Genomic DNA, 72,089 nt, shown 5'->3' on the forward strand with positions numbered 1-72,089 from the left:
AATTGAAGGAGTGACTTTCTCCTTTATGATGAACATAAATAGAATTGAAGGAGTGACTTTCTCCTTTATGATAAACATAAATAGAATTGAAGGAGTGACTTTCTCCTTTATGTGGACATAATATAATTAAATGAGTGAATTTCTCCTTTATGATGAACATAATAGAATTAAATGAGTGAATTTCTCCTTTATGATAAACATAATAGAATTGAAGGAGTGACTTTCTCCTTTATGATAAACATAATAGAATTGAAGGAGTGACTTTCTCCTTTATGATAAACATAATAGAACTGAAAGAGTGACTTTCTCCTTTATGATAAACATAATAAAATTAAATGAGTGACTTTCTCCTTTATGATAAACATAATAAAATTAAATGAGTGACTTTCTCCTTTATGATAAACATAATAGAATTGAAGGAGTGACTTTCTCCTTTATGATAAACATAATATAATTGAAGGAATTACTTTCTTCTTTATGATAAACATAATATAATTGAAGGAATTACTTTGTTCTTTATGATAAACATAATATAATTAAATGAGTGAATTTCTTCTTTATGATAAACATAATAGAATTGAAGGAGTGGCTTTCTCCTTTATGATAAACATAATAGAACTGAAAGAGTGACTTTCTCCATTATGATAAACATAATATAATTGAAGGAATTACTTTCTTCTTTATGATGAACATAATATAATTGAAGGAATTACTTTGTTCTTTATGATAAACATAATATAATTAAATGAGTGAATTTCTCCTTTATGATAAACATAATAGAATTGAAGGAGTGACTTTCTCCTTTATGATAACATACTAGAATTGAAGGAGTGACTTTCTCCTTTAGCATAAACATAATAGAATTGAAGGAGTGACTCTCTCCTTTATGATAAACATAATAGAATTAAATGAGTGACTTTCTCCTTTATGATGAACATAATAGAATTGAAGGAGTGACTTTCTCCTTTAGCATAAACATAATAGAATTGAAGGAGTGGCTTTCTTCTTTATGATAAACATAATAGAATTGAAGGAGTGACTTTCTCCTCTATGATAAACATAATAGAATTGGAGGAGTGACTTTCTCCTTTATGATAAACATAATATAATTGAAGGAGTGACTTTCTCCTCTATGATAAACATAATAGAATTGAAGGAGTGACTTTCTCCTTTATGATAAACATAATAGAATTGAAGGAGTGACTTTCTCCTCTATGATAAACATAATAGAATTGAAGGAGTGACTTTCTCCTTTATGATAAACATAATATAATTGAAGGAGTGACTTTCTCCTTTATGATAAACATAATAGAATTGAAGGAGTGACTTTCTCCTTTATGATAAACATAATATAATTGAAGGAGTGACTTTCTCCTTTATGATAAACATAATAGAATTGAAGGAGTGACTTTCTCCTTTATGATAAACATAATAGAATTGAAGGAGTGACTTTCTCCTTTATGATAAACATAATAGAATTGAAGGAGTGACTTTCTCCTTTATGATAAACATACTAGAATTGAAGGAGTGACTTTCTACTTTATGATAAACATAATAGAATTGAAGGAGTGACTTTCTCCTTTATGATAAATAATAGAATTGAAAGAGTGACTTTCTTCTTTGTGATAAACATACATGTAATAGAATTGAAGGAGTGACTTTCTCCTTTATGATAAACATAATAGAATTGAAGGAGTGACTTTCTCCTTTATGATAAACATAATAGAATTGAAGGAGTGACTTTCTCCTTTATGATAAACATACTAGAATTGAAGGAGTGACTTTCTACTTTATGATAAACATAATAGAATTGAAGGAGTGACTTTCTCCTTTATGATAAAACATAGAATTGAAAGAGTGACTTTCTTCTTTGTGATAAACATACATGTAATAGAATTGAAGGAGTGACTTTCTCCTTTATGATAAACATAAATAGAATTGAAGGAGTGACTTTCTCCTTTATGATAAACATAATATAATTAAATGAGTGAATTTCTCCTTTATGATGAACATAATAGAATTAAATGAGTGAATTTCTCCTTTATGATAAACATAATAGAATTGAAGGAGTGACTTTCTCCTTTATGATAAACATAATAGAATTGAAGGAGTGACTTTCTCCTTTATGATAAACATAATAGAACTGAAAGAGTGACTTTCTCCTTTATGATAAACATAATAAAATTAAATGAGTGACTTTCTCCTTTATGATAAACATAATAGAATTAAATGAGTGACTTTCTCCTTTATGATAAACATAATAGAATTGAAGGAGTGACTTTCTCCTTTATGATAAACATACATGTAATAGAATTGAAGGAGTGACTTTCTCCTTTATGATGAACATAAATAGAATTGAAGGAGTGACTTTCTCCTTTATGATAAACATAAATAGAATTGAAGGAGTGACTTTCTCCTTTATGATAAACATAATAGAATTGAAGGAGTGACTTTCTCCTTTATGATAAACATAATAGAACTGAAAGAGTGACTTTCTCCTTTATGATAAACATAATAAAATTAAATGAGTGAATTTCTCCTTTATGATGAACATAATAGAATTAAATGAGTGAATTTCTCCTTTATGATAAACATAATAGAATTGAAGGAGTGACTTTCTCCTTTATGATAAACATAATAGAATTGAAGGAGTGACTTTCTCCTTTATGATAAACATAATAGAACTGAAAGAGTGACTTTCTCCTTTATGATAAACATAATAAAATTAAATGAGTGACTTTCTCCTTTATGATAAACATAATAGAATTAAATGAGTGACTTTCTCCTTTATGATAAACATAATAGAATTGAAGGAGTGACTTTCTCCTTTATGATAAACATAATATAATTGAAGGAATTACTTTCTTCTTTATGATAAACATAATATAATTGAAGGAATTACTTTGTTCTTTATGATAAACATAATATAATTAAATGAGTGAATTTCTTCTTTATGATAAACATAATAGAATTGAAGGAGTGGCTTTCTCCTTTATGATAAACATAATAGAACTGAAAGAGTGACTTTCTCCATTATGATAAACATAATATAATTGAAGGAATTACTTTCTTCTTTATGATAAACATAATATAATTGAAGGAATTACTTTGTTCTTTATGATAAACATAATATAATTAAATGAGTGAATTTCTCCATTATGATAAACATAATAGAATTGAAGGAGTGACTTTCTCCTTTATGATAAACATACTAGAATTGAAGGAGTGACTTTCTCCTTTAGCATAAACATAATAGAATTGAAGGAGTGACTCTCTCCTTTATGATAAACATAATAGAATTAAATGAGTGACTTTCTCCTTTATGATGAACATAATAGAATTGAAGGAGTGACTTTCTCCTTTAGCATAAACATAATAGAATTGAAGGAGTGACTTTCTCCTTTATGATAAACATAATAGAATTGAAGGAGTGACTTTCTCCTTTATGATAAACATAATAGAATTGAAGGAGTGACTTTCTCCTTTATGATAAACATACTAGAATTGAAGGAGTGACTTTCTACTTTATGATAAACATAATAGAATTGAAGGAGTGACTTTCTCCTTTATGATAAATAATAGAATTGAAAGAGTGACTTTCTTCTTTGTGATAAACATACATGTAATAGAATTGAAGGAGTGACTTTCTCCTTTATGATAAACATAATAGAATTGAAGGAGTGACTTTCTCCTTTATGATAAACATAATAGAATTGAAGGAGTGACTTTCTCCTTTATGATAAACATACTAGAATTGAAAGAGTGACTTTCTACTTTATGATAAACATAATAGAATTGAAGGAGTGACTTTCTCCTTTATGATAAAACATAGAATTGAAAGAGTGACTTTCTTCTTTGTGATAAACATACATGTAATAGAATTGAAGGAGTGACTTTCTCCTTTATGATAAACATAAATAGAATTGAAGGAGTGACTTTCTCCTTTATGATAAACATAATATAATTAAATGAGTGAATTTCTCCTTTATGATGAACATAATAGAATTAAATGAGTGAATTTCTCCTTTATGATAAACATAATAGAATTGAAGGAGTGACTTTCTCCTTTATGATAAACATAATAGAATTGAAGGAGTGACTTTCTCCTTCATCATAAACATAATAGAACTGAAAGAGTGACTTTCTCCTTTATGATAAACATAATAAAATTAAATGAGTGACTTTCTCCTTTATGATAAACATAATAGAATTAAATGAGTGACTTTCTCCTTTATGATAAACATAATAGAATTGAAGGAGTGACTTTCTCCTTTATGATAAACATACATGTAATAGAATTGAAGGAGTGACTTTCTCCTTTATGATGAACATAAATAGAATTGAAGGAGTGACTTTCTCCTTTATGATAAACATAATAAAATTAAATGAGTGACTTTCTCCTTTATGATGAACATAAATAGAATTGAAGGAGTGACTTTCTCCTTTATGATAAACATAAAAAGAATTGAAGGAGTGACTTTCTCCTTTATGATAAACATAATATAATTAAATGAGTGAATTTCTCCTTTATGATGAACATAATAGAATTAAATGAGTGAATTTCTCCTTTATGATAAACATAATAGAATTGAAGGAGTGACTTTCTCCTTTATGATAAACATAATAGAATTGAAGGAGTGACTTTCTCCTTTATGATAAACATAATAGAACTGAAAGAGTGACTTTCTCCTTTATGATAAACATAATAAAATTAAATGAGTGACTTTCTCCTTTATGATAAACATAATAGAATTAAATGAGTGACTTTCTCCTTTATGATAAACATAATAGAATTGAAGGAGTGACTTTCTCCTTTATGATAAACATAATATAATTGAAGGAATTACTTTCTTCTTTATGATAAACATAATATAATTGAAGGAATTACTTTGTTCTTTATGATAAACATAATATAATTAAATGAGTGAATTTCTTCTTTATGATAAACATAATAGAATTGAAGGAGTGGCTTTCTCCTTTATGATAAACATAATAGAACTGAAAGAGTGACTTTCTCCATTATGATAAACATAATATAATTGAAGGAATTACTTTCTTCTTTATGATAAACATAATATAATTAAATGAGTGAATTTCTCCATTATGATAAACATAATAGAATTGAAGGAGTGACTTTCTCCTTTATGATAAACATACTAGAATTGAAGGAGTGACTTTCTCCTTTAGCATAAACATAATAGAATTGAAGGAGTGACTCTCTCCTTTATGATAAACATAATAGAATTAAATGAGTGACTTTCTCCTTTATGATGAACATAATAGAATTGAAGGAGTGACTTTCTCCTTTAGCATAAACATAATAGAATTGAAGGAGTGGCTTTCTTCTTTATGATAAACATAATAGAATTGAAGGAGTGACTTTCTCCTTTATGATAAACATAATATAATTGAAGGAATTACTTTCTTCTTTATGATAAACATAATATAATTGAAGGAATTACTTTGTTCTTTATGATAAACATAATATAATTAAATGAGTGAATTTCTTCTTTATGATAAACATAATAGAATTGAAGGAGTGGCTTTCTCCTTTATGATAAACATAATAGAACTGAAAGAGTGATTTTCTCCATTATGATAAACATAATATAATTGAAGGAATTACTTTCTTCTTTATGATAAACATAATATAATTGAAGGAATTACTTTGTTCTTTATGATAAACATAATAAAATTAAATGAGTGAATTTCTCCATTATGATAAACATAATAGAATTGAAGGAGTGACTTTCTCCTTTATGATAAACATACTAGAATTGAAGGAGTGACTTTCTCCTTTAGCATAAACATAATAGAATTGAAGGAGTGACTCTCTCCTTTATGATAAACATAATAGAATTAAATGAGTGACTTTCTCCTTTATGATGAACATAATAGAATTGAAGGAGTGACTTTCTCCTTTAGCATAAACATAATAGAATTGAAGGAGTGACTTTCTCCTTTATGATAAACATAATAGAATTGAAGGAGTGACTTTCTCCTTTATGATAAACATAATAGAATTGAAGGAGTGACTTTCTCCTTTATGATAAACATACTAGAATTGAAGGAGTGACTTTCTACTTTATGATAAACATAATAGAATTGAAGGAGTGACTTTCTCCTTTATGATAAATAATAGAATTGAAAGAGTGACTTTCTTCTTTGTGATAAACATACATGTAATAGAATTGAAGGAGTGACTTTCTCCTTTATGATAAACATAATAGAATTGAAGGAGTGACTTTCTCCTTTATGATAAACATAACAGAATTGAAGGAGTGACTTTCTCCTTTATGATAAACATACTAGAATTGAAGGAGTGACTTTCTACTTTATGATAAACATAATAGAATTGAAGGAGTGACTTTCTCCTTTATGATAAAACATAGAATTGAAAGAGTGACTTTCTTCTTTGTGATAAACATACATGTAATAGAATTGAAGGAGTGACTTTCTCCTTTATGATAAACATAAATAGAATTGAAGGAGTGACTTTCTCCTTTATGATAAACATAATATAATTAAATGAGTGAATTTCTCCTTTATGATGAACATAATAGAATTAAATGAGTGAATTTCTCCTTTATGATAAACATAATAGAATTGAAGGAGTGACTTTCTCCTTTATGATAAACATAATAGAATTGAAGGAGTGACTTTCTCCTTTATGATAAACATAATAGAACTGAAAGAGTGACTTTCTCCTTTATGATAAACATAATAAAATTAAATGAGTGACTTTCTCCTTTATGATAAACATAATAGAATTAAATGAGTGACTTTCTCCTTTATGATAAACATAATAGAATTGAAGGAGTGACTTTCTCCTTTATGATAAACATACATGTAATAGAATTGAAGGAGTGACTTTCTCCTTTATGATGAACATAAATAGAATTGAAGGAGTGACTTTCTCCTTTATGATAAACATAATAAAATTAAATGAGTGACTTTCTCCTTTATGATGAACATAAATAGAATTGAAGGAGTGACTTTCTCCTTTATGATAAACATAAATAGAATTGAAGGAGTGACTTTCTCCTTTATGATAAACATAATATAATTAAATGAGTGAATTTCTCCTTTATGATGAACATAATAGAATTAAATGAGTGAATTTCTCCTTTATGATAAACATAATAGAATTGAAGGAGTGACTTTCTCCTTTATGATAAACATAATAGAATTGAAGGAGTGACTTTCTCCTTTATGATAAACATAATAGAACTGAAAGAGTGACTTTCTCCTTTATGATAAACATAATAAAATTAAATGAGTGACTTTCTCCTTTATGATAAACATAATAGAATTAAATGAGTGACTTTCTCCTTTATGATAAACATAATAGAATTGAAGGAGTGACTTTCTCCTTTATGATAAACATAATATAATTGAAGGAATTACTTTCTTCTTTATGATAAACATAATATAATTGAAGGAATTACTTTGTTCTTTATGATAAACATAATATAATTAAATGAGTGAATTTCTTCTTTATGATAAACATAATAGAATTGAAGGAGTGGCTTTCTCCTTTATGATAAACATAATAGAACTGAAAGAGTGACTTTCTCCATTATGATAAACATAATATAATTGAGGAATTACTTTCTTCTTTATGATAAACATAATATAATTGAAGGAATTACTTTGTTCTTTATGATAAACATAATATAATTAAATGAGTGAATTTCTCCATTATGATAAACATAATAGAATTGAAGGAGTGACTTTCTCCTTTATGATAAACATACTAGAATTGAAGGAGTGACTTTCTCCTTTAGCATAAACATAATAGAATTGAAGGAGTGACTCTCTCCTTTATGATAAACATAATAGAATTAAATGAGTGACTTTCTCCTTTATGATGAACATAATAGAATTGAAGGAGTGACTTTCTCCTTTAGCATAAACATAATAGAATTGAAGGAGTGGCTTTCTTCTTTATGATAAACATAATAGAATTGAAGGAGTGACTTTCTCCTCTATGATAAACATAATAGAATTGAAGGAGTGACTTTCTCCTTTATGATAAACATAATATAATTGAAGGAGTGACTTTCTCCTCTATGATAAACATAATAGAATTGAAGGAGTGACTTTCTCCTTTATGATAAACATAATAGAATTGAAGGAGTGACTTTCTCCTCTATGATAAACATAATAGAATTGAAGGAGTGACTTTCTCCTTTATGATAAACATAATATAATTGAAGGAGTGACTTTCTCCTTTATGATAAACATAATAGAATTGAAGGAGTGTCTTTCTCCTTTATGATAAACATAATATAATTGAAGGAGTGACTTTCTCCTTTATGATAAACATAATAGAATTGAAGGAGTGACTTTCTCCTTTATGATAAACATAATAGAATTGAAGGAGTGACTTTCTCCTTTATGATAAACATAATAGAATTGAAGGAGTGACTTTCTCCTTTATGATAAACATACTAGAATTGAAGGAGTGACTTTCTACTTTATGATAAACATAATAGAATTGAAGGAGTGACTTTCTCCTTTATGATAAACATAATAGAATTGAAGGAGTGACTTTCTCCTTTATGATAAACATAATAGAATTGAAGGAGTGACTTTCTCCTTTATGAGAAACATAATAGAATTGAAGGAGTGACTTTCTCCTTTATGATAAACATACTAGAATTGAAGGAGTGACTTTCTCCTTTATGATAAACATAATAGAATTGAAGGAGTGACTTTCTCCTTTATGATAAACATAATAGAATTGAAGGAGTGACTTTCTCCTTTATGATAAACATACATGTAATAGAATTGAAGGAGTGACTTTCTCCTTTATGATGAACATAAATAGAATTGAAGGAGTGACTTTCTCCTTTATGATAAACATAATAAAATTAAATGAGTGACTTTCTCCTTTATGATGAACATAAATAGAATTGAAGGAGTGACTTTCTCCTTTATGATAAACATAAATAGAATTGAAGGAGTGACTTTCTCCTTTATGATAAACATAATATAATTAAATGAGTGAATTTCTCCTTTATGATGAACATAATAGAATTAAATGAGTGAATTTCTCCTTTATGATAAACATAATAGAATTGAAGGAGTGACTTTCTCCTTTATGATAAACATAATAGAATTGAAGGAGTGACTTTCTCCTTTATGATAAACATAATAGAACTGAAAGAGTGACTTTCTCCTTTATGATAAACATAATAAAATTAAATGAGTGACTTTCTCCTTTATGATAAACATAATAGAATTAAATGAGTGACTTTCTCCTTTATGATAAACATAATAGAATTGAAGGAGTGACTTTCTCCTTTATGATAAACATAATATAATTGAAGGAATTACTTTCTTCTTTATGATAAACATAATATAATTGAAGGAATTACTTTGTTCTTTATGATAAACATAATATAATTAAATGAGTGAATTTCTTCTTTATGATAAACATAATAGAATTGAAGGAGTGGCTTTCTCCTTTATGATAAACATAATAGAACTGAAAGAGTGACTTTCTCCATTATGATAAACATAATATAATTGAAGGAATTACTTTCTTCTTTATGATAAACATAATATAATTGAAGGAATTACTTTGTTCTTTATGATAAACATAATATAATTAAATGAGTGAATTTCTCCATTATGATAAACATAATAGAATTGAAGGAGTGACTTTCTCCTTTATGATAAACATACTAGAATTGAAGGAGTGACTTTCTCCTTTAGCATAAAAATAATAGAATTGAAGGAGTGACTTTCTCCTTTATGATGAACATAATAGAATTGAAGGAGTGACTTTCTCCTTTAGCATAAACATAATAGAATTGAAGGAGTGGCTTTCTTCTTTATGATAAACATAATAGAATTGAAGGAGTGACTTTCTCCTCTATGATAAACATAATAGAATTGAAGGAGTGACTTTCTCCTTTATGATAAACATAATATAATTGAAGGAGTGACTTTCTCCTCTATGATAAACATAATAGAATTGAAGGAGTGACTTTCTCCTTTATGATAAACATAATAGAATTGAAGGAGTGACTTTCTCCTCTATGATAAACATAATAGAATTGAAGGAGTGACTTTCTCCTTTATGATAAACATAATATAATTGAAGGAGTGACTTTCTCCTTTATGATAAACATAATAGAATTGAAGGAGTGACTTTCTCCTTTATGATAAACATAATATAATTGAAGGAGTGACTTTCTCCTTTATGATAAACATAATAGAATTGAAGGAGTGACTTTCTCCTTTATGATAAACATAATAGAATTGAAGGAGTGACTTTCTCCTTTATGATAAACATAATAGAATTGAAGGAGTGACTTTCTCCTTTATGATAAACATACTAGAATTGAAGGAGTGACTTTCTACTTTATGATAAACATAATAGAATTGAAGGAGTGACTTTCTCCTTTATGATAAACATAATAGAATTGAAGGAGTGACTTTCTCCTTTATGATAAACATAATAGAATTGAAGGAGTGACTTTCTCCTTTATGAGAAACATAATAGAATTGAAGGAGTGACTTTCTCCTTTATGATAAACATACTAGAATTGAAGGAGTGACTTTCTCCTTTATGATAAACATAATAGAATTGAAGGAGTGACTTTCTCCTTTATGATAAACATAATAGAATTGAAGGAGTGACTTTCTCCTTTATGATAAACATACTAGAATTGAAGGAGTGACTTTCTCCTTTATGATAAACATACTAGAATTGAAGGAGTGACTTTCTCCTTTATGATAAACATACTAGAATTGAAGGAGTGACTTTCTCCTTTATGATAAACATACTAGAATTGAAGGAGTGACTTTCTCCTTTATGATAAACATAATAGAATTAAAGGAGTGACTTTCTCCTTTATGATAAACATACTAGAATTGAAGGAGCGACTTTCTCCTTTATGATAAACATAATTGAATTAAAGGAGTGACTTTCTTCTTTATGATAAACATAATAGAATTGAAGGAGTGACTTTCTCCTTTATGATAAACATACTAGAATTGAAGGAGTGACTTTCTCCTTTATGATAAACATACTAGAATTGAAGGAGTGACTTTCTACTTTTTGATAAACATACTAGAATTGAAGGAGTGACTTTCTCCTTTATGATAAACATACTAGAATTTAAGGAGTGACTTTCTCCTTTATGATAAACATACTAGAATTGAAGGAGTGACTTTCTCCTTTATGATAAACATAATAGAATTGAAGGAGTGACTTTCTCCTTTATGATAAACATACTAGAATTGAAGGAGCGACTTTCTCCTTTATGATAAACATAATTTAATTGAAGGAGTGACTTTCTTCTTTATGATAAACATAATAGAATTGAAGGAGTGACTTTCTCCTTTATGATAAACATAATAGAATTGAAAGAGCGACTTTCTCCTTTATGATAAACATACTAGAATTTAAGGAGTGACTTTCTCCTTTTTGATAAACATACTAGAATTAAAGGAGTGACTTTCTCCTTTATGATAAACATACTAGAATTTAAGGAGTGACTTTCTCCTTTATGATAAACATACTAGAATTGGAGGAGTGACTTTCTCCTTTATGATAAACATAACATGATAAATAAAACATAATTAAAGGGAGGACATTCTCATTTTCTACAGCATAGTTGTTAGATCTTCTACCTCAGATAACATAATAGGATTCAAGGAAGAATAAAACAGTATTACCTCTGGAAGAGTTTGGCTTGATAACACATCAAACGGATGTAATTTTGACAGATGAAACATGGTTTTTGGTTAAGAATAATGTGAAAATATTTGGAATAGCTTTGAAAAAATTTGCATAAACATAACAAGGTGAATTCATGTTTTTAACATCACATACTCGGTCATAGATAAAAAAAACCATCAACGGGTGACAACTGCATAATCTTCTATGCTGAAAAGTTGAGTCTCTTAAAAATGCATCGCATGATATCATTAGATATGATACTTCCTTAACCAAAAAATGCCTGAATATCAGTTTGAAAGCATTTCGTATCATAAATTCATTGCAAAACATTCTGGGATAGAAAGAGCTCACAGTAATTTTATGATAAAAATATTGTTCCAGGGATAAAACTGAAATGGGTTCATGTACACACCATTGTAGGATCCAGTGACTGTCATGGAGTCCTATGAGATTGTTCTATTAATTAGAGCAGAATGAAACCGGTTAAGCCACCTAGATGGTTGGGATACTGGTTATAATAGTTTGTATGGATTACTTGGCACTATGTCACCAACACATACACTAAATAATCAAGTCCAAGGTGGTATATTTAGTCAAAAATTCCAAGGCTTTCATCCAGCATCACCGGTTACTATGGCAGTGTACTGTGCAGACGTCAGTGACATCATAATGCTTTTTACATCAATGCGCGCACATGTATAATCAATAGTGATAATCGATAATGACAATACATGTACATGACACAGTCCATGGCAGAGAAATGTCATTCATCAAAATATTTGTCTGAGGAAGAGGCGCCAGCAGCAGACTACTCATATTTAGAAAGCGGGTCCAACAGAGGAGCTGCCTTCTGAAAAATGCTTCTCATAAAGGTTTCCATATGCTAGGGATATTTAGAAAAAGGCAAAAATACAGGATTAATTCAACAGGATGTGGGCCCAGAATCCTGATACATATTATAAATCACTAAAAGCGTTTTCATGGCCAGGTAAGGTATTCCTGATACATGTAAATTAATAATGTTAAGACATGTTTTTATGACCAGTTTAGGTACAATTATTGCACTCCTCGTAGGCCTACATATAAATGTGTATTCCTCGTAAATATAAATCAGTCCTGTAAAAAATCTGTTTTATGAACTATATTGTTCGGTTTTACTAATTTTAGCTACAATTTTTGTCTTCCTCAAACATACAACTAAGTAAGAAGTTTCATGACCAATTTAAGTACAATTACAGTTTTCCTCATACATACATATTAATATTGCACATAAACCTGTTTCATGACCTATTTAGATACAATTGCTGTGTTCCTCATATGAATCAAGTACTAGTGGACGAAGCAGTTTCATGATCAGTTTAAGTACAATCATTATGTTCCTCATACTTATTATTGTAAATAATTATTTCCTTTACATGACCAGTTTAGGTACAATTATCGTTTGCCCAAAGCATTTCTACAAAGCCATTTCATGACCAGTCTACGTTATTATTTTACTTGTCATACATTTATAAATGAGTTGGCCCATTGTAATGATCAAATTAATGAGCAGTGTAAAAACTGTTTATACATTGATCATATCTAGGTTGTATCAGCCTGAGTGAAGAGGTCACCTTTACCTTAATAAGTTTATTAGTTCACCTACCGTATCTACATGTAGTCACTGAGTGTTTGTAAGAATGATTGAAGATCCTTCTGAGGCTTTCCATTGAACATGAAATTTCCTTTACTGATCTGAGGGAAAGAACCCTGAAAGAATAGAAGCATCATTGGAAATAGTAATTCACCAAATCATTTCTTTATTCTCATTTTCATAATGCTAAAAATTGTATCATGCATAGAATATACCTTTCTTATTTTATTTAAATTCTATATAGGTCATATCAGGCGCGGATTCTGAGTTGGACTTTTAAAGGGGGCTGATTAATGCACGCGAAGGTTGCCAACACTTGCAAAGCGTGCTCCCTAGGGGGGGGAGGATGCAGGGAGGGGGAGTTTGCCCCCTTGTGTGCGGAGCAAGAAGTTTTTGATATATCATCAAATTCTAATAAACATAAGACGTCTCTTGCGTCTCTAGGAGAAAGCTGAAATGAGGCGAATTTTTTAATAGTGATGAGAAAGAGAACAGGAGGAGGACAAAGAGAAATAGAGAGAAAGAGAGGGAGAGAGAAAATAGACAGACAATGCAACATAAATATACAAGTAATTTTCACAATAAAATTACTCAATATGATAATCTAGTGTTTTGTGTCCTTTTTATACTGTTATGTATCCTCTTAAATTTCTCGATTGTTTTTGTCTAAAAATTTACCATCTGAAATTCATGGAAAACCATACAAAGGACTTCAATATTTCCTTGCATTATTTTGAGTTTTCAACACAAATAACCTTTGCTTACATTGTACATGTAGAAAACAAATACAATTTACATGTATAACCTATGACCTACTTTCAAGAACTGAACTTGCCATGACACTTCACATCTTTTATCATTAAAAGAATTGACCTTCTATGTTATTTGACACACGTTATTTTTAATGCATCAATAATTTTCTTGCTTTAATACTCCATTTTTCTAATGGAATTACATGTATCAGCTATTGTAAGTTATAATCATTCTGAAATTGATAAACATATACATGTATCTATTTTTTCTATTTTCACATCCTTTATCATTATTAAAAGAATAGACCCTCCATGTTATTTGATAGATTGTTTTTACTGCAAGTACATTAAAATTAAACTTTCTGTTTCTCAATAAATTAAACATACCAATGTTTCTACATGGATTTGCCTGATGCAAATTCACAAATGGAGAGGGGGGGGGGGGATCCACTCGTCAATGGAAGTGCCCCTCCCCCCCCCCCCCCCCCGGGGTTCTCATCATTTCATCAAACAGGATACATGTAATTTAAAAATTCCACCACTCTTTCCAATCCTTACTCCTCCATCTTTTTTTTCTCAATATTTAATAGTCTCCCAAAAAATATATATATTATGCCTCCTCTCTATCTTTACATCTATCATAGAGCTATTACAAATACAATAGCTATTACAATAGCTCTATGCATCTATCATTCTATATTGTTAGACAAACTTTGCATCATCAATCCTTTTTCCATGGTAAACTGTTATAAAATCTCAATTTAAAGTTGACTGTGATATGGGTCTCTTAAAAAATGTTTCCCTTTCTGAGACTCACTAAATAATGACACAAAATGCACATTAAGAATATCCCTTTAATAAAGTTATGTTCATTATGTAAAGAATAAGCATTAATATCTGAAATAGACACCTAGATGTCAGTGAAGGCAATAGTAATTAATAATAAAGATTCCTGATACCTTGAAGCAATGTAAAAAGAGCTCACATTGTTCTCTAAAGGTTAGATGGTTTATTTGATATAATGTTAAATTTATCTTTTGAAAATAAACAAGATGATGCCCATCTAGATGTTTAGTAAATGTACACAGTAATTCCTAACATTTAACAGAGATGTATAAAATTCAGAGTTCACATGTCATTATCCACAGGATAGAGTCTCACTTTCTTAAGTTTTATTTTTCATCCCAATTGTTTATATACACTATGTAAAAGTGTCAGGGAGATTCCCTAAAATGTGTACAAGCCATTCACATATGTTATCATGTTAATTACATTCATGTACATGCTCCCCTTCATTTGACTATTTCTGACTTTGGTTGACTAGAAGGTCAAGTACACAATAATTGTAAACCACTAGACAAATGGAATGTAAATTACTTTCTGGAGTTTACTGGTTGGTATAGCATAATGGATTGCACCATTAGTTCAACATGAATAGCTCCATGCATTAAAACAGATCATGTGCATGTACATGTATAGTGATTGTCTTTGTAGAAAAATCATGAATATTTTCTTTTACAAAGTTCACAATTTTGAAAATTCTACAAATAGTTCCTTTCTCTAAAAAATATTGGATTTCATTCTAACTTCTATTCAGCATTATTAATTGAAGTCGATGGTGCATAACATCCAGGAAGTAGGACTGTGATTCATTTAGGGCACTAAATTAATATAGAATACAATATCTAATCATGGTTAACCTTAATAACCATCAGAGACAAGCACTACATGTAATTTTGCAGACTGTTCATTGCAGCATTTGATACTGGGTAAATTTCCTTTTCTTTGCTAGACCTACAAATTTTGCTCCTAGTAGTTACCAAACAGAATTAATAAACTATTTGAAATTGATATTCAAATACAAGGGTAGTAAACTATCCTGTACTAACACTTCAATCCAATTAGCAGCCTGTCAATATCCACTATTCTATTTCAAACAGAATTTATTGAATGACCATTCATAAATCATTACATCCTATAAAGCAAAATAAATAAAGCAAACAAGCAAAACACACAAACACCCATAACCAATGCATAACATAGTATAAGAACTCAATGTTATTAAGTCAGTAAGATGCTAGGTCACTGGATGAGATTGTTGACAAGTCTCATGTATTCAACACACAAACATATATCATTACACACATAAGATTTAAATTAAAAACAACATTACAACTATTCATTTTTAATATAAATCTATTAATTATGAGTACTATAAAGCCATTGAGATGTATATTCTACAGATATATGTCATCAGACACCAACTCACTAAACATAGTCTTGCCAACAGATACATGTATATGTAAAGTTGGTTGAAAAACATTAATTTGAAACTGATGCCAAGTTGTAAGGCAGGTATTTATCTTCTACAATATGTGAGTCAGCAAGAAAACAGTATGTTCATATTCATATGCATTTTCCATTCCAGCTTTAATACCATCTCAATCTAAACCACCTGGTCATTGTTCATTTCATCCTATTATTATGTTCCATGTATACACTCAATGTAGCTCTCACTGTACTGTATACATTGTATGTATTATGGTCAATATCACTCTCATACACATACCACATGTACCTCTGATATTCAATGATCTACTTTCTCTCCCACCTTTTTGAAGCTGATATTTCTCTTTATATCTTCCATGTGTATTATCATATTAGAGATAACTAGGAAGAATCACATATGGATAAAGTTAAAAAGGATTCCATGTTTCGACATCAATCATAACCAAACACTTGAAGATATGACAATTTCTCAATTACAGCATACTTGTGCACTAGAACCAAATTTGAAAAAGAAATCTCATCTAGTCTCCTTTATTTATAAACACTCTCAAACAATATTTCTAAGTAGCTTGAAATATGTTCTTTAATGTATTTAACACAATAAAATTAGATAAACACTTTTTCACTATTCCAAGTTTTCCAAACATGATGTGAGAATAAAATAGAGGCAGACATACCTTCAAGGTTGAAGCCTTCTCATTCAGATGAGAACAGAACTCTTGGACCCAAACTCCTCTCAGTATCAGGTTAGTCAGGTTAGGTAGGGAGCATAAAGCTTCAACTAGGTGATGTGAAGAGGCTGATGATAGAGGCTTATAATTATCAATCTGAAGAGTATGGACCTACATGTGTACAAACATTGACCATTAAACATACATGTACATATCAGATGGTATGATCATGCTGTAATGCTTCAAGTTTAAACTGGTTAAAAAATGTGTTGATAAGGCTAATGTTTGCATCACAACATAACATTTTAGCATCCATACCTGTTTAGGCTTCACAGCTTTTCTGTTGATGTGTATTTTGTTTATAAAAGACATTTTAATACCTATGAATTTTGAAAGAAGGAATTATTACAGGTAATCTCTGTACCCTTATTCTACATTATAGCATCACTTTCAACAATTTCTGAGATATCACAAAAATGATCAATTTAAGATCATACATAAGACCATAATAATCTCAGATACTCTGTGATATGTTTGTTACTCCATATTTGTATTCTATTTTCAGTAACCTTTTACCCTGCATACCATCTCAATCTAAACCACCTGGTCATTGTTCATTTCATCCTATTGTTATGTTTCATGTATACACTCAATGTAGCTCTCACTGTACTGTATACATTGTATGTATCATGGTCAATATCACTCTCATACACATATCACATGCACCTCTGATATTCAATGATCTACTTTCTCTCCCACCTTTTTGAAGCTGATATTTCTCTTTATATCTTCCATGTATACCAATTTTATTAAGAGATGTCTAGTCAAAATCACAGACGGACATAGTTGTAAACAATTCCTTATCTCTGCATCAACGATAACCAAACACTTGATGATATGACAATTTTTCAATTACAGCATACCTGTGCATTAGAGCCAAATTTCCAAAACATTTACTCATCTAGTCTCCTTTATTAATAAACACTCCTAAATAGTAGTAAAAAATAGGTTCTTTTATAATGTATTTAACACAATAAAATTAGACCTTTTTTTCTTCATTATTCCATGTTTTCAAACATGTTATGAGTATAAAGTAGAAGCAAGCATACCTTCAAGGTTGAAGCCTTCTCATTCAATTGAGAATAGAACTCCTCCTGGCCCCAAACTCCTATCAGTATCAGGTTAGTCAGGTTAGGTAGGGAGCATAAAGCTTCTACTAGGTGATGTGAAGAGGCTGATGATAGAGGCTTATTATTACAAATCTGAAGAGTATGGACCTACATGTGTACAAACATTGATCATTAAACATACATGTACATGTACATATCAGATGGTATGATCATGCTGTAATGCTTCAAGTTAAACTGGTTCAAAAATGTGTTGATAAGGCTAATGTTTGGATATGTATTTCACAACATAACATTTTAGCATCCATACCTGATAAGGCTTCACAGCTTTTCTGTTGAAGTATATTTTCAGTTGAAGTATATTTTCAGTAACATTTTACCCTGCATACCATCTCAATCTAAACCACCTGGTCATTGTTCATTTCATCCTATTGTTATGTTCCATGTATACACTCAATGTAGCTCTCATTGTACTGTATACATTGTATGTATCATGGTCAATATCACTCTCATACACATACCACATGTACCTCTGATATTCAATGATCTACTTTCTCTCCCACCTTTTTGAAGCTGATATTTCTCTTTATATCTTCCATGTGTATTATCATATTAGAGATGACTAGGAAGAATCACATATGGATAAAGTTAAAAAGGATTCCATGTTTCGACATCATAACCAAACACTTGAAGATAATGAATTGACAATTTCTCAATTACAGCATATCTGTGCATTAGAGTCAAATTTTCAAAACATTTACTCATCTAGTATCCTTTATTAATAAACACTCCCATACAATACATCTAAACAGTATAAAAAATTATGTTCTCTAACATATTTAACACTATAAAATCGAATAAACACTTTTTGATTATTCCATATTTTCAAACATGTTATGAGTATAAAGTAGAAGCAAGCATACCTTCAAGGTTGAAGCCTTCTCTTTCAGATGAGAACAGAACTCCTCGTCACAAACTCTACTCAGTGTCAGGTTAGTCAGGTTAGGTAGGAAGCATAAAGCTTCTACTAGGTGATGTGAAGAGGCTGATGATAGAGGCTCATTATTCCAAATATGAAGAGTATGGACCTACATGTGTACAAACATTGATCATTAAACATACATGTACATATCAGATGGTATGATCATGCTGTAATACTTCAAGTTAAACTGGTTCAAAAATGTGTTGATAAGGCTAATGTATTCATAGATGTACTTCACAACATAACATTTTAGCATCCATACATGTTTAGGCTTTATAGCTTTTCTGTTGATGTGTATTTTGTTTACAAAAGACATTTCAATACCTATGAATTTTGAAATAAGGAATTGTTACAGGTAATCTCTGTACCCTGATTCAACATTATAGCATCACTTTCAACAATTTCTGAGATATCACAAAAATGATTAATTTAAGATCATACATGTGAAGACCATAATAATCTCGGATACTCTGTGATATGTTTGTTACTTCATATTTGTATTCTATTTTCAGTAACCTTTTACCCTGCATACCATCTCAATCTAAACCACCTGGTCATTGTTCATTTCATCCTATTGTTATGTTCCATGTATACACTCAATGTAGCTCTCACTGTACTGTATACATTGTATGTATCATGGTCAATATCACTCTCATACATATACCACATGCACCTCTGATATTCAATGATCTACTTTCTCTCCGACCTTTTTGAAGCTGATATTTCTCTTTATATCTTCCATGCGTATTATCATATAAGAGATGACTAGGAAGAATCACATATGGATAAAGTTAAAAAGGATTCCATGTTTCGACATCATAACCAAACACTTGACGATAATGAATTGACAATTTCTCAATTACAGCATATATGTGCATTAGAGTCAAATTTCCAAAACATTTACTCATCTAGTATCCTTTATTAATAAACACTCCCATACAATACATCTAAATAGTATAAAAAATTATGTTCTCTAACATATTTAACACTATAAAATCGAATAAACACTTTTTGATTATTCCATATTTTCAAACATGTTATGAGTATAAAGTAGAAGCAAGCATACCTTCAAGGTTGAAGCCTTCTTATTCAGATGAGAACAGAACTCCTCCTTGTCACAAACTCCACTCAGTATCAGGTTAGTCAGGTTAGGTAGGGAGCATAAAGCTTCTACTAGGTGATGTGAAGAGGCTGATGATAGAGGCTCATCAATCAAAATCTCAAGAGTATGGACCTACATGTGTACAAACATTGATCATTAAACATACATGTACATATCAGATGGTATGATCATGCTGTAATCCTTCAAGTTGAACTGGTTCAAAAATGTGTTGATAAGGCTAATGTATTCATAGATGTATTTCACAACATAACATTTTAGCATCCATACATGTTTAGGCTTTATAGCTTTTCTGTTGAGGTGTATTTTGTTAAAGGACTGCATATTTTGAATATCTCTGAATCTTGAAATAAGGAATTGTTACAGGTAATCTCTGTACCCTTATTCTACATTATATCATCACTTTGAACAATTTCTGAGATATCATGAAATGATTAATTTAAGATCATACATGTGAAGACCATAATAATCTCAGATACTCTGTGATATGTTTGTTCCTTCATATTTGTATTCTATTTTCAGTAACCTTTTACCCTACATACCATCTCAATCTAAACCACCTGGTCATTGTTCATTTCATCCTATTGTTATGTTCCATGTATACACTCAATGTAGCTCTCACTGTACTGTATACATTGTATGTATCATGGTCAATATCACTCTCATACACATACCACATGTACCTCTGATATTCAATGATCTACTTTCTCTCCCACCTTTTTGAAGCTGATATTTCTCTTTATATCGTCCATGTATACCAATTTTATTAAGAGATGTCTAGTCAAAATCACAGACGGACATAGTTGTAAACAATTCCTTATCTCTGCATCAACGATAACCAAACACTTGATGATATGACAATTTTTCAATTACAGCATACCTGTGCATTAGAGCCAAATTTCTAAAACATTTACTCATCTAGTCTCCTTTATTAATAAACACTCCTAAATAGTATAAAAATATGTTCTTAAATGTATTTAACACAATAAAATTAGACTTTTTTTTCTTCATTATTCCATGTTTTCAAACATGTTATGAGTATAAAGTACAAGCAAGCATACCTTCAAGGTTGAAGCCTTCTCATTCAGATGAGAACAAAACTCCTCCTCGTCACAAACTCCTCTCTGCATCAGGTTAGTCAGGTTAGGTAGGGAGCATAAAGCTTCTACTAGGTGATGTGAAGAGGCTGATGATAGAGGCTTATTATTCCAAATCTTAAGAGTATGGACCTACATGTGTACAAACATTGATCATTAAACATACATGTACATATCAGACGGTATGATCATGTGGTAAAACTGGTTCAAAAATGTGTTGATAAGGCTAATGTTTGGATATGTATTTCACAACATAACATTTTAGCATCCATACCTGATAAGGCTTCACAGCTTTCCTGTTGAAGTATATTTTCAGCAACCTTTTACCCTGCATACCATCTCAATCTAAACCACCTGGTCATTGTTCATTTCATCCTATTGTTATGTTCCATGTATACACTCAATGTAGCTCTCACTGTACTGTATACATTGTATGTATCATGGTCAATATCACTCTCATACACATACCACATGTACCTCTGATATTCAATGATCTACTTTCTCTCCCACCTTTTTGAAGCTGATATTTCTCTTTATATCTTCCATGTGTATTATCATATTAGAGATGACTAGGAAGAATCACATATGGATAAAGTTAAAAAGGTTTCCATGTTTCGACATCATAACCAAACACTTGAAGATAAGGAATTGACAATTTCTCAATTACATGTAGAGCCAAATTTCCGAAACATTTACTCATCTAGTCTCCTTCATTTGTAAACACTCTCAAACAATATACATGTATCTAAGTAGCATAAAATATGCTCTTTAATGTATTTAACACAATAAAATTAGATAAACACTTTTTCACTATTCCAAGTTTTCCAAACATGATGTGAGAATAAAGTAGAGGCGGATATACCTTCAAGGTTGAAGCCTTCTCATTCAGATGAGAACAGAACTCCTGGCCCCAAACTCCATATAGTATCAGGTTAGTCAGGTTAGGTAGGAAGCATAAAGCTTCTACTAGGTGATGTGAAGAGGCTGATGATAGAGGCTTATTATTCCTAATCTCAAGAGTATGGACCTACATGTGTACAAACATTGATCATTAAACATACATGTACATATCAGATGGTATGATCATGTGGTAAAACTGGTTCAAAAATGTGTTGATAAGGCTAATGTTTGGATATGTATTTCACAACATAACATTTTAGCATCCATACCTGATAAGGCTTCACAGCTTTTCTGTTGAAGTATATTTTCAGTTGAAGTATATTTTCAGTAACATTTTACCCTGCATACCATCTCAATCTAAACCACCTGGTCATTGTTCATTTCATCCTATTGTTATGTTCCATGTATACACTCAATGTAGCTCTCACTGTACTGTATACATTGTATGTATCATGGTCAATATCACTCTCATACACATACCACATGCACCTCTGATATTAAATTATCTAATTTCTCTCTTAACTTGTTAAAGCTGATATTTCTCTTTTTATCTTCCATGTATACCTATTTTATGAAGAAATATCTTGTAAAACTGACTGACGGACAAAGTTGTAAACAATTCTTTATTTCTACATCAGTCATAACCAAACACTTGAGGACATGACAAATTGTTTCAATTACAGCATACCTGTGCATTAGAGCCAAATTTCCAAAACATTTACTCATCTAGTCTCCTTTATTACTAATCACTCCTAAATAGTATAAAAATATGTTCTTTAATGTATTTAACAATAAAATCAGATAAACATTTTTTTTTATTATTCCACGTTTTCAAGCATGGTGTGGGTATAAAGTAGAGGCGGATATACCTTCAAGGTTGAAGCCTTCTTATTCAGATGAGAACAGAACTCCTGGCCCCAAACTGCATATAGTGTCAGGTTAGTCAGGTTAGGTAGGGAGCATAAAGCTTCTACTAGGTGATGTGAAGAGGCTGATGATAGAGGCTTATTATTCCTAATCTCAAGAGTATGGACCTACATGTGTACAAACATTGATCATTAAACATACATGTACATATCAGATGGTATGATCATGCTGTAATGCTTCAAGTTAAACTGGTTCAAAAATGTGTTGATAAGGCTAATGTTTGCATCACAACATAACATTTTAGCATCCATACCTGTTTAGGTTTTACAGCTTTTCTGTTGAGGTGTATTTTGTTAAAGGACTAAACATTTTTAATACCTATAAATCGTGAAAGAAGGAATCATTACAGGTTATCTCTGTACCCTGATTCAACATTATAGCATCACTTTCAACAATTTCTGAGATATCACAAAAATAATCAATTTAAGATCATACATGTGAAGACAATAATAATCCCAGATACTCTGTGATATGTTTGTTACTTCATATTTGTATTCTATTTTCAGTAACCTTTTACCCTGCATACCATCTCAATCTAAACCACCTGGTCATTGTTCATTTCATCCTATTGTTATGTTCCATGTATACACTCAATGTAGCTCTCACTGTACTGTATACATTGTATGTATCATGGTCAATATCACTCTCATACACATACCACATGTACCTCTGATATTCAATGATCTACTTTCTCTTCAACTTTTTGAAGCTGATATTTCTCTTTATATCTTCCATGTGTATTATCATAAGAGATGACTAGGAAGAATCACATATGGATAAAGTTAAAAAGATTCCATGTTTCTACATCAACCATATCCAAACACTTTATTTTCATTATATAGCTTTTCTGTTTAAGTGCATGTATTATGTTAATACTAAAACCTCTGAATATTGAAAGAATTAAATTTTTCAAAATCGTTTATCTTGGTTATGTACTGTTGGCATTATATAATATTAACTTCCTTATTCTTGTGGAAGCGCAGTGGTGTAGCGGTTCTGACTCTCGCCTTGTAATCAGAGGGTCATGTTTTCGAATCCCACCATGGCGTAGCGTCCTTTGGCAAGGCATAAATCAACACTTTGCCACTCTTACCCAGGTACTAATTGATTGAGTACCGGTAGGAAACAACCATCATTGTGGTTGGTTTAGCAGGTGTGCACCTATAAAAACAGGCTGCTTAAAGATTAATTAAGTGAATGGGTAATAATAATTATGAAGTGCTTTGAGAAGTCTAGATTGATAAAGCGCTATATGCCAATTATTATTATTCTCAAAACAAATTTGGATGATTTACAAGTTTACAAAAGCCTGTAATTGATGTGACCTATAATTACTTTTCGATGCAAAGAACTTAATAATTTCAAACATTCTTTCAAGAACAACATGTGCTGCTACTGCATGTCTACATAGATGTATTCCATTTTCAGAAGCCTTCACCCTGCAAACCATCTCAATCCAACCCACCTGGTCATTTTTCATTACCTTCACTCTATGTGTATATATTCCCTATACTGTAATACACACATGTATCATGGACATTGTCATTCAATATCACTCTCATACAAATACTACATGCATCTCTGAAATTCAATGATCTACTTTCTCTCCTACATGTAACTTTTAAAGCTAATATTTCCCTTTATAACCTCCATGATTATGAAGTATTATCAATTAAAAGATGTCTAGGAAGAAATGGATTTTATAAAGTTAAAAACGATTCCATATTTTTGCGTCAAAACACTTGAAAGTATAACACATTTTAAATGACAGCATACCTGTGCATTAGAAACAGATTTTTTTTAAAATCTCATTTAGTCTCCTTTATTTATAAGCACTCTCAGATAATATTGTCTACATACATGTAGTACAAAAATTTATTATTAAATGTATATTTTATCCCTATACAATTACATTTTTCCATATTGGTAACGTCATAAAAAGGGCAGCTGCCCAAAATAATACATAATATAAAATGCATAAATTTCAAATATCTTAACGGTTTGTGATGATTTATTTTCACCAAACGATATGAAAAGAATTTACTAGCATACAGGTATAACATCAATCAAATATTTAATAATAACTTCATTTATTCATTATGATGGATTTTTCTTGAACCTTCAATATTTTTTTTATATTTTCTGTTATTTTAATCAACTTTTTGTCAGGGTGAACTTCCCCTTTAAACATGATATTTGTTATGTTCTTCCTTGTACATACATCAGTATTTATCAAAGATGTATGAAAAGAATCATGAATCGGTATTAGTCAGTTACTTAATATACAGGCCTACATAATTATGTAAACCTGTGTAGCGATTATAACCAGAACTTCATAACAGAATTAGCTGGACACTAAACCTGTGCAGTACATGTAAAACAAAAAAATATCCAGGATATTAATTCACCTTTTGTTTGTTATTTAAAACAATCTAGAGGGTATGTTATAATACATATTTGATAATAATAATATTTTGCATTTATACAGCACTTAACACAACGGAACAATGTCACTAAGAGCTTTACAGAAATATTATTACCCCGGTCAACGGATCCTTGCATGCCCGCATACAACGTATGCACCTTCTCCACTCCCTGAAAAGCACTCCAACAAGAGTTCTAAGACTCAATTGCTAGGCATACTATTTATAGGCTTTTGCATCCTACCGGGTACCCATTTAATGCCTGGGTGGAGAGTGGGAAATTGTGGATTGACGCCTTGCCAAAGGACGCTAGCGGCTAGGCCATGGTGGTATTCGAACACACGACCCTCTGATTACAAGGCGAAGGTCAGATCCGCTGCACTACTTTGCCTAAATGTACAATATCTTTGTCCATCTCAATTATCCGTTGTAATCTTTCTATCTCTTTTTACCAAGAGCCTCATGAAAGCAGCTAGGTTGAAAGATTGGCCCTAGTTTTTATAAACAGTATTTAGAGATTGGTGCTAATCACATTAGTACTACTACACTATACCTCATTTGATATGTCTGGTCTGAGCAAAGCTCTATCACAAACCATCAATGTGATTATATGCTACATTTGCTTTGTTTTAGCTTTCTGTTAGAAATAATAGATTGTTAATATTCCTGGCGTTATTACGCTGTTAAGGTAACTACGGCAAAAGGACTGATTTCTTTTTCCCTTCTCTTTGCCCTCTCCCCTCTCTTTCTCCCTTTGTCTCTCCCTCTCTTCTTTATCTTTATTCCCTTCAACATTTTTCCTTTTTTCTATCTTACTATGTTCAATACCCTTTCTTCCCATCAGTCATTGTTCCTAATTCTCCCTATCTTGATCTCTTTTCAAGCTCCCATTTGCCCCCAAGTTTCTTCTATAAGATATGAATACTCAATTCCAACCATTCTTTTTTTTTTCATATACTTGTATTTGCATAATTTATATATTTTTGTTATACCAATATCTTAGTACAATTATGAATTTATGTAGCAAAAATCAGAACAAAAAATTAGTTAAACCACGTATTAGCTTCTCCTCCTCCCCCTTCTCATTACTTCACTATGAAATTTGTTATGAATTGAATTGACTCGTTATAATCCATGTGCATATTATCGCTTGCATTATGTTTGTGTATGTACATTTATATTCATTTCATGTTGCCCTGTATACTGTTTGTCTAAAACAGATAACCTGGGCTTATTGTAATTGGTTCCCTTTTTATCAATAAAAGGTGATTTATATAAAAAAAAATCATGTTTTTTTTTTCAAATTGGTTGTTTAATCATTAATTTGTCTTACATGTATCTAGGAATGTCACTGCACAGGACTGGCATAATAAATCATTATAATGTAGGCAACTAAAATTGCAATCATATAAAGTCATCAGCATTATATAAGGACTACGATTACATTGTTACATAATCTAGAATTATAAATTACTATCAGTATTGTTTTAGCACTGTCATTCTCATTATTACTATCATCACTCATCATCTTATTCCTCCTTATAAATTCTAACATCAACATGACCGTCTTATTCTTTAAGATGAATTTCTACTTACCGGTACTGCGGCTTTCCTTCCTTCTCTGGCAAGAGTTTCATAGAAGGTAGGGTGGAAGCTTGCAAGCAGTTTAACATCCCTTAGTGATGGTGCTGAGCATATCATCACTGCAACCTCTTTTGATATACCTGGTCCGTAGCTAGGATATCTAATAGCACCAACCATCATATTGATCTGAAAGTACATTGTAAAGCCATACATCACAATTATATTTCCTATTGGATTGCATTATTGGATATTGAGATTGCCCCATTGAATAGTTTAAAATTTTGTATTCTGCAAGAGTATAAATGTAAATAGTATAGTGGTATCTACAATTTTGTGTGTCGTTAAAGAAGCCTATTTCAGTATGTCTATCCTGTGTTCATCTCAAATTAAAAAATTAATTTCAAAGACTTGTACTCAAATATAAACATGATCTGTTATATGAATGACAAATTAACACATAGTTAGAATCAAGTTGATAGTAGGACTATTAGAGATGATAAACTCAGCAGGAAATGCTGTCATGTCTCTCCCTTGTTTCAAAGACTTGATTGTCATTGGTGTCAGAATTATTGTTTTCATTCAAAAAGAAAAATCATACATCATTTTCAATATCAATTTTAAGTTTTACACAAGTAAACTCAGGCAGGATCTTCAGTTATACACTATTACCCTTATGTTTAAGTTTTATGAACTAAGTCCACATACTTTCAAAGTTATGATAATAACATTTCAAAAACTTAACCTTGGTTAAGATTTCGATATTGATTCCCTCAACATGGTCTAAGTTCCTTGACCTTAAATGACCTTCGACCTTGGTCATATGACCTGAAACTCAGGCAGGATGTCCAGTAATACATGTACTTGATCACCCTTATGTCCAAGTTTCATAAACTAGGTCCATAAAATTTAAAAGTTATGACAATTCCTCAAATACCCCCAACATGGCTAAAGTTTGTTGACCCTGGTCATGTGACCTGAAAGCGGCGCCTATAGTCTCCCTCTGCTATGCAGGTGGGACAATAATAGGAAAAATATAACTATACAGTGCATCCCCCAAAAATGTCCCTCTGACAAAGGGCTGAATTAATTTTAAAATGTGGTAGTATTCTCAATCAAATGTAGAGGAGTAGAAAGTTTATTTCATAATCTAACTTTTATGAAAATTTCATTGGTCTTGCTTCAGCATTTTGTTACACACCCTGTAAACAGTGGTGCATTTCAGCCCATTCCAAGTTTGCAACACTGTTGTATTTCTGCATTAGCATGATAACCCTCATTTAACCATCCAGGATCTGAGCAGGGACATTTATGTGATCTATCTGGGCTCATTATTTAACATGGTCATGATCAGAAGGGTATAAAACAACCAAAAATGATTTTTTTTTTTTCATTTTTGATAGGGGATCAGTGCATCGACTTGATAGAAAATATGAATGATGGATACATGTAAGTACAATAAGCTGAACAGTGAAGGGCAAACCACGAGTGTATCATACTTTGCATTACTTGTGGAAATATTCTTCTTTTTTAATTAAAAAAGGTCCGGTGAATTAACTTTAGCTCATTAAGTTAATAAAAAGGAATGACGTCAAGAATGCAATATAGTTAGAATCGAGTATGAAACAGACCTGACTTGTTGTCTCTATCATTGTGCATCTCCCCTTATCAAACTTAAAATGAATTGTTACTGTTAAGTACTGTTTTTGCCCTTCCAAACATGCGCGATGTTACAATTTGATGAGTTTGGTTTAGATCTTGGAGATTTTCTGGTCAGCTCAGGAAATTCCCTGATCAGAATCTGAATGATCAAAGGGGTTGATATGCTAGGCAGTGCAGAATATAAGAGGTGGTAGCAGTGCTGCATGTATGCAAACTTGGAATGGGTTGAAAAGGACCACCCTTACACAATAATGTTTACAAACTATCAATGCCTAGGTATCCAAAAGCTGCATACGGCCATGCATGAACGCATAATCATGAAATACAGCTGGAAAAAGTATCTTCTCACAAATAATTTGATACCATATTTATGTGGTATGTCTTCGCACTTGGATAATTTTTTGCAGTGATGTAAATTTTGATTTGCACAAAAGGAAGGCATGACTTCAATGAATAAATCCAGATTTTTATGATGCCATAATCCTACATGAGTTAGTAAACATATTTGCGAATCCCTTGTCAATAAAATTAACTTGATAATTGATACTAAAAAGTGTTTATTAAACAATTATAATGTAAATTATTGAAAACATGTTTTTAAATTCATTTTAATGCAACCCTTGTAGGATTATGACATCACTGACATCTGGATTCATTCATTGCAGTAATGCTTTATTTTGGCGCAAAAAACAAAAATTATATCAGTGCAAAGAATACCTACTGTACTGATCATCCAAGCATTAACACATACCCCATAGATATTGTATCAAATTATTTGGAAGAACATAATCTTTCATGCCATTTTTAATAATTGTGTTCATGATACATTTTTCCATAAATTGAGGATTTGAGATGTTAAGTTTATATTGAACTCACCCGGTATAATAATTATCATAATATGCATGCATAAGATGGACAATGTTTCAGTCCAATTCAAGATTCCAATATCTTCATACATGTATGTACTACTGATATTTTACTCAGTAAATGAAAAACAAACTGAAAGATGGATGTTTGAATGGTTTAAGGTTTTTGTCTTTATGTATAAATCCGTTTCAAGACTATTAAGATCTGTCTGATGAGTTTCAGCTATACTCCTGAAGGAGTGCTACTGTAATGAAAAAATAGAAACATGCATGAACTCAGGGAACTTTTCCTTTGTATCCAACTTACCGCCTTTGAATATATCCCAGTGGATGCATAACCAGCTATAGTGTGTGTGTTCACAACATGGATGGACAGAGATGATACTGAATTTTGAAGCATGGCGTTGGTATCTTTATCTTGAATCTCAAAAGCTACATCAACCAAGAAATTCATCTCCTCCTCATCTTGGCTTTGGGTGTACTGTTGTAGCAGACACTGGGTGATATAATTGGCAATGTTTTTGTCCTGTGACACAGTGAAGTACAGAAGATACCTAAACTCTTCCTTCCTAGGGATCACTACTTCCTCAATCAGCCTCTTAAATTTAGTGCAATCTGAATCAAAGAAAGAAGCAAGATAGACTGCAGCCATGTACTCCTGGAATAGTTTATGTGAAAAGAAGAATGTTGACTGCAGGTACGGACTGCTCTTATCATGAATGGATGAGAGCTTATTCTCCTGTGACAACACCCCTACTTTGCATGCTGTTTTCACAGAGTCTGAGAACTGTTCAAGATCTTCCTCATTGAAAATAAGGTTGTTAGATTGCAGTCCAGTAAATGCCAATTTGGCAACGGGTTCCATGAGTTTTTCAATTTCAGAGCGATAGGTATTGAATAATGTGCTTCTTAAATCTTGGATCACTTTCTGGACATAACGCACCTTTAGGAATTCAAACACTTCACTGAATATTTCAGAAAATGTTTGAAAAGCCTTCAACTCTTCTTTCTTGTTGTCATCAAGTTCTCTCCACATGTGACAGAGTATAGAAATGTAGATAGGATATGGTGCCATATTCCCTGACATGATATCATTGTTTTCAAACAATTTGATGAATTCATCTGCTGTAGCCTCAGTGTCTTTGAAGTAATTGCGAATGTAAATCATTGCATTCTCCCTGCTAAAGCCTTCCACATGGATGAATGTGTATCGATTTCTTAAACCATCATTCCATCTTATTTCATTGGCCTTCCATGGACGGCTTGTCACCATTACAGGGCAAGTACAAAGTTCATCTGAGCAAAGAATATCTTCAACAGTGATATCACCTCTCTCCATAGAATTTACATTGGATTTGGGATTAGTTCTTTGGTGTATAGATATACTTGATGGACTTGTTTCTGATCCTACTATGGTTTGATCAGCAGATCTTGATGTACCTGAAGGAAAATGCTGCTTTACCTGTGGTTGTTTGCTCTCCTCTAATCTTGATTTTTTTCTGTTTGTGCCTTGATCAAAATTTTGCTCTCTCTTATTGCTCATTTGGGATTCTGATTTCCTGTCAGTTTGATCATTTGACTCTGACTGAGCACCTTCTGAACCTTGCTTGGTTTCAGTATGCTGTACAACCTTGCCACTAAGCTCATCTAATCCATCACAGGCAATGAATACCTTTTCTGGATTTGAACGGATGTAATTTGTGATCTGACAGGCTGTTGCTGGGTTGTCTCTTGAAAGATATGACTTAACAATCTGACCAATTGTGTATCGCTTGGCTTCACGCAGAGGGATAATGAGTACCCACACAAACTTTGAGAGATCTGGACTATCGTTTATCCAGTCCCATGCAATCTTAGCCAAGAATGTGGTCTTTCCAGCCCCTGCCTCGCCTTGGATCATTATCCGTTTGGGGAAGATGCCGTTGACTTTGAGATTAAAGAGATCCTTATACTCAAGTTGACTCCTATATTGAAAGGTTTTACAGTAAACACCATGTTGACTCCTTTTCCTTCGTTTTTCTTTTTCCAAGAAAAGGTTTGTGTACATATCTTGGAATGGCACAATAGAATCAGGATCTAGTGGATCAGCTCTTATCATACAGAAATCAGTCCTGTACTTGAATTGGAGCTCATCTTTACATCTCTTAATCAGGTCAGGGTCAAGTGGTTTGGTCTCTGGAATTGTCACAGGTGCACCTAGAAAAAAAGAGGTCACATCTTTAAACTTTTAAAGTCACATGAAACAATTATAGACATATTTCTGTAAGCACAAGGTTCTATCGTCCGAAATGAATTTCATTCTTGTAAACTTTTCAATAGAAAAGCATGAATTGGAGTTTGACAATCATCGCCCTTTTTTTAATTCGGTGCTGATATCGCAAAACAACACATTAACATGAACCTGTAAACAATACATGTAATTCAGTTTCTTGTCATGATCACAAAATGACCTCAGGAAATTTTAAGCAGTGTCTTCTCCATAGCATTTTCAGACAAGCTTTTATTGAGATTTGACCCAAAACAAGATCGTGCCTCCTGAAAATGTTATTTGAGTGGTGGTGGCCCTAAATAAACCATACAAGGGCATGTCTGAATGCATTTTAAGTAATTGACTATTGTGTAACAAATTTGGGTGATTTTTTAGTTAATGCGCCTCATGCATATTTTTGTATACAAGTACATGTAATTCAATAAAATAAATGCCAGATTTGATCTTTTGAGGAAAATTGTACACTTTTTATCAACTTATGTCATTTATTGGGCCAACAGGTCGTGTGAGCTCGAAACTTAAACAGCTCATTGTTGTAGAGCATAGTTGTAAATGAGAGCCCGTCAAATATGATCCATAACAGCTAAGGCTTCACCCTGGTCAAATCAGAGCCCATCCCCTCAGCATGAAAGAGTAGCTGTGAGAGATCACCAGGGCCCCATCTTACAAAGAGTTCTGGGGACCACATTTGGTTCTCTTGTGTTTTTTTTTTTAATCGTAGGTGATACTAATTCAGTCATAAATTTAAAAAAAAAAATTCATGGTCAATTTATGTCAGTTTATTTGTATAATGCATGCGATTTCAATCGGGCGCGGTCCCATGGGACAAAAATTGTTTTCTGCGCGGCACCAACTCAATTTACATATAGGAGTGATTTTGATGAGGTATCAAAATGTTCAAGCAAACTGAAACATCACCATTTATAGCCTACCTCTATAAAGAAGCAAGTATTATTGTCAATATTTGATTAATAAAATAAATTCAATGAAATAGTGCCACTAGTTGAAAGGTACACATTATTTTGTTTTAAGAATATTTATTAACTGATTTTTTGAAGGTAGCCATCTTAACATCCTTCTTACCCTTACCTGTCGACTCTGTCAATAGATTTCCAGTAATCAGTTTCTGAGACAGCGACACTAGACCACTCTTTTGTAAAGCCTCTGCAAGATGAGCCCTGATGTTTGTGTCTGGAAGATGTTTATCCCTCCATCTTGTGAATACTGTCATCAAAGCATCAGTAGTATCTTGTGTGTCTTTCTTTATTTTCTCAAGAGTCACAAACGAGATATTCAGGTTAACGCCCACTCTCTTGTAGTAAGTAGGTCCAATTTCCATTGACAACTTCAGAAGTTCTTCCTCACTGACGGTACTGTAAAATGAATGATAAATATCAAGAGTTAATATTATTGTGAACCATTATTCAGCATCAAGTATAAATATAATCACCTACAGGTATTCCAAATACTGTCCAGTTTACTTTACTTGGAGGTAAACTGTCAGGCAGCATTTGCAAAGACCCTTTAGTCAAATATACAAAAACAGTTGAAATGTAGTTTTTTCTTCCTCTGGGTGGTGATACCATGGGTAGGGGGACGAGTCCCCATCCCTTAATTTTCTCATTATTATTTATCAACTTTATGGAAGAAATCGTTTCATCCCCTCTAAAGTGACACAAAGTCTCACAAAATCCCTTCTAAAAATGTTTATAATAATCACATTACTTTAACTACTGGCAATACATGTATGCATATAGCACCTGACCAAAGGACAGAAAAACATTTTTCATGCATGACATGCATCGTTCATCACTATCTTCACAGTTTATTAAAACAAATAGGGAACAAAGAGGGCCTACATGACAGGATTAATAGACTAGAACAGGTGGAAGAGAATTTTTGGTACGGTGCTGCATAAACTGTTAACCAAAGTAGCAAAACACAAATGAAAACTAATATTCCCATCTTTTCAGAAATATGCAGCAATCTGTCTGTGTATTCCTATGACTCTCACATTCTTCCCTGGCCTATAATTCCCTACAAGTACAACACTTTATAGAGTGTGTCTTTGTTTCTTTTGGGCAATTCCATAAAATATATAGGCCTGACCACCCTATATGTGGGACCTCCACCATGGCATTTTCTATCTCTGATTTCTTGTTCTTTTGACAGTCTGTAATGCTCTCAAATAACCATGGCTTGGTCAGTTTATGGAGTGAAGTAAAACTTGAGAAAAATGGGGTCGGAGGTACAAAAATGTTGATTATTTTATTGAATTGCCCTTATACTAAAAATATATCTTTTGCTAAAAGACCTTTCCCACTGAATTTTTTTATATAAAAAATACAAACAACCAAAATGTCTTTATCTTAATATTCAAGAGTATGATATCTGATGATATAGGTTTATATTTTCTTAATCCATTATTTTCTAGCAGACTAAAGACAGAGAGATCTTCAAAGATACAAACGATCTGGTCACATCCCCAATAATTTGTTAACAAACTAAGTATTGATTTGTTTACATACTGTGGTGGCACTGACATGTCTGCTGCTCCTGTTGAAGTTGATGCTCTTGAAGATGCAGTTTCTTGTGAGACATCTTTATCATTTTAAAGAAAGAAAAAAATGGGACAAAATATGGTGATATAAAATGCTATATAATTTCACCATATTATCATTATTATTATTTCATTAGATATCAAATAATGACAACAAAATACTTGTATTTGAATATATGTTAACCTCTTAGTCTCAGTTCAATGACCAATGTGAAATTGGAAGTTGCCTCCCCCCTCCCCTGGAAAAAATATTTGAATTTAAAGAGGAAAATATTTAATGGAAAATACATTGTGAATGCATCACATTATTATATTTCAATTAACCCTATTTTAACTGAGTTATTTCAGACGGGGGTGGGGGTGGGAGGGGGATCAATTTGACCCCTGTTCAGATCTTGGCCGCTGATTGCACGATCACCGTGTAATTTTGCACGTGCATAAAGCCAGATGTAAACTATAAGACTATCTAGTAAAATTTTCCAAATATTGATTGTCTATATTTCTTATCATCTAATTATGCAAATAAGCATCTATATGAAATTTCCCCTAAATTTGTTTATTGTAGGTTTTTGCCTTTTCAATATAGCTAGTAGAATGCTTATTTTTTTAGAGAGTATTAATTTTTACATTTCTAACAGACAAAAGCTGCCAAAAGTCATGAATATCATGAACCAACAAAAGTAAAAATAATCAATGCATTTATAAATATAATTTTTGGTTTAAAAACACAACTGGGGCCTGACATGCGCTTACAAAATAAAATGTTGCATAATTTCCAAACCACGTATCCGGGCGTCGAAAATTTGGTCTCAAAAGAGTAAAAAGTCAGCAAGCGGCGCAGTTAAACAAAATTGCGCGAGGGCATAGTGACAAAATCTGTTGAGGGGGTCAAATGAGGATTAATACAATACTGTTGAATCATTTCACATCCTGGACCCCATCGTATACTATTGTGGTATTAAACTTTTCCATCTAATGGTAACTACCATGGTAACACTGCTCAACAGCCTATCATAATCAAGGATTCCATGCAAGTTATGATTGGTTTACCTTTATGCAATGAACCTCCTGGTATGCAAGTAAGGAGGGAACCATCGGTATCACTCACTCATAATTTCTTTTGTATGTTATTTTACAAAATATAATATATCAAAATTGTTTCCTCATTGTAATGTGAAAGTTTTAATCTTTCCTAAACATATGGCATTGCCATTTAATTAACCCTTTGGTGGTTAAATCTGTATTCTCATATGTTTAACAACTGAAATTTTAAAAAATGAAAAAAAAATGAATAGTGAGTGAGCTACATCAGCCATGAACTCTCTCTTTGCATACCACTGAAATGTGAATAACTATGAAAAAAGCATCATAACTTTCTCATCTTGTTCAATTTTGAGAACATTTCAGCATTATGCTTGTTTGAATGGTATCTTTTTATTCAAATTAATTTGTTCTTATGGAGGACTTGACCTTTATTAATTATATCCTGTGCTACCACTAGAAATTCCTAATGTACTACACTCAGAAAGGCATTTTATAAAAATTCTGCAAGCAAAGCCATTAAAAAACTTATCTCAAACAGGTTTAATAGATTTCATTTAACCAAAGACATGAACAAATATATTATCACACATCTAACTCTTTACAAAAAAAATATTGCTTAACTTTAAAATTCAATAACTTCAGATTTTGATGAAATTTTGAACATTTTGCTGTGTGCATTCTACTACAATTATTTAGATATGAATATCTTCAGCCCGGAGTATCCCTTTAACGATTTATTGATTATTCACTTTTATCTGACTTCATTTGCTTAGGAAATGCAGGAAATCTGTCAAAATATATACCTATACTCTCAAATAATTTGAGAGCAATTATAGGGACAAAACCAAAATATGTATGTGTTAAAAATTTTACAGAAGGGAAATCAAAGTTATTGTTTGCAAATTATTAATCTAACCTTGGTTTGGTACATATAACATTATGTGCTTACACTGATATTTAATCTAACGCATTTGGAGAGTACATGTATATCACAGTTAATTTTACAATAAAGCTAAAGCAAATATTAATGAAAAATATGAAATAGTGCACAATATGTATGATTTGTAAGCTCTTAAAGGTCTACCCAAAAGACTTCAAAGGATTCATCAAGAAGTAAAGAGCGTATCAAGTAACATGAAAAACTGGTGTAATAATTATTTTTTACAAAATTAATAGAACCTCTTAGCATGGTTTTGAAATTTTGGGATCCCTTGTTGTCTATTTTGTTATACTAAACGAAAGGATAATTTCTAAGTTATCTTTAATTTTTATTTATTTTTTTATTATCGAACACTACATGTACCAGTATTACGTTGTACGTAAATATTTTAAGTTAAAATTAGAATTAAATGAGAAGAGGCCATAAAAAATATATATTTAAAAAGGAGAACATCACCCTTCCCTCTCCCGAAGAGACATCCCCACTCGCAAAGAGCAGTTCAAGGAATGAACTTTTATAATAAAATTCATTAAATTACATCATTTTAAAGGGGATCTCGCTTTTATGTATTTTTAAAAGGAATATGTAAGGCCACCTTACCCCCTACAGATGGGAAGAAAACATCTACTAATTCCGCAAATCCAGCGTCTTCAAGTGCCTTGATGATATCAGGTATTTGGTTTGCTCTCCGTGTCTTTCTTTTCCAGTCGAAGAGCATGGAGGTGGTTCCTTCGAAACTGTCATTTCGTCTATTTGTACTGATGTATGTACTGACTTCGGACTTCTTGAATCCCAGTTTCAACCCGAACTTCAATACATTCTTATGGTCACCCACAGCCTCTGCTAGGTCGATGAGTTTTTCCTCTGTTAAGGTCTCCGTCATGGTACTTGGTGATTTTTGCCTGATTTTTTTCAATTAAAAGCAGATTAAATGAGAAAAAGGCATGAAAATGTGGGTGAGAAAACTAAATGAAAATTTCCAATTCTTCTCCGGTCACTCCTGCAAAACCATTTTGAGAAGGCCACTTGAATGTGGAGTACCCCAAGGCTCTGTCGGGGGACTTGTTCTGTTTTCCAGTAGTTTGAGTGCCCAACATCATTTCCAGGTGACATACAGATAACATTCTTCATCTGCTACTTCTACTACCATGGGTGTCGATTTATGTGGAGGGGATGAACAAGATCGTAAACAGAATTTTTCTGGAGGGGGGGCGTAAACATTTCTGATGAAACTCAAAAGCCAGGGAGCAAATTAACCAAGTTTGCCATTGGAGCGCTTTTGCATTTTCTAAAGTGAAATTGAAGGATTTTGTGCACACTTATGGTTAATTTTGTGAATATTTTTCAGTATAAATATTTTATTTAATTTCTCTTTTTTTTTTTTTTGGGGGGGGGGGTGGTAACTGCCTCTCTACTATGCTTATCAGGCTGTGACAAGCTTTGTATTAATGATTGGATAAGGGAATATCATGCCAGACGACAGTAATAGACTGGATAGGGGAATATCATGCCAGACCACAGTAATAGATTAAGGCGGGTGCAGAAAGAGACGCAAATATTCTCAAAAGTTTAGCAAGGCTTAAAAAATAGGCATGACACGGTGCAGCACCGAATTTTTGCGTTACAGAATTATCACAAAAAATGTAGGTGGGGGGTCAGATCCCTCGTCTTATTAGTGGACCCCTGCAATACAAGTTCAATATAATAGTATCTAAACATATCAAAATGTTTTGTTTAAAAAAATAATCATAACTTTTAAAGTATAGTATCAGACAGCCAAATAAACTTGACCCAATTCCCTCCAATAGGCTCGAGATCACATGCTGGATGTAACATCATCAATTGAGTCGGCGTCACTTGTACTGTATTTTAAAATAGACAAGGCAAACGCCAAGCGTTGTCTCGCCTGCATCTTGCAGTCATGAAGAGACTGCATGTCAAATCTGAAGGGTAACATTTAAGAAACTTTGACAGCTTTTCTATTGTACCATTGGCCAATTTGTGTGAATATTATAAATGGTGCCAAGAACTATAGCTCATTAAATAAATAACAACAGTTTTTAAAGAATAAACAAGTAAAATACAAAATCTGGTTCAGGTATAGAGAGTACTGAGTTCTGAAGTAAAATGTTAGTGTTAAAAAGTATAAAATCATAAAGTTCATGTCACTAGAGGAACAAAGTAGTGTGAAAGTTCATTGACCTTTGACCTTAATCAAATTTAACTCACATTCGAACCTGACCTGCACCTTCAAGAGATGGACCTCTGTTACGAGTTTGGCGATCCCACCTCGAAGCTATAGAAAGTTACTGTGTGTACAAAATAGCACAGTGCCAGTCATGGAAAGTTCATTGACCTTTGACCTGATTCACATTTCGACTCATATTCGAACTTGATCTGCACCTTCGAGAGATGGACCTCTTGTATGAATTTGGCAATCCTACCTCGAAGATATAAAAAGTTATTATGTGTACAACACAGCACAGTGCCAGTCATGGAAAGTTCATTGACCTTTGACCTTAATCAAATTCAACTCACATTAGAACTTGACCTGCACCTTCAAAAGATGGACCTATTGTATGAATTTGGCAATCCTACCTCGAAGATATAGAAAGTTATTGTGTGTACAGCACAGCACAGTGCCAGTCATGGAAAGTTCATTGACCTTTGACCTTATTCAAATTCGGCTCACATTTGAACTTGACCTGCACCTTCAAGAGATGGACCTCTGTCATGAATTTGGCAATCTCACCTGGAAGCTATAGAAAGTTATTGTGTGTACAACACAGCACAGTGCCAGTCATGGAAAGTTCATTGACCTTTGACCTTATTCACATTCGACTAATATTCGAACTTGACCTGTGCCTTCAGGAGATGGACCTCTGGTATGAATTTGGCGATCCCACCTCGAAGATATAGAAAGTTATTATGTGGACAACATAGCACAGTGCCAGTCATGGAAAGTTCATTGACCTTTGACCTTATTCACATTTCGACTCATATTCGAACTTGACCTGTGCCTTCAGGAGATGGACCTCTGGTATGAATTTGGTGATCCCACCTCAAAGCTATAGAAAGTTATTGGGTGTACAACGTAGCACAGTGCCAGTCATGGAAAGTTCATTGACCTTTGACCTTATTCACGTTTCAAATCATATTCGAACTTGACCTGTGCCTTCCCGAGATGGACCTCTGGTATGAATTTGGTGATCCCATCTCAAAGCTATAGAAAGTTATTGGGTGTACAACGTAGCACAGTGCCAGACTGCCAGTCATGGAAAGTTCATTGACCTTTGACCTTATTCACATTTCGACTCATATTCGAACTTGACCTGTGCCTTCCCGAGATGGACCTCTGGTATGAATTTCGTGATCCCACCTCGAAGCTATAGAAAGTTATTGGGTGTACAACACAATTGTTGACGACGACGACGCCGGAAATAGTGATACCTACAGTATGTCTCGCTCCGCTACGCAGGCGAGACAACAATGGTATGTAACCAAGCGGTTGCAGACAATAAAATTATCTGCTTTCATTCAATTCCTTTACATTTCCTTAGTTCATCATTGATATTTTGTTAATAATACAGGTCAGCTCTAAGAAATCTAAATACCCCTGTCCCTTTGTTAACTCTATAACATTTAGTTGATGTCACTGCAGGAATGAGGTTTGGTGCTCCTTTTAACCCTAACTTATCTGCGGGGGGGGGGGGGGGCTTTCAGGCACCCTCAAAATTGTTCGAGCTATATCAGCTGCACAAATTTTTACCATGCCGCTCACCGACTATTTAATTTTAAGTCTCGCACAGCTTTATACATGTAGACCAAATTTGTGATGCGCGGGCATGCGGTAACAAAATAAATTATGCAACATTAACTTCTTGTCAGACCAAATTGCTCAAGATGTATCTTCAGTTATTCTCATTTTCATTGACAACAGTCATTTAATTTGACGCTATTTATAAGAGAAATAATGTACCCAATGATTTTTCCAGAAATTGTAACAAAAAGGTTTTTAAAAAGAAATACTTTAGAAATTAAAAAAAAAACAATAAAATACATGTACATAATAAAATTTATTTTGCTACCAGATTTTTTTCCGCTACATTTTTGATAAAATATCTGATGATGATTATGATAGAATTTTTGAAAAATATACCCCCCCCCCATAACAAAAAGATGGAGAAAATAATAACGATATTTCGTTTTTCTTTCAGATTTTGGTTTAAGATATTTTAGTATAAGACAGATCTAGTACATCTAGTAAATCTGTATAAGATGAAGATTGTGACATTAACAATGAAAAATTTGTATTTTCTAAAAAGGAGTTGGAAGATAATTTTGTATGAATGTACGCTTAATAGAAAGAACTTTGAAAGACAACAGTAAATTTTGATAAATAAAGGTCCTCTGGTATGTCAAGTTTAGTTTAAAATAGGCGGCTTAGCTTCAGCCGGGGTAATAATATAATACCAATAGGAGCGGGCTATACATGGGTCAAAACTATTTTTTTGTCATTTCAATATGGCAACAGTTTTTTTTTAATTCCTTGTCATGTATCTCAACATAAAAATGACAATATTTTTTGTCTCGGGTCCGAGAAAAAAGTGTGCCGGGCCAAAATTGCAGCGAAAACCCCCCAAAATCACTGTTTTGGCCACAACTTCTTTATTTGGTGGTCTTTTTTCTATGGTTTTGGTGTCTATTAATATGTTGGGTTTTTTTTTTGGGGGGGGGGGGCAGACAATTCGTTTTTCCTATACTTAGTACTTTTAAACCATTGTAGATCTAAAAGATAATTTTACCTAAATTTGACAATTTTTAAAGCCTTTTTTCAGGCAAAATTAAGTAGGTTTCATTGTCCTGGAGTTCTTGGATATAATGATGATACAAATTCAACAATAGCAAGCAGCTTCATGTACATGTAGCTATATTGTTTTTATTCCTATACTTTGGGTTTCAGATATTTGCAAAATATCTTATTAAACAAAAAAAATGTCAATTATCCATTGGGGTTATACAGTATACAAAGTACTACACATACTACATTGCATACATATGTCCATGCATTGACCACCATGACATATAACAAGGCCTGTATATAAACTAAAGTATCATAGAAATGAGCTCTAAATGCCTCAGAAATTGAAGATATGTTTTGCCTCAGAAATTGAAGACATGTTTTGTCAAATATGCTAATTCAGGGGGCAGAGAGAGGAAAATATAATAAACAATAGATTATAGTCAACCCCGCATTATGGCATTTACACTGTAGCTATTTCGGCCCGTTGCATAAAAATTTACCATTACGTTAACTTTGCCATCCAATGGTAACTTGCATGGAATCCTTTTTTCTAAAATTGGCCGTTGATCAGCATTACCATGGTAGTTACCTGACCCCATTTAAAACATACAGTGGGTCGGTTAATGAAGAAGATATAGCTAAAAATGTGATGTACATACATATGCAAGTGATATTCATGAGCAATTTACATTGCATCTGGTTTCATCATGTATATTTACATGTATAGCTGACAAGCAATCAAATTCACAATTCACAATCTAATTCTAAAGCTCAGATCCTCATTTCTATGACATTACCGGTATACACAGGACTTGTCATATGTCATGCTGGTCAATTCATGGAGTATGTACCGTGCATTGAATACCGTATAGCACCTATGGATAAATGACATTTTCTTTTATTTGATCAGATATATTTTTCGCAAATTTCTGTAAACCCCAATTAATTAATTGATTAATTAATTGTGAAATTAAGCGAAACTTTAAAATGTCATAACTTTCTTATTGTACATTCGATTTTGATGAAATTTTCAGTACTATGCTAGTTTGATTTTTTTCTATATATTTATTCAAGTCAGCAATTTCCTGGGGTGGACTTGACATTTAAGCATTTTTAAAGGTCTCATAGCAAATGCACATGGCCAGGAGGAGCACAAACCTAGCAGCACCTCAAAATCAACATTTTAGCCAAAATTGAGGGATTTGGCATATCTAAGCTCATATTTGAGTAGGTCAAATCATTTCTTGTTGGTCGACAGCACCGTGTTTGTGTGAATGGTGTGTTCTCTGACTGGGCTGATATAACCAGCGGAATACCGCAAAGGAGTGTCGTCGGATGACAAAGATGCTTAGTTTTACAAGCGGACTTAGAGGTAAAAATGGCAAAGGTAAAAATGCCAGAGGTAAAGATCATGACATGCTACTTACATCAACAAGAAAAAGACAGAGCCGTTCCAGAATATTCATGGCGGTGTGCATATAAATGTTTTCACAAAATATTGATAAAATTTAAAATTCAATAATTTCTCAGTGATTGACCTCAGAATGTACAATTTTTCATCATGACCACTGGTAGGCCCATGCACCTGACCCAAACCTGGCACTACCTCTTGGTCATACCTAAATGTTTCGATCATATCTCCTCGCACACTGCGATATGCTAATGTAGGAAGTTTTAGTTGAATCAATCTTTGTTCATATGGATGGTTCTTTACTTAAGTTCAGGTACCAACTTAGTACTTTGTACATTTTCTATTGCTTGAATGTTTCTTTAAGTATGGACTCCATACTGCATGAGCATACTCCTAATGAGGTCTAATCAATGCTTTGTATAGGAGTAAGAAGTTCTCCTTGTGACATGTGAAGATAAACAAATGTTCTTCTAATTAGATTCATTAGCCTATTGGCTTTATTTATCTTTGACTGAAAGTGCTGGTCAAAACTCACCCACGGGTACATTACCGCCGCCGTGCACAGGATAACCACTGGCACGGCACTTGCATTGCCTTTTAGGGCCGTTTGTTTTAAACTAGCGATAGCTAAAGATTTTATATAAGATAAGCTTTGGATATGAAACTTACAAAACGATATGAAGCCAATTTCAATTCCTCTCTGTCTTTCTGGTACCTTATATTGATGATTTTTCTTGATGTCGAAGCAGTCATGGTGCCGATTCGATGGTTTTCTCTATATACGCACAGAGAGAGGGCGCGCGATATTATTTAATAAACTTGCTTGTTTACGTCGTTTACGTCAGATCAGCTGTACTGCTGGTTGCGTTCTAGGCGCTCCGCATTTTTTTCGCTGTTCAGCGTTATTTTATGATGTAGCGCCATCAGCGATTATACGTGAGATGCAACCTGTGTTGATTTTTTGGTACAATTTCCTATTATGCGCCATTGACTTGAATCTAGACTGTTCGATAGGAAAAATTCGCATTTCGATTGTTGTTTGCGTAATTTCTACCGCAGTATTAAGGATCGGACGGAGTATCTTGGCTGAGATTTGAAGGTAAGCGTTTAAAATCCCTATTTATATATATTTTGGAGCATATTTTAAAAATTAATGAAAATGATAAGATTTAGATAAATTAATTTAGTATAATGTCAAGATTTTGGCTTGTGTCATTCTCTCACATTCATGTGATGAATGAAAACGTCATAATTCATTATGAAATGACATGCGTTGTGCGAGGTTAGTACAACTAACCTCGCATGCTTGTGTGAGTGTGTCAGACCCACTCATTCTATGAACAAGGTTATGATATAACCTTGTTCTCTGTTACTCCTCCCTGTGTGGTGAAATAAGGTTGGCAATGTTTGGCTCATTTTCTCTTTTCCTTTGAGACAAATGCTTGATTTTTTTACACTGTCAGGTTCCAGTACAGCTATTCATCATATAACTTGGCTATTAATTACATTTGAATCTTTAAATTATTTGTTCTTAATTAAAAACAGAGATTGAAAAATCAAAATTGTAGTGCCATATTACTTTCCACCAATAGAGGGCGTATACAAAAATATGCCCAAAATTCAACTTTTCGAGCGCTCTGGTGAATAAAAAAATTACCCCCAAGTTACTAATGATAAATTAATTGCAACTGTATGGAAACGAATATTTTTGGTCACAAAAGTGATATTTTAATGATTTTTTAAACTAAGTTTGTGTTGTGTACAGCATTGGCACACCATAGTCCTACCTATAGATTCCCCACAGGCAGAATAGAAATGAGTGTGTCAGACTCAGACCAGGAAACTGTAATAACTCGGCATCATCATGATCATTATCATTCTCTACATGTTTATAAGAAGATATATTCTTACTACATAGCAATTAATAGAAAAAGAACATCTCGATCATCTCACCTGTATGACCTGCAGAATATTATCTGATCATTCTTCCCAGTCAGCACTCATCATACGTCTACGAACGACCGGTTACGAGGTTCTTCTAGCCAGCATGGTCAATGCAACTGTATATACCGTCATGACCGTAGGCCAACAAATGTGATTTGTGAACTCGATAGATTCCAGTCAATTTTGCCAGTACTAGTAGATCTTGTTGTTTAACGACTGATTCTGAACACTTGATCAACATCCCAGCATTTTAATAGTGGATGTCTCCATGATGATGAAAACAATGACCACCAATGAACTGTCAAAGTTCGGAATAGATGAGGAAGAAGAGTTTGTAGAGTACGCGGCCAATTACCAAAATGGCCGATGTCGACAGACACTTCCTGCAACGCGTCACGGGGAATCCCCGAGAAAAACTGTTTCCTAATCGACATACAGATGGCGCTATTTAAAATCTGTGGAAGATAAAATCCATTTTTTTCCGGGCATGTTACTGTTGTTATTCAGCTAACTTTTTATCAGGGTGGGGGGGGGGGGGGGGGGGGCACTTCCATTGACCAGTGGATACCATGCGTGAACATTGGGTTTGAAAAAGCACCCTAAACATATATTTTCCATGTTCTGAAAATGCACCCCTTAACAAGTATTGGCGTATGAAACCCTACCCTTATAACAAATATAAAAAAAACCCGGTACCATTGACAAGCATTCCTATTTATTTATTTATTTATTGATATATTCATATTCCACAATCATCAAAGTACATTTATAATAAATCATTTTAACACTGGAAAAATGCATAACACACAGGATTGAAACGTAGCAATGAAATGAAAAAAAGTGGAGGGGCCTACTAAAAAGCAAAGCTTGTAAAATGTAGACCCCCTATCAAAATTTTATACAAGGGTAATATGATATAAGTAGAGTAAAATAATCAGCAAAATTCTATAAAATTATATATAAACACTGTAACACAAATGTATTTACACTATATACAAAATTAAATATTGACTTTAAAATAATCAATACTACCGTGGGTAAGTATGAGGTTCACAAAATATTTGATTGAATCAATAAGAATTCAGAATAAATTTTTTGATGAGTAATTTAAATCGGTTTAGATTAGCTGCCTCTTTTATTACTCTGTCCAGAGAATTCCAGAGTTTTGGTCCTGTGAAAAATACAGTTTTGCTAGAAAATACTGTTCTACTTTTGGGTAAGTGATAGTCATTTGAATGTCTCGTATTATATGAATGTAAAGTATTGTTTTTCATAAATTTCTTTTGTAGGACATTAGGTACACTATTTCTATCTAGCTGATACATGAATTGGAATAGTTGCAAGCGGTACAGGTCATTGACTTTAAGGATACGTTTATGACGAAACAATTCATCTGTATGAGCTCTAAAGGACATATTGCATATTATTCTCAGTACTTTTTTCTGAAGTAGCAAGACTTTATTGAGTCTCGTTTGAGAGGCATTACCCCATGCCAGAATTCCATAATTAAGATATGGTAGAATTAATGCACAATACAACATGGATAGCGCCTGTGCTGGAAGAGCGTTTTTAAGCTTATTGATGACTCCAATATTTCTTGCCACAGTTTTGCAAATATTGTTGATATGAGCATTCCACGTAAGCTTGTGATCAATAGTAAGACCTAAGAATTTTGTTGTTTGCACTTCTTTGATTTCAGTATTATCTAAAAGTATTTGATGCGGTAGATGTTTCAATGAATGACTAAAAAGCATATAATTAGTTTTTTGCAGATTCAATGACAGTTTGTTGGCTTTAATCCAGTTTGTTACTTTTTTAAATTCTGCATTCATAGTGCTCACAAGTACATGTGGATCATGATGTGTAAAGAAAATATTGGAATCATCAGCAAAGAGAATAAATGAGAGAACATGAGATGAATTTTTCATATCATTAACATAAAGTACAAATAGCAAAGGGCCAAGAATACTACCTTGTGGAATTCCACAGGAAACTGGCCTTGTTGGAGATTCTGATTCATTTACTGTAACAAACTGAATTCTATCAGTAAGATAACTCCTAAACCATTGTAAAGCTGTCCCTCTGATACCATAATTTGATAGCTTACATAATAGTATTTCATGATCTATTGTATCAAACGCTTTTGAGAAGTCGAGGAATAACCCTACGGTGTGATCAGAATCGTCAAAAGAAGTAGATATTTTATTTATTAATGTCAATATAGCATGAGTTGTATTATGTTTTTCTCTAAAACCGAATTATCACATATAATACTATATTTCTTAAGGAAAGCAACTGTCCTTTTATAAATTATCCTTTCAAGAATTTTTGAGAACGAAGTTAACAAAGATATTGGGCGGTAATTACTAGTAATTAATTGGTCTCCCTTCTTGAAAATGGGTATAACTTTAGCTATTTTCATCTTCTTTGGGACCTGGCCAAGCTACAACGATAAATTAAATATATGAAGCAGAGGATCAGCAAGAGAATGTATAATGTTTTTCACAACTCTATTTGTAATGCCATCATAACCGGGAGTCTTTTCTGCTTTCAAATTAAATACAATCTCAAGTAATTCTTCTCTATGAACTGGAGTAAGAAATATTGAACTTTCATTTTGTTTATCCAAAAAGTCCTTAAACGAATTTTCTACAGGCATAATATTTCCAGCTAACTTTGGTCCAATTTGAGAGAAATATGTATTAAATTCATTTGCTATAGAATGAGTATCTTCAACCATATTTCCATCTACACATAATTTATGAACAGCATTAGATTTGTTAATTTTGTTTAGGGCCCCATTTATTGTTTTCCATGTATTTTTAAGGTCGTTTTTATATGAATTTAATTTTTCTGAATAAAACTTCTTTTTTGCTATTCGGAGAGTAGTTGTTAAGGTATTTTTATAAGACGTGTATCTATTCCTTGAAATATCATTTGGATTTGATATATAAGAAACATACAGATTATTTTTCCGATTTATAGACCTTAATATCAATTTTGAAACCCATGGGAGCTTTGGAACACGTTTATAATCGTAATTTCGATATTTCTTTAAAGGAACACAAGAATCTAAGCAGTCATTGAAAGATTTCAAAAATATGTCAAATGAGTCATCGACATTCACATTCGAGTTATAAACGTCAGACCAATTAACAGAGCTTAAATCTTCTTGAAGGCGTTCAATATTTTTATCACTAAAGTTGCGACAGATCCTATATTTCTTTTCCATTTTTGCGAGTGATTGCATTGTTTGGATATGGGTAAAAATAAGAAAATGATCGGATATGTCTGTCGTTACAATGCCAGCTTTCGGAAGAGGATGAGAGTTACAGAATATATTATCTATAAGCGTAGCAGAATGATCAGTAATACGGGTTGGTCTAGAAATAATAGGCAAAAAAGTAGAAGATAACATTAATTCAAGGAAATCATTTGTTAAAGAGTGATTACTGGTCAAGAGATTAATATTGAAATCACCAGTGATGATACAATTGTTATTTATCAATTCTCCGTTTTGCAAAAGTTCATTAGTAGCAAGTAAAAAATCTTCTATACAAGAAGTTTGAGGAGGTCTGTAGATGACACCTATTAGAGTTTTCTTATCTTTTTGAATTTTTACTTCTACAAATAAGGATTCGATGATTTCATTCATATATTCAAATTCATGTCTAATTGCATAATCAAATGAAGACGGAATATATAATGCTAGTCCACCTCCAATTTTATTTTTCCTATTGTTTATAACAATATCATAATTCGGGAGGGTGCATAAGGAATTCGGGGTTTCCGTGAACCAAGTTTCGGTAAGAGCAATAATTGGGGGATTGGCAAACTGTGTATTTTTTAATAATAATCGTAATTTCTCGAAGTTTTGGTTAGCGCTTCTTATATTCAAATGCAAAATAAAAACATCATCTTCTCCAATCAATTTAGCATAGTCTTTGAATGAATTTTCTGTATAATATGGAGAAGAGGAAAGATTGTATGCTTTATCATGAATATCGAATTCAACTTGAAGTTCATCAAAATTATTTGTAAGAATATCAGTAGAAAATCTATCAAATGGAGTATGATGATTTGAGATAACATTGCTTTTATCTTGATGATTTAGTAATAAGAAATCATCATTATTCAGATGATAAAAGGGGAAATCACGCATATTATCCACCATTATGAAATATAATATATTGCCATTTTAAAACAAAATCTTTGTAAGCTAAGCATATAGGCCTAAAGCATTTTTTAGATTTGATACCATCATGACCCAAAATTAGAGTTCGGAAAATACTACAGTTGTATAATAGTTAACAAAATAAAGATTATCTAATACAATTATTAACGGGCGATGAAGAATATTTGCACACAAAAATAAGTAAAATGACCTCCATAAAATGTCTGGTATTGAAACATTATTGAAAGGGCAGTGAAGGAATGCAAAATATACCACGGAAAATAACACAGATATTGAACAATGCGAACAATTTTGGGACGAGAATTTCATAATAAATGAAAAGAATACTGGAAAATCGAATAACATGGAATGGATGAAGGATAGTCCTACTACAGTTTGGAAAAGTCCTCTCTGGAATGAATGATGATGGGTTGACACTTCTCATCCTTCCTTACATAGATTCGGCCATTCTGGGTCCACAAGAACTTGTATCCGGCATCTCGGCGGGCCTTGTTGAGATCTTTCATTAGCTCCTTAGTGGAAGCGATCAAGTTTTCATTGAGGTAGATCTTGCCATCGCTGTTGTATCCAAGATCTTTTGTGCTGAGGGTCTTCAGCTTTCTTCTTCCATCATACATGATGTTCCGAGCACGTCTTGTGGTGAATCGCACGATGATTGGACGGGCTCTGTTATCAGCTTGGCGCTTGGAACCCAGCCGATGAACCACATCGAAGTCGGATGCTGCAAGCTCTGGGCTGATGTGTTTTGCAATCCTAGGGGGTGGTCCGGGCTGAAAATATTTAGAGGTCTATATATCTAAATAAATAGAGTGAAATTCACAAAGCAAAATGCTAAAACTTTCACCAAAATCGGATAACATATAACAAAATTATCGAATTTTAAATTTTGTCAATATTTTGTGAAAACAGTTATGTGCACATCGTCATGAATAAAAAAATGCATACCCTTTTCCAGTATTTTAGTTTTTTGATACCCTTATTACGTTATGTACGTAACGCGCCCAATCTATAAAATTCCCTTTTTAAAGTGTTTTTTTGGTCGCGCATGGTATCGACTCGTCCATTTTAAGTGCCCCCCCCCCCCTCTGGGCTTTTTATTGATGATTCCTATAACCATCTTGCTCATTACGAGGTGTACCACAGTTTAATACGAGTTAAGACAAGTAGAACTTAAAAATTAAGGTTTGGGAGAGTAGCATTAAGAAAGAGAACAAGAAAGAAAGAAAAAGAGAAATGACAGAGGCTGGGAGATTGAGAGGATAAGAGAATGTGATGAACCGTGGATTGGAGAGGTGGGGAAAGTGAGATGGCTTGAATGAATTAATAGGATGAAGAAACAGGAAGAAATACACAAAGTGTGAGAAGATGAGATAAAAGAGATGCTTCACAAAGAAAGGATACAGTAGAGTTGATAGATGAATGAAAGAATGAAAGAGAGAAAACTGAAAGAAAACTGATAGAAGAATGAAAGAGAGAAAACAAAGAAAAGATTGAGGAAGGAAAACCAAAAATAATGAAACGAAAATTAGTTGCATTCAATATCGTGAATTACTGTCAATTTGTGTATTATATAATGGGCAAATTAACACACAAGAATAAAGCATTTGGTCAAAAAATAAAATAAAAAACAAATTGATATCAAAAGAAAAGAGATCATAATCTATGCTTGGTATTAAAAGACTAGTCTATCATTAATTAATTACAACGTGTTGAAATGCAAATATTGATAAATCGGGGTGTTCGAGTTCAGGCATGAAGAAATTGTCATGTTGGTGTCATCTTTTTCCTCTTATGAAACGAAAATTATTCGTAAATACGAGATGCCCTGACGAACAACGAGCTGACGTAAGAAGCACTTTCGGAATATTGTATATTTTTGGTCATCTTCTTCCAATTTTATTAAAAAAGCGAAATTTCCGTTAAATGATTACGGGCACTCTGTAAAAAATCACTATTAGATCAACCGCTACTCAAGTTTATTTGACGTTTTTTTAGAGTCACACATTGATAGGTTGATTAGAACTAAGATTCTGAATGTCTAAAGGAACTTTCGTCAAATTCGCTTGTGATTGCACAATCCTGATTTCTCACATTTCACTTTTTTCAATTTGATATTGCTGACTGACCAAAGTGTATGAATATAATTGAAAATCTAACACTGATTCTAGAAATGGTAACTACTGAACTTCCTTTGCCCAAATTTGGAAGATATAAAATGACTTTGGAACTGCTTTTTGACTGGCGGAAGAATTAGGGCTATTTCACTGTTTCAGTTGATAAATTTGATCCCATCATAGTTGTCTTCTTAAATGTCGATTTATTTTTAAAATGAGCTGGCTACGATACCCTTCTCTGGTCAGTTAGGGAATGGCAGATATATATCTTATCCAATGGTAGTAAACACTCGACCCTCTAATTTCATGTTTATTTTTTATGAATTTTTCAAAAGTGCCATTTTAACACACAAGTCTATGGGGAATGTTTTACGCGCGTGACGCCTATTAGGTAAGTCCACTTCGCTGAGATTTTGTGACCATTTTCTTCCAGAGCACTCTTTTGGAAGATTGTAGAGTTGATTTTTTTTCATTTTCTCAATTTTGCTATTTTTTATGGATGATAAAATCTCAAAAATATGTAAAATAATATTATTTAAGTATTTTTGTATTTAAAAAAATGTAAGACAAAAGCTAATAATGATTCTTGTAGTTAACATAGCAATGAAAATACATTGACTGATCTAAGAATAATCAATTTGTATTTTATTTGTTTTAGGACATAGGCATAATATGAATTTTTGGATATCATCCAAAAATTCAAAATTTAGACATGTACGTTAGATGAAGATCAAAATGGAAGTTTCAACGAAGCAAAATGACCCACAATATTGGCGAAATTAGAATAAGTAAAAAATCAATAGTTCAGGGGTGGTATTCTGAGGTCATTTTATCTTTAAAATATTTTTTGTTTTATCTGAGATAAAATGGATCTCAGAATACCACCCCAGGACTCTTATAACACCCTTCTCCCTCTCTCTCTCTCTTCCCTCTCCTTTCCCTTTCCACTTTCTTCCTTCTATCCCCTCCATTCATTTCTTTCAATTCTCCTTTTCTCTGTCCTTCTTTTCTATCGTCTCCATTATTTTTTTTTCATTCCCCTCTCTCTTTCATTTATTTTTCTTATCTGGGGCCCGTAACACAAGGCTTAGCAATGATTGTAGAACACTTTTCTACGATTGATTGCCTTGACTACAAATGTACAATCAATCGTGAAAATCAAGTGTACGACCAATCGCTAACCTTTGAGTGACAGGACCCATGGTTTTCTTTTTTCCTGGCTCTCTTTTTTCCTGGCCCGTTGCAGAAAGAGTTGAAATCAATTGCAACTCTAAAAATCATGCGCCACCTGATTTTCAACCAATCAAACGCAACTCTTTCTGCAACGGACCCATGTTCTTTCCGCTCTTCCATTTCTTTCTTTTCCTCCTTCCTAGTTCCTCTCCCCTAATTCTTCTTCTTTCTTTCCTTTTCTTCTCCTCTTGTCTGTCTGTCTGTCTCTCTCTTGTTGGGGAGGGGGGCATCCATTACCATGGAAACCTTACAAGGGTACGATTTCAGTGAGTGCCTGTTAAGACGGAGCACAGAGGTTCCCTATAGTCTGCAGGCACAGACCCTGATTGAATCTTTGATCAACAAGTGTGTCTCCATGCAAAGACTATAGCACTTAAAACTTGCTGTGTCAATTGAGCGAGAGGGCCTTCAGTACACAAGGCATGAGTAGGCTGCAATTCAGACCCTTTACACAAGTGAAGGGTTTGCCCAGCAGACAAGAGGTTCCCACCCGTGGTTTTATCGCCTAAATCCCCACTTTTCGCTGGAGAACGCGAACGCATTACGACGGTAGTTGATTTTGGAAGAGACTTTTGGGCCCGTGGTAAAAGACTGTCCTGCAATTTAAATAGTGTGACATGAGGATTTTGTTTAGCTTTCGCATCTGCAACGGAAACATCAATCTGCTGTTCGTGTGCAAAATAATATGATAACTTCCGATTTAGGACGACTTTCCAGAGCCACATTTGGTTCCTCCCAGAACTCGAGAGGCCGCCCGGGGGCCAGGGACCACTTCCATTTACGAGTGGATACCAGGCGCGACCATGCGTAAAAAGGGAAAAAGTGGGCAAGTACGTTATGTATAGGCCTATTATGTAACGTCATAAGGGTGTCAAAAACGATGTTTGAAATACTGAAAAAAAAAGGGAAAACATTTCCAATACCTGTAGGGTTCACAAGCCAAATACTTGTTAAAGGATGCATTTTCATAATCTGTAAAAGACTTGATTCCCTTGTTTAGGGTGCTTTTCAAAACCCCATGGTCGCGCCTGGTATCCACTCGTAAATGGAAGTGGTCCCCCGAATATTTGAATCTAATCCTCCATTTCGGGGGAAAGTAAAACATAATGCCCATTACATTGTGTGCAATAGAGGCATATCGTTTGTGTAGGAGGAGCAGGTAAAAGAAAAAAAAACGCAAATTCGGATGGTGTTCAGACGGATAGGCCTATTGCATATGCTGTGTACATATCAGCGCATGCGAAATGGTTCAGCTGGAGAGGTGATCTGACGCATGGAATCAATTGCCAGTGATCCACTAATAATCCACATTAGATGCAACATCGATTCAACGGAATGTAATGATTTTTATCTAAATCTGAATTCAGTAAGTTTTTCCTCACTCGACATGTACTCGATTTGTTTGAAAAACCAATTTCTTATCCATGTCACAAGCATGTCTCCAGCCAGCTGGAGTCATGATAGTCATGATAGTACATCCCCGCCACGAGCTCAGGCAGGTATATGTTATGATGACCAGGGGCCCGTTGCAGAAAGAGTTGCGTTTAAACGCAAGCCAAAAAATCAATCGCAAGTCCAAAATGCGCGCGCTGTTGATTGGTTGAAAATCAAGTTGCGCCTAAATTTTTAGAGTTGCGATTGATTGCAATTCTTTCTGCAACGGGCCCCTGTACGTCGTACATGCATGAAAGCGGGATTTCAACAATTTGGAATGGCATATGCTATGGTATCGCATGAAAGAATTTTGCACATCAAAAGCAGATCTATCAGGGCCTGTAACACAAAGCTTGGCAATGATTGTAGAACAGTTTTCTACGTTCGATTCTATATTGACTATAATGTACAATCAATCTAAGAAATCGAGTCTATGATTAATCGTGAACTTTTGTGGTACCGGACCCTAATGTCGCGTTCCAGAGGTTTGCGAAAACTCGCTATTGACGATAGTAGTCTTTGAGAAATTAGTATCATATTGCTTTACCATTTACTTCCCACCCGGAAAAAAACCTTTACAAGAATCGACAGTAATTTATGTTTAAATTGTAATATTGGAGAAGACATTAATCATGCATTTTTTTTTATCTACAGTGACTTAAATAAATCACTTTTTATTTTCGGTAAATATTTGATTAAAAAAGACTTCCATACTGGAATTGAAATCAAAATGAGTTAAGTATTAACATTGGAAAATACTGATTTATATTTGATAATATTCGTTGCATTATAAAGTATTTATAAATTGATTTTGGGGAGAAACTCACTTGGTTTTCTATATAAGAAATTGAAGTCGTGTTTTCTTATTTAAAAGAGAGATTGAAAAAAAGGATAAAACTAATTAACATAGACAAAGAAAAGAAAAAAAATTACCAAACTGTTTGTTATATTATATTTACTTGTATAATAATAATAATAATAATAATAATAATAATAATAATAATAATAATAATAATAATAATAATAATAATAATAATAATAATAATAATAATAATAATAATAATGTACATTTATATAGCGCTTATTACAGTAGTTTCTAAGCGCTTAATATTTATATCATTAACGTAATACATGTATAAGGATTATGAAAATAATAATTAAAAAAATATGATTTACTTAAAACATAATTGATAAAATTGTTATTCCTTTAGGATTATCGCTCACCGATTTTATTTTTCTTGACAAAATGAAAAGTTGTGCCTATTTACAAAAAAGAGATCCATCTTACATTAGTAACTATAGGCCTATATACCTAATATCATCTTTTCCTAAAATTCCAGAAAAAAATAATTTACAGTCGAACAATGAAATTTATAAGAAGTTTTAGGATCTTATCCGATTTGCAATTTGGATTGAGTAAGTGACAGGCACAGCAATACATGCAATTCTATACTTTATAAATCACATAGCCACTGTTGTCGACAACAGTCTTCTCACACAGTCGAGATATTTCTAGACCTCTCTCCAAGTCCTTTGATACCAGCGATCATGAAATATTGTTATAAAAATTATCACATTATAGAGTTACGGGAAGGGCCTTGGATCGTGGTAAAGAAGTTATCTAACAGGAAGAAAGCATTTTGTTTCAATAAATTATTCTAATTTTGATTACAACGTACCACGGGGTTCAATTCTTGGCCCGTTGTTGTTTATTTTGTTCATAAATGATTTTCATATAATTTAAGTTTGTATTTTTCGAGTTTTTTTTTTGTCTCACAATAATCAAGATACCCTTTTAAACTCAACAAACACCGAACTATAACTTGCATCTCCGATTGGATTTGTTGTCACAAACTTTCTTTGAATGTTAAAAAAACAGACTGTATGATTTTTAGTAATTCAATTTCAGTCTTGCCTGAACAACTCTCCCTTAATAACAATTCAATCAATCTAGTCAAATCAACGAAATTTCTTGGTTTATTCATAGATTCATGAACACAACCTATTACATTGTGTAAATCTTTATCTACAAACGCTTATGTCATCATTACCAAAAAAAGCGTATATTAAAATATCATACTTCATAAAGATAATATTAGCCCACAAAGACGAACTTTGTTTACTCTAATAAAATTTTGAAAATAAATGACTTCACCTTCGTCTTGGCTGTTTTATGTATCAATTAAATTGCGGCGAATCGCAAACCCTACTACAAAAATGATCATCAGGAGCCCGTTGCAAAAAGAGTTGCGTTTAAACGCAAGCCAAAAAATCAATCGCAAGTAACAAATGCGCGCTGTTGATTGGTTGAAAATCAAGTTGCGCATGATTTTTAGAGTTGCGATTGATTGCAACTCTTTCAGCAATGGGCCCCAGATATGGATCTATTGTACATTACAATTATCATCATTTCATCTTCCTATGTTGAGAACATCATTTACATGTATACTGGTCCCGGGGGGCCACTTCCATTCACGAGTGGATACCATGCGCGACCATGGGGTCTCGAAAAGCACCCTAAACACGTAATTTCCATATTCTGAAAATGCACCCCTTAACAAGTATTGGCGTGTGAAACCCTACCCTTAACAAGTATTAGAAACAAAACGATACTCTTGGCAAATTTTCCCTGAAATGAACCCCTAAACAAGTACAGGAATGTTTCATTGTCCTTCGGTCGTCGGCTTTACCTTAGTTGGTTTAGTACGACCCCACCTACACCTCGCGCAAATCGGACTCTAAACACGAAGTGTTGGGGCAAAAAGGACATCCTTTATAAAACATTTTGATTTTTTTTATCATCCCCGCGAATTCGACCCTAAACACGTAATTTTCCTAGCGAAATAGATACCCTTTTTTCATTATTTTTGTGTTTTTGACACCCTTATCACGTTACGTACGTAACGTGCCCTATCGTGAAAAAGACATCCTTTTTACGTGTTTTTTGGGTCGCGCATGGTATCCACTCGTCAATGTAAGTGCCCCCCCCCCCCGGATACTGGTCCTAATTTATTCAATTTTCTGGATGAGTCTATTAAGAACTCACCAAGCTTATTTGCATTCAAACGCAAACTCAAACTTAACCAAATTAATCATTACAGTCTAAAAACTTAAATGCATGATGTTTTTCTTGTTCGTCTTAATAGTCCAGGATAGGCCCCATATATAGAGAAGGGGTCGAACATTGTTGTTTTATATATACAATATGTTTAGATGGTTTCTTGTCAATTCGAGGGTGCTGATTCCGAATCTGAATGATGCCACTCTTGTAACCTTGAGCATTTTCCGCAAATTGGCAAAATCCAATATGGCCGACAAAATATGCAAATTACCCATGAAAATCATAAAATTGCCCACACATCAACTATAAAATGTTTGTAGTTGTTGTGCAGAAGTGAAATACTCGTTGGAAAAGTGATATTTGACAAAATATTTATCTTATTGATATTCAAAATGGCCGCCATAACCCCTGTATACTTTATTACGTAGAATATGAATGGGGGAAAATAAATTTTAAACAAGAGCACTATTATTGCATGTGATTGTGACCTACGAGTGGACTACTGTCTAAAAACATGATTATTAACAAAACTATGTCATTTGTATACTATCTAATGTGATAATGCTGTATTATGATATTCAAAATGGCTGTCATAGACCCCTTATACTGCATGTGTACAATATATAAAAGGGGACAAATATTTTTTACATTTGAATTTGCTTGACTATAAAATGCCAATAACTGCGAAATATTGGTGTAACACTGTCTGACAACAATGATTTCTAACGAAACATATCATTTTCCTTGCAATTTCAGTAATTATGCTGCAATTTGACATTCAAAATGGCTGCCATAGGCCCTATCTGTATTATGAACAAAGCGAATGAAGAAACTAATTTTCACAAGAGTATAAGAACAAGAAAATGAATGTAATTGTAATCTACGAGTGAAATATTGTCTAAAAACATGTTTTCTAGCAAAACATATCATTTCTTTTTTCATGCATGAGATAAATGATGTATTGTAAAATTCAAAATGGCCCATATGGGCCCTTACAGTACTATCTATAATGTAAATGTGGACAAATACTTTTGAAAGAATTAGGATTTGCCTGACTATGAAATCTATATAATTATGTTGTATAAGGAAAATATTGTTTGAAAACATGATTTTTTTAATGAAATGTAGTATTTCCTCTCCCATGTAGGTGATAAATACTGTATTTTGACTTTCAAAATGGCCGCTACAAGCCCTTACTAAATTCTGTAATATGCGTACAGGAAATCTAATTATCACCAGATGAGAACCAAAAACGCGCGTAACTATGTGATGTATAGGTAAAATTTGGTCTTGAACATGATTTCTAACTAAATACATCACATATTGGTCGAGAAGATTATAAAGTCCTTACTTTGAAATTCAAAATGGCTGCCATAGCCCAAAGTAGTACATGTATGTACATTGTAAATGGGGACAGATAATTTTGACAGAATTTTTACAATGAAAATTGCTTAATTGTCTAAACCCAACGATTTCTAACGAAATTATCATAGCTTGTGTCATAAAGGTGATGAATGCTGCATTTTAAAATTGAAAAATGACCGCAATAGTCCCTTATCTAAACGGGAAAGATAATTTCCACAAAAAAAGCATATTGCAGCCATTCTGAATTTTAAAATATAGCACTTATCACCTAAATAACATAAGAAATGATCTATTTTGTTAGAAATCATATTTTCAGACGATATTTCACTAATACATGCAACACCATTTAGTCAAGCAAAGTCAAATTCTGTTAAAATTATATGTTCCCGTTCACATAGTACATAATAGGCCTACCGTTAGGGTCTGTAGCGGCCATTTTGACTTTCAAAATAAATTATTTATCACCTACCTGGCAGAATAAATGATATATCTCGTTAGAAATTATGTTTTCAGACAATATTTTACTCTTAAATCACAATTTATATATTTTATGGTGCTGACTCCTGTGAAAATTGTTTTCCCAGATCAATTGTACATAATACAGTCAATGTCTTTGGCGGCAATTTTGAAAGTCAAAATACAATATTTAACACAAACATGAAACCCGAATAATATATTTCGTAGAAAATTATATTTTAAGACAGTATTCCACTAATTTACCACAAAAACACGCGTTTTAGCGCTCACCTTGAGAATATTTTTGTCCTCTCGCACATCGTAGGCCTACATCTTAAATTTTAAATATCAAAATACAGGATTTATCACACACATGGCATGTTAGATAATAAATTTCGTTAACAATAATGTTTTTAATCAGTATCAGTCAGACCGCAGCTCGCGCGATAATGAGCATATTCACGGAAATTTATTCAGCGGCCCTCTAGCGGTCTCCGAAGGAAAACGTGCGATCAATTTGGCTTGATTTTCCCACTGAATTGGAGGGGCTGAAGTTATAGCTCTGTACTGGTCGCTAACTTCAGTTTACGTCGAAACGAATTGTGGTAAGTTATTCTCAAGACCTTCATCTACAGTTTGGTATATAATTTTCCATATTTCGACATTTTCAACCTACCATTTTTACCTCTTTAATTGATGCTTATTTTAGTAATATTTTAACTGTGATTTTGTAGTCGGAATTTCACTTTTGGTTCCTGACTTTGCTACATAACCAAATTGTTTCGATCAGGATTTTTTAGAAAGAAGAAAAGTCACTGTTCAAAATATGTCAGAACCAACTTGACGCAAACTCACCTTATATTTTTATTTTAGAGAAAATGATACCCTAAAAATCGAGAAATTTACGTTTTACCCGGAAGTAACCTTCTCGTTCACTCCACGATGGCGCGAAATAACGCCAAAATTACGTTCGTCGCGGGTTGGTAGAATTTCGCCTTTGGTCCCATACGTTGAAACTTCTGTAATGATGGCAGATGGCTCGCATTATATGTGTCTGTGGACGGTGGACTTGTTTTTTTTAAATTAAGACTTAATATAAACGAAGCTTAATAAGTAGATCCCTTCTAAAGTTTTATTCAATGATTATCAGGTTTCCGAATTCCATCAAGTTTTTATTATAGATTGAGATATTTCTTGATTTATGTTGAAAATTGTTAACCTTTTTTCTTAATTAGTCGAAGTTGAGCCCCATGATGATTTTTGCCCCAGCCCAGCCCAGGCTGCGGTTAAGAATTAAATGATGATTAGCTCAGACAGTCTACTCTAGAGACTATAAACAGTTTAAAGTCAAACTAAAAAGTCTGGTACTACCGTATTTATAAACCATTTTGTTCAAATAAAAAAATTGTGGCTGTCACAGACAGTACTTAGACTTAACTTAGTTAGTCTCTTAATTGACGTACATGTAACATAATTCATACTTTGAATGGTTATTTAGTAATTTAGACTATTTCTCTCTTTTTTTTGTCTCTTCTACACACAGATCTGCATACTTGCTGACTCTGGTCTCTGCTTGCTACTTCATTCTGGGAGAGTCCATCATGTACTATAATGGTCAGACTATGATTTCGACAAAGCCCTTATTTCGTTTGCAAATTTTGGACTGATACAACAGAAAATTTATCTTTGTCGATATTGGAAACCAAAAAATTAGAGCACAGTTTTGGGGAGGACTAAGAATACTGACTTGGACAGGAATACAGCTTGACAAAAATAAAAATTCACAATTCAAAACCAAAGAACATTTTTAATGTTACTATATAGTGCATTGCAAGAAACTTTCTACTCAATCACACATTCCAAAATTAAGGGTAAGTCCTTTGATCAAACACAAACATGTAGTTGATTTGCAATTGAAATTGAACATAAGTTTCTTGCAATGCCCCATAATCATATTTTGTTCTCAAGCAACTCTGTTATATGTTATCTAATGTGCTGAAGGTTAAGTGCCATGTATGTTCACAATTTTTTTTTTCGAAGGTATAATATATTTGTCCTTTTAAACGGTATTTGAATGTGGTTACGCCTTGTTTTTGTTTTCCACAGTAATTATTGCATATATGAACAGAAGTGAAATATTTGTTGTGAAGCACTGTATGAATGTTGTGTGATCATGGAGCTATGGTGTGATGGTATTATAATTAATTCATCATTTTTGTTATAAGACTGTAAACCTGGTGGATGTGAGGGAGTGGCCTGGATGAAAGGAAAGTGAGCATGTGTCCAATTACGGATTTGCATATGTTTAGACAATTTTGTTCGTGGATAAATATTAATGTGCATTCCCTATTCCAAGCAAAGAGTAAAGGAGAAGTCCACCCCACCAAAAAATTAATTTGAATTTAAAGAAAAATAAAGTATTGCAGAAAATTTCATAAAAACTATGATTCAAAATTTAAAAAATTACTATTTTGACATTGAAAAATTTGCCTAATTTTATAAAACAATTATATGCTCATCTTGGTCAATGTGCAAATTACAGAACCGATTATGTCACAAGCACTCTAAATTATTGTGTATTTTTTTGTTTGATACATGTACATGACATGTATATTTTATTTTAATTTTCATTAACAAATTTTGAGAGGGATTTTAATTCCTCCATTAACATTCGTAGTTTCCATAAATGTAACCTATTGTGATTCGAGGAAGATTTTTTAGATCAAATTTGCTAAAATTTATGTAATAAAAATGCAACAAAAATTTAAAAAGTAATGTGATGTAAGTGACATAATCAACTCTATTTGCATACCATTGTTTTGTGTATATAACTGTTTTGTGTTAAAAAAGGGAAATTTCTGGATTTATTCAAATAATTTTTTGTTGATGTGCACTTGACCTTTAACTCACTTCCCTTCCCACCCCTGCCCAAATAAGTGTAATCAAGAACTTGAAAATCAAAAGCAGTGATTAAGAAGAAGAAAGAATTAATCATAGAGCTATTAATAGCTCCATGATTTAATAAATACAGGCCTAAATAGAACTTCACATGAAAGTAAAAAGAGAATAAAGCTGGGGAGGAACGATGAAGGAATATGATTTAAAGAAAAAGCATAAACATATCCCCATCACCCCCCCCCCCCCAAAAAAAAAAAAAAAAAAAAAAACAGTCCGGCGGGTTCGAACCAGGGTCCTTGAACACGCCAAAACAATGCGCTTACGCAATTCGCCATCGATATCTTCCATACTATTTCCGGGTTTTTTAAGCCATATAAAATGTTGCAAGTCTGTGCGCCGCTGTTGACCAATCAGAAAGCGTCGGCAATTCTACTGCAATTCCAATCATTTTGCGATGGACATTGCCGTGGTTTTCTGTGGTTCCTGACTTTGCTACATCATGAAATTTCATAATTCTTTTTCAGTCGTAAAGAAGAATGTCTACGCTTTATATTGATTATAATATCAATTTGACGCAAGTGTAATTTCGGTGCAAAAATGCGCTCTGTTTATTCACATATATTTCTTGAAAAAAATCATTTTTTCTAAGCTAAATATCGGTCTTCAAAATACATTAAATGTGCATTTTATTTAGCTGATCAGAAATTTCAAAGTTTTATCTATAAAATAAGACCAATTTTGTGAGGAATAAACGATTTTAAGAGCAAAAAACACCGATCGGAAAGTTCGTCTTCACAGCTCATTACGTATGCATAACCACGGACGGCTATGCATACCGCTGAATAAAATAGAGCACTTTCGGACGGGCTGCGGACCGACTGGTATTCCACTCGTTTATCTTAACAAAAAGCATTTTAGTGCTCACTCTTGTGATTTTTTTGTCACCATTCACATTGTACATAATAGTGTTAGGGCTTTTGGAGGCCATTTTGAATATCAAAATACAGGATTTATCCCATACATGATATTATACAGATATTGCCTACCTAGAGTTTGAATATAACATTTCCTCTCCCCGACTGAGTTATATTTTTCCCAAGGGATTATATTTTGCCCGAAGCGCGCAGCGCTGAGGGAAAATATTCTCCCGAGGGAAAAATATAACTTCGGAGGGGAGTTGAAATGTTATTTATTCAAACGATAGACCAGGCAATATCTGTTATATTATATAGTCTATGTGGATTCGCCATCAGAAATTGCATTCATCATCTGGCTCAAACCCGAAATTCTTGCTACAGCTCTGATCCATCTACGTCATAATAGATTTTTTTTTGAAAATACATCAAGCGCGTTCCTCATGCAATCGACGCGTTAACATTAGCGCGTACATCAAATAAACTGCCTAGTTACGCAACTTGTATGCAGCGAGTGACGTCACCTTAGTGAATATAACGCCGCAATTGGCAATACAACGCAGTATATTCCCTGAGGTGACGTCAAAACCTAGAATATAACAAATGCGATCCTCGCAGTTATGGTCACGTGATGACGTATTGACCTATCACTGATTCGAATCTACATAACCTATGTAATATTATACAGATATTGCCTACCTAGAGTTTGAATATAACATTTCCTCTCCCCGACGGAGTTATATTTTTCCCAAGGGATTATATTTTGCCCGAAGCGCGCAGCGCTGAGGGAAAATATTCTCCCGAGGGAAAAATATAGCTTCGGAGTGGAGTTGAAATATTATGTATTAAAACGATAGACCAGGCAATATCTGTTATATTATATAGTCTATATGGATTCGCCATCAGAGATTGCCTTCATCATCTGGCCCCAACCCGAAATTCTTGCTACAGCTCTGATCCGTCTACGTCATAATAGAAAAAAATGGAAAATACATCAAGCGCGTTCTTCATGCAATCGACGCATTAACACTAGCGCGTACATCAAATAAACTACTACCGTGTTTACACTTAATTGGCATTTGAATCGGTTCTGAACCGCGAGCCGATGCAGCATCGGCTTTTTCATAACGTGTAAACGCGAGTAACTTGAATCGGCTCGCGGTTCAGAACCGGCAATTTGCACCACCAAAGTAGTAGGTTCTGAACCGCGAGCCGATGCAGAATCGGCTTTTTTACTACGTGTAAACAGAAAGCCGATTCTGCATCGGCAATTTGTGCGCATTTCATTTACTTTACCATTGTGACGTAATTGTAAGCGCACTGATCCAGCGTTGTTTTTATTATGACGTAAATTGTTGGTGTGCGTATCATTTCAGGTTTTTGCATCGGCTCGCGGTTCTGAACCGCGAGCTGTAACAACGTGTAAACGCAAACCAAAAGCTGATTCTGCATCGGCTCGCGGTTCTGAACCAAAAGCCGATTTATACCGTGTTTACACTTAATCGGCAATTGGTTCTGAACCAAATGCCGATGCAGAATCGGCATTTGGATTGCGTTTACACGTTGTTACAGCTCGCGGTTCAGAACCGCGAGCCGATGCAAAAACCTGAAATGATACGCATACCTACAATATACGTCATAATAAAGACAACGCTGGATCAGTGCGCTTAAAATTACGTCACAATGGTAAAGTAATTGAAATGCGCACAAATTGCCGGTGCAGAATCGGCTTTCTGTTTACACGTAGTAAAAAAGCCGATTCTGCATCGGCTCGCGGTTCAGAACCTACTACTTTGGTGGTGCAAATTGCCGGTTCTGAACCGCGAGCCGATTCAAGTTGCTCGCGTTTACACGCTATGAAAAAGCCGATTCAAATGCCGATTAAGTGTAAACACGGTAAAAGTGTAAACACGGTACATTACGCAACTTGTAAGCAGCGAGTGACGTCACCTTAGTGAATATAACGCCGCAATTGAAAATACAACGCAGTTATATTCACTGAGGTGACGTCAGAACCTCGAATATACCAAAATGCGATCCTCGCAGCTATGATCACGTGATGGCGTATTGACCTATCACTGATTCGAATCTACATAAGATATGTAATATATATCGTTAGCAATCATGTTTTCAGACATTACTTCACTCATCGATCATTATTACTTGTACTTTAGTGCTCACTTTTGTGAAAATTAATTTTCCCCATTCATGTTGTACAGGAGACTATGGCGGCCATTTTGAATATTAAGAAAATAAATATTTTGTCAAAAATCATTTTTTCAGATATCATTTCACTCCGGCAGCACAATTGCATGTACTTTATAGCCATGTGTGGACAATTTTATGATTTTCATGTGTAATTTGAATATTTTGGCGGCCATATTGGATTTTGCCAATTTGCAGAAAATGCTCAAGGTTACACGAGTGGCATCATTCAGATTCGGAATCAGCACCCTCGAATTGACAAGAAACCATAACAAAAACATTGTATATCTAAAAAAACAAGGTTCGAACCCTTCTATCCTGGACCGTATAAGTGTTGTCCTGTTCTGTGTTGTATAGTGTATCCTTTTCCATTCGTTCTATTTTAATTTCAATTATGAACAATGATACCATTATGTAAGTTATATAGGGAACCTGTTTCACAAGCTTTCATCCACATTTTTAAAGGCATATGATCATTACCAATTATATGACTACTTTCACGAATGTATTGTGTTGTTTTATTTCTATGTAGTATAAATTTGTACAGAATGATTCTGAGATATTAAAATTATTTACTTTGCTGTTATTGTTGATATATAATGACATGTAATGAAAATATCTTATCCTTGATTTTGAAGCTAACTTATATAGTCAAGTGTTTTATTCTAAAGTCGAAAACTGAGGGAGCATCCCCTTGTCTCTCTCCATCCATACTCTTACACAGCAAAAACTTTGGCGTTAACCGGTGTACATAGAGGACCACACCAGTTGTTTTACACCGGTGTTAACTTAGTGGTGTTAGTTTTACACCCATAGGTGTTATCACAACACCCTTGGTTGTTACATTTACACTCTTTGGTGTTATGTTCAATCTCTAGGGTGTAGTTTTAACACCTCAGGATGTGGTTCTCTATTAACACCAATTGGTGTCAGTTTTAACATCACAGTTTTTACAGTGTAGATACGCATATAATCAACAATTAACACGTAAAAGGGATGTCTTTTTCAAGATAGGGCACGTTACGTACGTAACGTAATAAAGGGTGTCAAAAACGCTGAAATAATGAAAAAAAGGGTATCTATTTCGCTAGGGAAGCTACGTGTTTAGGGTCAGATTTGCGAGGGTATAAAAAATAAGACTAAAATGTTATATAAAGATGTACTTTTTGCCCCAACAGTCAACACTGCCTGTTTAGAGTACGATTTGGGCGAGGTGTGGGAGGTGGGATCGTACTATTTGTATGAAGGAGAGCAGCAATAGACATTTCTACTTTGATCGATGAACAGGCTTAGTCCTACAACATCGTTGGAGTAAACTAAACTAAACTAAACTAAACTATTAGTGCTACTAAACCCAATGATGTAGGTAAAGGTAAAACCGACGCGACCAACGTCCGGGATATAACAATTCGGGGGTTCAATTCAGGGAATTCTTGCCAAGAGTATCGTTTTGTTTCTAATACTTGTTAAGGGTAGGGTTTCACACGCCAATACTTGTTAAGAGGTGCATTTTCAGAATATAGAAAATACGTGTTTAGGGTGCTTTTCGAGACCCCATGGTCGCGCATGGTATCTATTCGTCAATGGAAGTGCCCCCACCCCGGGATAATTATCTAATCAATTTCAAGCAAGAACAACAATATGTGATTGGCCTTGATGAACCCAGACGATACCCAGATCTAGACGAGCTTTCTCCAGCAAAGTAGTAACCAACTCAGTCTCCTTCCAAGTCATAAGTGCGTGCTCCTTTTTACCTGGAGAAATCAATCAATGACGAAATATTAAGTGGAATCACCTAATATAATAGAAATCACATAATCCCGCCAAATGCCAAAACATTATGCATCAGAATAACGAAAAGGTGATTTGACATAAAAAATAATATAATGTTTTTATTGTCCAACTTAATGGAAATTCTTTTTGTTTACATGCAAACATACAAATTACATATATACATAATCAAGGAGAGACAAAATTAACATTCATTGACAATTTAATCTGAATCGGATGTAAAATACGAGAGTTATGGAATTTAAGTTTAAGTTTTCACAAAAGAAGTTGCACATTCTGGCTGCAAATAATGAATCGGTGACATGACCTACTCACCATTTCTTTATATTTTTCATGAAACGTTTTGATTTCTCCATGAATTAACCCATTTGTAACCTTTTTAGATTTGATGAAGAGTAAGCTTAATGACATATCTGCTAAAATATTATTGTTGTATATTGCAAACAATAAAACAGTAATTTGTATAATGCAAACAATAAAATACAAAAGAAATAGTGAGTGACATCGTAGATTGTCTCGACTTTTGCATATTTTGCATATTTTATACTGTTTTGTGAAAAATAAAATGTATAAGAAGAATTGAGAAGTATAGATAATGGTTGGTAAATACGTATTTTTCTACATTAGGAAAGACAAAATATTTTAATAATTACTACCAAGCTTTTTAAAGTGAGAGTGACTTTGACCTATACCCAAAGTGATATTTCCGGCAAATTATTTTATTATTATCATTTTAAACAAGTCCACACCAAGTTACCAATAATGCCTATAGCATTTCCATTTATTTGAAAGCAAGATAAAAGAGCTTGCATATTAAATGCCTCACAGACATAGGTGCCGCAGCCGGGGATCGAACCCCGGACTTTTTATGACTAGCGATGCAGGCGCCTTAGACCACTCGGCCACGGCACCTCCACCTCATTATTGAATACCTTCATCGATAGCTTGCTTCACTGCATCTGCTTCGTATAACATACCAGACCAAAGAGGCCCATAAGAATATTCCGCCGTAGATTCTGGTGTAGGATATTGAAACGTTTCGATGAGTTCTCCAGTGGTCCATATCAGCTCAGTGGGAGCCCAGAAATGACCCGGAATCTATGATGACGAAAAGAATGATGGATTTTGAATCAAATTATTACGAATAATCCTTTAAATCCTTCAATTACGTATTGTTATCTTTCGTTATCTCTTTGATTATCTATAAAATACTCTACTCTTTTTCAATTTTCTTGAGAAAAAAATTCCCCTATAGACAGCCGGAGTCTAATTACCCAGTACAATTTTCTATTATTTACAATTATTTTCGTCTATTTTCACTAATTCCTTTAATCAGTTCAAAGAAATCTCTTTTTGAACATCATCTTATCTTTCCTTCCTCGATACAAGATGCCTTTGCATGCAAATTAAACCATGAAATTACGCCCCCCCCCCCCGCCTGAGAGGCACAATCCAAATTTGTAATGTATTTACTGATATAACACAGTAATGTGCCCCACCTATTGTCTGATAGCGAGGACCTTTTTTTCGTGCACGAAATGACCTTGAATATGGGTGAAAACTTTTTTTCCTTGTCTAATCTTCCTCGGGAAAATGTACCCCCCCCCCACGAAAATCTTGGATCCGCCCCTACATGAAACTGACGAATGAAAGTATAATGCTTCATTGAAAATGATTTTCTAGAATCATTTAAAGAAAACCATTATCGGGTAGAAAAATCTTTCACGGGTAACACCCCCCCCCCCCTTCGAGGTTTTTTTTCTCTCTCTCTCTTTCTCTCTTCCAAATCTCGTATTGTCATGGCTGAAGTGATGTTTGCAGAATGTATTCTCTTTAGTATTCCTTTATTCATCATTAGTGGTTAACCGACCTTTTGTATCACCGAACGCGCGCATTAGTTCTTCAGAATTCATACGCTGCCTTAAACTTTGCAAAGTCAATTTTTTTTAAAGATACTAAGTTTGGTAGAAATAGTTGATCCCACAGAAGAGTACGTGTTCTGTAATACGATATTATAAGTAGCCATGCAGAACATTATGATGTGAGAAGAGGGGTCATCAAAGACAACTTATCTCAACAAAACTTTTACATCTATTTTCTTGTAGGCATCTGTATATGAACGTTTGATGGAATTTTGATGAATTTCGAGAAACAATTTTTTTTGGTATGATTGGATTATGAAAGTGTTCCATAATATTAATCCACTTCTTTATTATTTTCTTCCCAATCATTTTCACTCGGTTTAATCAATCTACAACATTGTATAAGCATATCATGTCCAATGTTGATGATCATTGTTATATATTTTGATCATTCATGTTCGCGAATTCGGAACGATCATGATTACATCTTCCGAGTGACAATATAGGCATATCGTCAAATCGGATTTGACGATTTCAAGTTATAGTACTAACGATTGTGAAGGCAGCAACACTTATATAGGGGCACATGAGAGTAATTCATCTGCGCGCAAAGCATGTCGGACAGGCGTAAGTAAAGATCACATGACTATATTGATTAAAATAATTCATTGAAAATAGATCAAATGTTTGTGTATCAAAAGAAAAACGATAAAGATAATGCTATGTTCATACTCTTTCATAATTAAGGCGTTTGGAGAGGCTAGACTGCATTTTTGTATTTCATTTTAATTATTATTACCCACAATCAGTGGCGTAACAGGCGGGGGGGGGGGCAGGGGGGGCAAGCTGCCCCCCTGGCTGATTTCACCGGGAAAATAAAAGAAAAACGGGAAAAAGAAAAAAAGGAGGGAGAAAGAAAGGGAAAGGGGGAGAAAAGGGGAAAGGGGAAGGAGGAAAACGAAAGGGAAAAGCGAAAAGAAAACGACGAAAAAACATTTTTTTGTAATGGAAAAAGAAGGAAAGCGGGAAAATGTACGAAAGAAGAACATTTGAGAAAGTAAATCATTCCGAAATAGGCCTATGTAATGCAATAGCACGATGGGAAATAAATCAAAAGATGACAAATTGGCAAACAATAGCGGGAAACGAAGGTAGAATGGAATTAGTCAAAAGCTAAATTGGAAAACAAAGAAAAGGGACAAGAACAAAAATAACACAACCGGGCTGCCGATGATTGAAATTAAAGAGCGGGAAGAAAGATGGACATGCATACAACATTGTGCTACAAGCTTGCTAAATTTTATGTAAATAAGCTACCGGGGCTTTGCCCCAGACCCCACGCAGTAGGGGCTCTTCATTTATAACCTTCAAATGGCTCTATAAAGCCCCCCGTTTAATCACTGGCATACAGGCGGGGGGGGGGTCTTGGTTCCACACCCAAGAGGAATTAGAGACAACGTATAATGAAATGAATGGAAACAATGAAATGTGTTATTTGTTGCATATAATGGGTAAATCTATCACATAATTAAAATCTAATTTCAATTGGCAATTTTTTTTCCAGCTCGCTTTGCACTCTGGCGACTTTTTACAAATTTTCCCACATTGCTATGTTTTGCCCCCTCAAAATATTTGGTTCATTACGCAACTGGGTTGAATAAATGTGTTGTGTAAAAGTTATATTCTCTATATGCCCGCGATTTGATTAAAATAGCGGCAATCTGCAACGTTTAAATGCCTTTGATATCAAGAAGTTCCGTGGGCTCCGCCCCGGACCCCACCCGTACAGCACTGCGTATGGAAGGGTTGGGCCATGGCCCCCAAAATTTTTACAAACAAAAGCAAAAAAAAAGGAGGAAAGAAACGCAAAGAAAAAGTGTAGGATATGATTTTATTTACTGAATATAATGTCAAAAAATAGTTAGATTCTCATGAAAAGGTGATTTTTTCTCGCTCGCTTCGCTCGCTCAGGACTTATATATAGCAGCTTTTTAGCACATGTACTATACTGTGCCCCTCGTATTTTTTTTAACTCTTTATGCTACTGCCGCAAAGAATCCTTTTCACAGTGGTGTACAGACCACAAAAAGGGAATCTAAGGAGAGAAGAGTGAAATATATTATTTTTTGGATATCATGTCAAAATCTATCACAAAATTTGATTTTTGTATTAAAAAGGTCAAAATTTTTGCTCGCTCGCTCCTTTTTTTAAAGATAAATTTTGTCCGATACGCAATATCTGGCCTTCTCAAAATAGTCGCCTCATTACACCATTGCGCCTGTTCATACCATGATATGACCGGGAAATTTTTTACTCTTGCCCCCCCTGGCCATCGACCCCTGTTACGCCGCTGCCCACAATGCAGTTCTGGTTTTTCTGTCAATGAACTGGCCGAAATTATGGTTAGTCTTATTTCAGGCCATTTAACTTTTGATTGAACTGGGCAAGTACCATTTAACTTTTGATTGAGCTGGGCAAGTACCTGATTAACATATCAAATCTTAATGTACTGTTAATTGTGACTAATGTCAGTGAATTAAAGCAAAATCTATCGAGGGATTGATTTTAATGTCAAGAAAATGTCAAGAAAAGGCAGACATCCTTAGTCGTCAGTTTGAATCGGTTTTCACTACAGAACCGGACAATGTCCTTCTGCCTAACATCCTTCCTTTTCGATATCCATCAATGGAAGACATTTCAGTCCATGTCAATGGTGTTGAAAAGCTTCTGAGGGGACTAGATGCATCTAAAGCCACTGGTCCGGATAACATCCCAGCCATCCTTTTGAAAGAGACGGCCTCAGAAGTAAGTCCTATTCTCACCTTCATCTTCAACCAATCATTGAAATCTGGAGTTCTTCCAAAGGATTGGAAAAAAGCGCATATAGCTCCGGTCTTCAAGAAAGGCGACAAGACGTTAGCTGAAATTACCGTCCTATCTCTTTAACCAGTATAATCTCCAAGACACTGGAGCACATAGTTGTGTCGTCAGTGATGAAGCACCTTGACTCTCACTCCATCTTGTCCCCCTGCCAACATGGATTTAGAAGAAAACACTCTTGTGAGACTCAACTATTGCTAACATCCCATGACCTTGCTGAATCGTACAAGAGTAAAAAGCAAGTTGATATGATTATGCTGGACTTTAGTAAAGCCTTTGACAAGGTTCCACATAACCGCCTCATCCTGAAGTTGAGACATTATGGGATCCAAGATCGCAACCTCAAGTGAATACAGAGCTTTTTAACTGATCGTGAGCAGTCGGTATAGTTCTTGAAGGCGTAACATCTAAAGCATGTATCGTTGCATCGGGCGTCCCCCAGGGGACTGTCCTCGGCCCCACACTCTTTCTGCTGTATGTTAATGATCTTCCCCCAACAAGTTTCATCAGCAACCCGGCTCTTTGCCGACGATTGCATGTTGTATCGAGAAATCTCAAGCCGTTATGATGCTCGGATGTTACAGAAAGATCTTGATGCACTCCAGAAGTGGGAAAACACCTGGCTAATGTCATTCAACCCTGGAAAATGCTTTGTTCTGAGGTACTGCCCTTCTCGGTCTTCAGTGAACTACAGTTACTACATCCACAACACTGCTCTTCAATTTTGCAAGAGTGGAAAATATCTCGGAATTACCCTATCCAACGACTTCAAATGGTCAACCCATATCTCAATGATCTGCAAGAAAGCTACCCAACAACTAGGCTTTGTCAGGCGTAATACAAGGTTTCTACCCCAATCATTCAGAGAGGCAGCATACAAGTCCCTTATACGCCCTCACTTAGAGTACTGCTGCAGTGTTTGGGATCCTCACTCTATCATGGATACACAGAATTTGGAAAGAATCCAAAGGCAAGCGGCTC

At 33.6% G+C, this 72,089-nt stretch overlaps 2 protein-coding genes and 1 long non-coding RNA gene across 3 annotated transcripts in view; 1 reads left to right on the plus strand and 2 right to left on the minus strand.

Moving 5' to 3' along the window:
* Positions 1–11,076: 11,076 nt before the first annotated feature.
* Positions 11,077–45,087, minus strand: LOC135158035 (uncharacterized). The gene is made up of 15 exons (XM_064115295.1): positions 44,710–45,087; positions 37,142–37,443; positions 34,526–34,598; positions 33,087–33,370; positions 30,036–31,924; positions 27,216–27,389; positions 23,139–23,303; positions 22,232–22,396; positions 21,334–21,501; positions 20,219–20,386; positions 19,094–19,258; positions 18,153–18,320; positions 17,050–17,214; positions 13,344–13,447; positions 11,077–12,581 (listed from the first exon to the last, which is right to left on the minus strand). The coding sequence occupies exons 2-14, from the start codon at positions 37,422–37,424 to the stop codon at positions 13,349–13,351; spliced, it is 3,966 nt and encodes a 1,321-aa protein (XP_063971365.1). The 5' UTR covers positions 37,425–37,443; positions 44,710–45,087; the 3' UTR covers positions 11,077–12,581; positions 13,344–13,348.
* A 13,987-nt stretch (positions 45,088–59,074) lies between these two features.
* LOC135158042 (uncharacterized) lies at positions 59,075–60,627 on the plus strand. The gene is made up of 2 exons (XR_010296869.1): positions 59,075–59,163; positions 60,102–60,627. It is a non-coding gene; the product is annotated as an uncharacterized LOC135158042 (long non-coding RNA).
* Positions 60,628–66,198: 5,571 nt separating this feature from the next.
* LOC135158050 (trans-1,2-dihydrobenzene-1,2-diol dehydrogenase-like) overlaps positions 66,199–72,089 on the minus strand; it is an 18,835-nt gene continuing 12,944 nt past the window's right edge. Inside the window, exons 4-5 of the mRNA XM_064115317.1 lie at positions 67,299–67,464; positions 66,199–66,329 (exon numbers count right to left, since the gene is read on the minus strand). Of these exons, the coding sequence (XP_063971387.1) occupies positions 66,199–66,329; positions 67,299–67,464 (297 nt within the window). The remainder of the gene's footprint in view (positions 66,330–67,298; positions 67,465–72,089) is intronic.

The sequence above is a fragment of the Lytechinus pictus genome, unplaced genomic scaffold (genome assembly GCF_037042905.1).
Source record: "Lytechinus pictus isolate F3 Inbred unplaced genomic scaffold, Lp3.0 scaffold_26, whole genome shotgun sequence".
Classification (NCBI taxonomy): domain Eukaryota; kingdom Metazoa; phylum Echinodermata; class Echinoidea; order Temnopleuroida; family Toxopneustidae; genus Lytechinus; species Lytechinus pictus.

Bases quoted from the DNA above. Each gene is read 5' to 3' on its own strand.
- LOC135158035 (XM_064115295.1), bottom strand. From the start codon at position 37,424: ATGACGGAGACCTTAACAGAGGAAAAACTCATCGACCTAGCAGAGGCT. The intron at 18,321-19,093 runs GTATGCTTGCTT...GTACACATGTAG, and splicing joins AGAAGGCTTCAACCTTGAAG to GTCCATACTCTTCAGATTTG. The intron at 13,448-17,049 runs GTATGTCTGCCT...CTATTCTTTCAG, and splicing joins AGAAGGCTTCAACCTTGAAG to GGTTCTTTCCCTCAGATCAG.